Genomic DNA, 72,089 nt, shown 5'->3' with positions numbered 1-72,089 from the left:
GCGTGGAGGCCATGTTGAGGTCTGGCACCCAGGTATTTTGAGATCTCTCTACCGCTCCATCTTGATGATTCTAGCGGACAGGGTAAACTGCTTAGTAGTTTCAAAAGATTCAATTGGACCCATCAGTACCTGCATTGCTGGAGAGCTTACGTAGCTCATACGGCCACCATGTTGTGGTCTCATGAGGAAGAGATAGCCGCCATTTTAGGGCTTGGCAGGTCTCATTAGGATCACCTCCCCCTACAGTTTACTTTAATGCCAGGGGACCCCCCTCACCTCCTATCCATTCATCCGTGGGCACTTTATTCCTGTTGGCCCCCTCCGTTTAGAAGCCACTCCCCACATCAGCTGTTTCCCGCGTGCGGAGCCGCTTCCGTGGTACGTGTCTCGGCGCTCTACTCCGACAGCCTGGCATTGATCTTTTCACCTCTGTCTGATGACCGGGCTGCTTCTATGCAGTTGGAGCGCTTTGGGCAGCAATCTTACAGCATGGGAATTCTCAGCATCGGGGTATTATGCAACATCTTGAATGAAGTTTTTGCCTGATCTTAGCTGCCATTTGCATTTTGGTAAAGCGCAAGATTGTGCTGGATGCGGTCAGACTGCGGGGGTCGTCTAGACGTATAAAATGAAGGCTGTGGGTAGTAATTGGTCCTGCTGTGTGCCGTAATGACCACTAGCACTCACCCTGCAGTAGGAGGTAGGTCAGCAAGTGGATCATGTCAGCGCCATCATTCTGCCGCGATCGTAGCCAATGTCAGCCGCCATCTTGATTTACTCTCCCATCTCTGAGCGTGTTACCTTCAAAGTCAATTTATAGATGTGTGTGTCCAGAAAACAGCTCACTGCAGCAAATTTGGAAAGCGTCCACATTCCGATGTCCAAATCGATTTAGTAGTTTTGTTTTCAGGTGCCTCCTCCATGTATTTATGATGGATGCTGGTCCTGGGCCAGCAGAGCTGCACTAACGCACGGCCATCTCGCTGCGCAACCCGGAAGTGAGTTTGATTTTAAGATCAATTCCGTTGATGAGCAGTTTATCTTGGAAGAAGAGGTCTCAATGTATGTGGCCCAGGAGGTCAAACTGGCGGCTGCCAGCCGCAAACCGTGCTCTTTTTACAAAACCCTGATTGTCACTGCCCAGCTCCTTGGTTTCAAAGTACTCGCATGTGTCCTTGTTGAAGAGCCCCGCTGAAAGCTGCATGTCGAGGGAGTCGCTACTGTAATTTAGAATGCTCCTTAGGTAGGCTCTGTAGGCGTACATGTTATCACTCTTTGTGCTAAGACATTTGCCCAGGGTGATGTCCACCTGTATAAACAAGGTTGCTATGGGGTAAGCGATCGTAGCCACTTCAGCGCCTGCTTTTATGTGTGTTACGATTTTACACATAAAATAGAGTACCATGTTGTTGAGATACAGATACATATCCCTGGACCCTGATACATAAAACTCTATAGGGGTCAACAGCGGCATAGCTGCTAAAGGCAATACCTCAATGAAGAAGCTATTTTCGATGCTTGTCTATGTGGGCTTTAGAGTAAACAAGTCTACCTCAGATTTGGTGCACTCGCCCAATGCACAATGTGCGAAGGCCATGCTTTAGTTTACGCCGCTTTAAAAAAAAGTTACTTTAGAGGACGATCTCTTCTTATTCTATCTTGGACCCATCTTAACAACGGAGAGTAACTATCTCCGATCCTCTGGGCCTCTATAATATTGCTATACACATAGAGCATGTAGAACCCCTGTTAATGTCAGGGCACATGTGATCCATGTCGGCCGGACTTCTCGCATGCTGCACTGTGCCTAAAACCCTTTTTAATTTACCGGAGCTGTTATACACGGTGTTGTGACTCGAGGCTTTAAGAAACACCTTCCTTCTGACGGTGTCTAGCGACAGATGAATATTCTAATATGTTTCGATGCTGGCTATGGATTTGTTGATGGTGTTGGCAACACTTGAAAAGGTTGGGTAGCAGCCATATGGAAGCATGCATGTATGCTCAAAGGGTCCTGCTCACGCTTTATGTAAAACTTGGCATCGTTCTGTGAAAATGTATTCCAGGTTCTCAGGTATTGGATTTCTGTTAGGGCTTCCTCCCAATCCCCTTTCAGGTCCATCGGCTAAACCAATTTCACGGTATAATTAGAAATCTGGTTGTAGGGGAACATGCCTTTAGAAGGGTTGGATGGCAGGGTGATATAAAAGGGCGCTGTCTGCATTTTAACAACAGATTTTAGATGATCCGCAGCTCACAGACCCTTCAGGGAGCTGGCCAACACCCAACTGTTAAATTTCTCCAGCTAGCCCCGCCATTTGACATATGCCTGACTATTAGCACCTCTACCGTACCTTTTCAGAATCTTTTCAAAACTATACACGCCGTGCTGATCGTCGGGTATCCTTTGTAACTCATCCTTGTAAAAGACCCCAACACCGTTTCCCTATCATAGTCCTTTAATCTGTAAATATACATCCCTTCTTTAAGCTCCACACTTTCCACTACAAATATTTGTCGCTAAATGTCTGTTGGTAGCACTTCGTAAAGACACCTTTTAATTTTGAAATCCATATGTGATCACCTTTTTTTAAAAATAGGTGTCTTTACCTTTGTAGTGAAATTATACCCGTACACAGTTCTCAAAACATTTAACAAATTAGTATGAGTTACCTCTACGGGTGCTGTTTTGATGGTCCGGTGATAACTGGCATTATATTCAGCTAAAAAAGCCTGTAGAACATCAGCGTATCTGTAGGTGTTGTGGGCCATAAAATACCTCCAGATCTTAGATATTTAAGTTCTGTTAAAACGTTCTACAACCGCTGCTTTTACGTGTGTGTTACAAAATATTGACTCCCGTGGTGCTTTCATAATTTCTGAAATGTATTGTTTAAGAATTCTTTACCAGCGTCTGTTTGTAGTTTTTGAGGAATTTGCCTCTTCTCAAAGATGGCTTTAAATGCGGCTGTGACGCTAGTCCCACTTTTATTACCTAGAGCTTCTGCATAGGCGTACTTGGACTGCACATCTATGATAGTTAATATAAAATGAGCACTGTTGTTATGATTTGCTAAATCTTGAAGCCTGATGATATTCAGGCCCAAGGCAAGCCCGTCTGCGCCGTCCGCGCCCAGACCTGGCCTAGGGCCATAACTCCTGCCCATTTCACCTTAAACACTGGCACGCGGCTGACCTATTCGACCAATACGCTTATGAATCTTAATAAAAAATACCTCAAAGGCCCCTGTGTTCAGCTTGACCCCTCTAAAGAGCCTAGGACTTGCCCACATTGCAACGCTAAGTTTATTTTTAATAAAACTAAAGCATACCATATAGATAATCCAAACCATTATGAACAGCCACCAGCCCCCAAGACAGTGACAGGCCTGCTCCTCAACACTCGTTCCCTAATAAAACACAACTTAGAATTTGAAGAATTAATGTCCACCCACAAAATTGACATGGCCTTTGTAACCAAAACATGGGCTAATAGCACCACAGATTGTGATCTGGCACTGGCTATTCCCCAAGGTTTCTCTATCATTAAAAATGATAGACATGATAAAAGAGGAGGTGGTCTAGCAGTCATAGCCAATAATACATTGGAACTCAAAGGTTCCCCTGTAGGAAGTAGCCCCGATTGTGAACTACTCTCCTTCAGTATCAACCTGAGTGCCAACTACACCTTTAATGGCACCTTATTTTATAGAACTCCCAGCTCAGAAAGCAAAAGCATATTCGAGGAAATCATTAGTCAAGTGATAGAAACAAGGGCCATCTCAGAGAACTACTGCATACTAGGTGACTTCAACTACCACCTAGAAAACACTAATGATAATTACTCAACGTCTCTAATAGAGATGATGTCCAATGCCTCCCTGGAACAGAAAGTATTGCACCCCACGCATGAAGCTGGGCACACTTTAGACTGACTTTTTACATTCAATCCACACCTTCAAATAAAAGAAATTCTGCCTATCCCATGGTCAGATCACAGAGCTATTCTGTTTACGATAAATACCACACATCATATTCCCAAGGCGCATTTTAAAAGAAGAATCAATGAGGCGTCTGATGAGTAACTGCCTTTATTCGCTGCTCCGCTCTCCAGCAATGATAATCACCTCACATGAACATTCTAGGAGTAGCTTCACAGGAAGCTACCAAGTGCGCTATCACCATAGGGGTGGATGGAACATAACAAGGTGGGCACATTGTAAATAGGTGTATATAATAATACATCACGTTGTAAATAGGTGTAAATATATAACATAAGATTGTAACACATCTCCCCCCCTATAACCATTGCAATAAATAACTACCCTCAATACAGTTTAACATATCTTGGTGCATGAACATTCTAGGAGCAGCTTCACAGGAAGCTACCAAGTGCGCTATCACCATGGGGGTGGATGGAACATACCAAGGTGGGCACATTGTAAATAGGTGTATATAATAATACATCACATTGTAAATGGGTGTAAATATATAACATAAGATTGTAACACATCTTCCCCCCTATAACCATTGCAATAATAACTTCCCTCAATACAGTTTAACATAACATATCTCCCGGAGGAAGTTCATTTGTAAACAATAAAGTCGTTATGCCAACCAGGTGTCTTGCGTGTTATTTTGCCATATACTCTGCAGGCCTAAAAAAAATTAAAAAAACTTTAGTTCTTCTTTATTGGTCGGTGCAGGGGCATCCTTTACAGCCTCAACTAGATTTTATGTTGGTAGACTTTAAGCAGCCCTAGCTTTTCCGAGAAGACTTCCTTGAATTCTTTAACGACATGTTCATAGTCTTTCCCGGGTTGGTGCATAGTACTAGCTCCGGATGATTGGGGTCCAATTTAATTCCCAATTCCTTCTGGTGTTGCCACCCTAGTAAGTTAGATCCCTTTTCCACAACGTAAACTTTGCCTACTGTGATGCGGTCCTTGAAGGCGATTATAGATTTGAGCATTCCCTTCATTGGAATAGGATCTTTGTTATATCCGCTAGGATTTATGTCTGCTTTTGTTAAATTCTTTTGTTCCTGGCCCATAATGGCTATGAAATCAGAGTAGTTCACTAGGGTGTATGGAGAGCAAGAGTCTGCAAACATTTTAATCTTCCTTCCATCAATGTTGACTTCACATTCTGGATATTCTTGTTTCTCCTCCCCCACTTCCTTGACTTGTAGAATTATTTTCTTCACTTGGGCCTTGTCTTCTTCTTTATTGCTCCACGATCTCTCTGGAAAGCAAGCACACAAACTTGCCAGGTGCCCTTTCTTATTACATTTCATGCACCACGCCGACTTTGCTGGACAATTGGGGTCATTTGCTAAGTGGTTGTTGCTTCCACAGCGGTAGCATTTTAACTTGGAACCTTCTGAATCACTTGTTTGGCTTTGTCCAAAATCCTTCTTGTTTGGTGGTTTGTAGGTATCACCCTTAATTTTGCATACTTCATTTTCTTCCTCTGTGTTACTTATTTCCGCTACTTTGTTCTCTGTGTTGTTCATTTCTTTTATACACACGTCGGTATGTTCAATGGACTTAGCAATTTTAATTGCCTCCTGCAAGTCTGGTTGTTTATGCAAAAGCTTCTTTTGTATTTCTTTGTTGTTTGAACAACGTACCAGCTGGTCTCTGATTAAGGAGTCGTTTAAGTCCTTGAAGTCACACAATTTGCTGAGACCCCTTAGTATAGCTACATATGTAGAAACACTCTCCTGCTTTCCCTGTATGCGGCTTAAGAATTTGTGCCTCTCTAACACTATGTTTATTTTATCACCAAAATGAGTTCTTAGTTTTATCAATGCGATGTTGTAGACTTCCTCATCATCATCTTCATCTTCTGGTTCTGGGAGTGATTCAAACACCTTTCTGCCTGTTAGACCCAAGTTGTGCAATAAAATATGTTGCTTCCTAAACTCACTGAATTTTTCCCCACCAATTGCCACCAGATATGACTCAAAAACTTTTTACCATTCTTCCCAAGGCATACTGGGTTCCTCACATTCATTCAAGAATGATGCAGGTTGTGTCATACTTGCGGCTGCCATGATGATCTAACAGAATAGATTGAGTAAGGTTCTGTGACAGAGGGTATTCCGATGACCTGTGAATTCCTTGGAAAACTGATGTTAAAATTATTAAACCACACCCCTTAACCGGTAAATGGTACACTAATACTCACAACGCTTATAAAAGTTGTATTACACTATGTGCTAAACAATACTTTAACTGTTTACTGTTACAATCTTTCTCTGTGTAAGAGTTTTCCTGAGGTAACCTCTGAATTACCAACATTAATTCATTCAATGCTTTTAAATTTGTATTATGCTTTATGCAACATGACCTAGGCAAAGCAAACTTTTACTGTAAATATACTCCCTTAACTAGCTTACTGTAATTTAAATCAGCTTTTACAATCTAAGGCTCACTGACAGTTATTCTGTCTTTTTATGTAATTGTTCGCAGGAAGTGGAGTGTGCGTCTCCGTGGGCAGATCCACATTTCCCCCAAAGTATGACACACACAGGAGTGCGTATCTCCGACGTTTGCCTTATTTTGACTACACTTACCAACACGTAAATGGTACATTAATACATACAACGTTTTTATTTTAAATTTATATTATGCTTTGTGCAACATGACTTAGGCAAAGCAATTTTAAACTTCAAATATTCTCCCTAAACTTGCTTATCGTAATTTAACACAGCTTTTCACATTCTAAGGCTCAACGTAATTGTTCGCAGGCAAAACAACACTTCAACTGCACCTAATTCTTTAATCTGCCTATTGCACTTTAATCCAGTTTTCTACAGACTAAGGCACAATGACGGTATATTGACTTTTAATGTAATAAATCACAGGACGTGGTGTGTGCGTCACCGCAGATTCAATTTCCCAAAGTATGACACACACAGGAGTGCGTATCTCTGACGTTTGCCTTAAAACCAGTTAGTGTGCGTGTCACTGTGAGGAGATTCGATGCTTGATAGCACACACCAAAAAGATGACAAGCTCCCTTTTTACTACAATCTCAGACAGGATATTTTTTGATATGCTGAGCCTGTCTGCGTGTAAAGCGCAGGCACAGCAATCCTCTGAAACTTGACTGACAACTGTTTATTTAAGGCTTTAATTACGGTTTGCTTTCATGCCCAGAGTCTCTTCGGAGTCATTGCGTGAACAATTACAAAGGCACACTGCCCTCATGTGCCAGAAACGTGCTGTCGCACCCACTTCTGCTGAGGGGCCAGCAGCTGACTGGAAAAGAACTCTCGAAGATGACTGAACGTGGCGCCTCAGGAGAAGCAAGGCAAAGCTCACACTTGGCATTATTTCTTTCAGATAACAGCCCACAGATGATTTATTAATGAGCCTTCCTTTGCGCTCAGACACCAATAACGATCCCTCTCATAACAGCTCAGATTCGCGCAAATAAGGACTCTCACACAACTCTGAATATAGCATAAAAGGTCACCTTTATTACCAGGACAGCCAAAGACAGACCCGCAACATACTTTTCCAAACCAAGCTTTTGCTTTTATTTTTCTCCAAACGTTTCCATATAAAACATTTCCTTTTCCAATGCTTTATTACCCAATAACCATAACTTGTTTCCATACAATCCGTATGTTTTCCTTCTTCTTTCCATTTCTTCCCAACCTACCCTCCCGAGCCCTCCCCCTTAGAGAAAGGATGAATCAGCTCTAGATTATCCAATCCCCTTCACACACGCCAACAAAACAACAAAAGAAACTGCCTGCGGTGTCCTGAGGTGACATCCTGACAATTTTGTCATGTAACCAGAATAGTTATTCATCTCTGTATTTATTTATTTATTTTTGACATACTGCATTTCTTTTCTTTTTTTTTTTTTTTTAAACACGTAACAACAAGAACACGTGACATTTGACAAAAAACACCCTACCCATGATTTTGCAACCAGGGTGGGTCAAAAGCGACACCACCGTTCCTCTCACTCGCTCAGAGTGACGTCAGCCCTCCCTCCCCTCCCTTCACTTGGACCTAACCCCTCCCACCACCCAATCAGGCTGCGTGAGGTCGTCCCTCGCACGAAATACCCCAGGGGGACATTGGCTTTGCCAAGTGCCCCTGGGGGCCCATCGCGCAAATAAGGACTCTCACACAACTCTGAATATAGCATAAAAGGTCACCTTTATTACCAGGACAGCCAAAGACAGACCCGCAACATACTTTTCCAAACCAAGCTTTTGCTTTTATTTTTCTCCAAACGTTTCCATATAAAACATTTCCTTTTCCAATGCTTTATTACCCAATAACCATAACTTGTTTCCATACCATCCGTATGTTTTCCTTCTTCTTTCCATTTCTTCCCAACCTACCCTCCCGAGCCCTCCCCCTTAGAGAAAGGATGAATCCGCTCTAGATTATCCAATCCCCTTCACACACGCCACCCAGGAAAACCCCCCGAGTTTTCCTGCCCCACCCAAAAAACCTCCCTCTCACGTCAGAAATGGACCGCTCAAGTCAATATACCATTCACGGTAAAGGAAAACACTGCTTTTATATTTCATCCCCTCATTTTCCTTTTGGTTTGGAGCACCACAAATCAACACACCACAGATTGGCTAATGTGTCTCTGAGTTCCATCAGGTAATAAGACTGACCCATCTGCGAGAGATGAACCCCATCATTCCTCAACAAATGCAGCATTTCCTTGTTAAAATGCTCATGTGCAATGACCGTGATGCCCATTGCCACACAGTACGTTTGCAAAGCCTTATTAACTTTCTTGCTGGCCCTTTCTACCGCTGCATGAACCCTAGCTCCTTTCCACTGGCTCCTGAACAAAAATTCCGTCCACACTACCCTGGTCCCCTCCCATCTGTCTTTGATCACCGCCAAATCAAGTTTCATTTGCTTGATTAAAGCTAGTCCCGACCATTCCACCAGATCATTTTCACCTAAGTGCAGGATCAGCAAGTCTGGAATGCCCCATGCCTCAGCCATTTTGTTTAAAACCTGGAACAACTCCCCCCATTTCATCCCCCCGACACCTTTCCAAATCACCTCATGGTCATTACCATACAATCCCAGACCTCTCCCACACAGTTGCTGTTCAGCAAAGTTCGCCGCCCACTTTACTATTGAATGGCCGACAATCCAGGTCCTCTTTTTCCGAGGAAAGTCCGCCACTCGACCTGTGGTGGAAAAAGTAACAGTAACCACCCACAACCTTCTTTTGTTCAACATTTTTTTTTTTTTTACAACCTAACATATGTAAAACAACAATTTGACTTCCAACGCCCAATTCGCTGCAATTCCTCTTTCCCCCAACCCAACCTTGCTGCTTCGGTAGCTGCACCGATTCTGAACGAATGCGTCCCAAAACTGTGCAGATTTTCCCCCACCAATACCAACGCCTTCCTTAAAACCGCTAAAAATTGAAAACAAGTCAATTGTGTTTTGTTCTTATGGCAAAATATCCCACCCTCTTGGAATACCACCGACTCCACAAATGCCTTCCACTCCCCCACCGGGCAGCAACCCCCAATCCCACTCCTACCAAGTCGCACCAACATCCCTTTCCCTTTCTGGTCTGTCTTTGACTGCCTCAATGTAATTTGCAATACTCCTATACCCAGTATTTCGATATCAGATGTCTGGATCCCTTCCTGATTTCGCAACCCCAATAATTCTGATATTCTAAACGCACCAAATAACAACCATACCATACATAACTTGAATCGAGACCATTCCCACTCATCATAACAGCACGCGGGCAGGACGCCCAACAATTTTTGTAACAATGCAAATGTAATGGGATTTCTCAACTGTTTCACCTGCCCAAATGACCTCCCAAAACCTTTCAACATTTTTGGTAAACGGAAACCCATTCGAACCTCCCACCCCAAAAACAGTTGACTATAAAATGAAATGCCCGCCAATTTGCCTGAAATGGTTGATGGCGACAAACCTTTGTCTATCAAACTCAACACAAATTCCCACATAACTTTTTCATCACACACCGCTGTACCATCCCAGCCGTGCTGTGCCGCATATTCCAAAAAACCAGACCACGCCAGCTGATAACTGCGTCGCGTGGAGCCTGCTAATGATTGCTCGACAAACTCTGCCATTCTCATTTCCCCAGGTCCCACATGTTCGGTGGAATCGGTGTCCTGCATTGGTCCGCTCCAGGTGCCAAGTCCCGAAACCTCTGCCACTGACACGAGACAAAGCGTCGGCAATTGAATTGTTGACACCAGGGATGTGTTGAGCTCTAAAAAACAATATTCAGCTGCAGAACACGCAACATGAAAGCCCGCAACAATTACAGCACCTTGACATCCTTTGCCCGCTGCCCATTAACCAGACAAACCACTGCCATGTTATCGATATGAAACAACACGCAGCAGTCCCTGAACTCTTCACCCCAAACCTGCAGCGCCACTAAACAATGGGAAAAATTCTAAAAAAACAATACTGCGACCCTGTTGCAACCATTGTGCCGGCCACTGCTCCGCACACCACCTTCCTTCCCAAAACAAGCCAAATCCCAACGGCCCAGCCGCGTCAGAAAATATCTGCACTGGCCAGACCATGTCTTCTGTCACAAAATTGACGGACACACCGTTGAACTCTTCCAAAACTCGCAACCATATGCTCAAATCCTCCTTAATTTTTGATGTCAAACGGATGTGATGGTGTGGCAAGCACGCCCCAGCCATAGCAAAGCCCAAACGCCTACAAAAGGTCCTGCCTGCCCTGACAACTCGACATGCAAAATTCAAGTATCCCAGAAGCCTCTGGACTTGACGCAACTGCACTTTTTTGGCTCCCAACATTTCCTGAAGAAAAAGCTTGATCTCCTGCACTTTCGCTCCAAGCAACCGGGCCACCATTTCTTTCGAATCTATCTCAATGCCCAAAAAAGTCAACATGGATGTTGGACCTTCCGTTTTGTCGGCCGCCAAAGGCACACCAAACTCCATTGCCACCTCCTTAAACATGCCAAAACTCTGGCACACTGCCCCGTATCCGCTTTGCCCCCAAACAAAAAATCATCCAAGTAGTGACATACCGCCACATGTTCTGAGCCCTGGACTACACACCACTCCAAAAATTTACTAAAGGGTTCGAACAGTGAGCAAGAGATAGCACAACCCATGGGTAGCACCCGATTCACATAGTAATCTCCTTCAAAATACATGCCAGCAGCCCGAAATCCGCCGGGTGAATCGGCAAAAGACGGAAAGCAGCCTGAACATCACATTTTGCAAGTTCAGCTCCCACCCCTGCCTTACGCACCAATTCCAAAGCGTCATCTACTGATGAATATGACACTGCTGAATCAGATGTGGAGATGAAGTCGTTCACTGACATTCCTTCCGGCCAGGACAAATGATGTATCAGGCGGAACTCGCCTTGCGCTTTCTTTGGGATAACGCCAAGAGGCGACACAATTAAATTTGGTAAGGGGCACACCGCGAAAGGACCAGCAATACGTCCTAAATCCACTTCCTTCTGCAACTTCACCCTCACCACTGAAGCCATCTCCTTTGCGGACCTGAGATTATCAGCCCAGCGCGAGACTCTGGGGCCTTGGTAGCCAATCCTAAAGCCTAGCCGAAATCCCCAAAACAACTTGGCCGCTCCTTCCAAATCCGGATACCTCTCCAAAGAACTCAACATGGCCTGCAACCTAATTGGGGTAGGCGCCTTTTGGCAGAAGAGGCGGCACTGATCCTCGCCCCCCCCTCTGACCTCTACCATGATCTCCGGGGTGCTGGTTGGGAAAGCACTGAAAGATGGCATGTCTGCCCCCGCACTGAGTGCATTCGTGCTTGAATTTACAATACTGGCGCACGCAGGAACCTCTATTAAAGTTCCAACATGCTCCAGTTGTGGGCAGCTGACCTCTTCCGACACCAACCACCCCCACATAGCCAATCCCATATAAGGTATTTTCGCCCGGCCAGACCCAAAACCACCTCTTTCGTTTACTGGCCACATTCATAACTGGACTACAATGAAATAATGGCACCCCAGCGGTTTGTGGCACTGCCTTAACTGTGCAGGGAATTGACGAAAATTCTCTGCTACCAAAGAAACGGAACCCCCCCCCCCAATTCAACTCCCACGAACCCAAAATTGCCGCCCAGTAAAGAACAAAACCACACCGCCCACCATTTGTTCCTACCTGAAGTAACTGCGTAGCCCCCTTTTTATTTATTTATTTATTTATTTATTTATTTAATTTATTTTTATCTTTAGGATCATCACGCCCAGTGATGTCCGCCACGACTCCTTGAAAATGTTGAGACTCCGCTCCAGATCTCTGTAAAAAACGAAAAGACGTGAAATAACCCCTATCCCCCGTTACCCAACTTCTTTAAGAACATCACGCCCATGATGAAAATGTTGAGAAATCCGCTCCAGATCTCGGTCAGAAACTAGCAAACGTAAAATGACCCTAGCCCCAGCTACCCAAAACTCCTGACTAACCAAAACAGGAGCCGCTTCTTGGACCAAATTTTAAACATTAATATCCCATTCTCGTTATCAGAACCATGATATGTATTACCCACGTCAACCTTTGTACTCTGCTTTCTCCATCTCCAATACCCCCATCCAAATTTACCCATGAGGTCACATGACTTTTTAAGAGTACCCAGCCGAAGCCGCTAGATCCGCCAAAGATCCGCCTCGGGTATAATCTGACTTACCAAAAGCCGCACTTGCTTTGCCTTAGCTGGAAGAAAAAATCTGAGACCCAGAATTGCTCCCAGAGTCCGCTAACAATTCCTCGCCGCTCCAGCCAGGAACCGCCACCAACTTACCATTTATCTGATCCCTTACGTAGACCAGCCGCCTCATTAGTGGACACATGTGAGTGCTCAACCCACAACCACTGGCCCCGCTGTGGACTTGCTAGAATCTCTGACTCCTGCTGCACCGTCTATACCAATGGTTCTTCATTCGTAAAAAAGCTGCTAAGGGCTATGTACAACACTGGCGCTGCTTTGCCTTGAGCCCTCCTTCCATCACTGAAAAAACTATTCTCCATGACTATGGAAGGGCCTTCCCAGTGTGTTCCGGTAGTTTGAGTGTTTACCATTTATTGCAGTATTATCCTTGTACCTGTGTATGGTACCCTTTTGTAACTTGCACACATCACTTGTCTCTTGTAACACCTGTTTTGCTACCTCTCATATATTGAGTTTGTTGATGATACTTGCCCAAGTGCCACCATTGCCTACATAACATTTGTTCTTGTGCCTCTGTCTAGCATATAATGCAGTAATATCCTCTAAATGTACTTTGTCTTCTCTTGTAACCTGCACACTTAACACTCTTTCCCCCCGTATTGCACTGTTTGCTAGCTCATGTATTTTGTTTGCTCACCATTGTCACTTTTTACCCCATGTAACTTAACCTGCTATTGTAATATCGTTCATTTGTAATTTCAAGTTCCTAATGTGAAGCGCTCTGACGCCCTCGGGTCCACAGCAGCTCCAAGACGCTGTAAAAAAAAAAACTCTCCCTACCGCCAACAAGCTCCCACAGCTTCCCTCGCGCTGACAACGTCCGTCATGTTGATGCGTCTTCAGCCCCCCTCACGATAGCAGCTTCCGTCATGGCAACTCTCCTCTCTTCTCCGCCTGAAGGAAGAAAACGGCTCGACGCTTGACAGAAAGAGTCTCCTCAGCTGACAGAAAACAGTTCAGCTCCATGAAAATATGCAGTTTGACAGGAAAAACGGGGGGGGGGGGGAAGCCAAACGAGCCCCTCAAAAGCGACACCACCGTTCCTCTCACTCGCTCAGAGTGACGTCAGCCCTCCCTCCCCTCCCTTCACTTGGACCTAACCCCTCCCACCACCCAATCAGGCTGCGTGAGGTCGTCCCTCGCGCGAAATACCCCAGGGGGACATTGGCTTTGCCAAGTGCCCCTGGGGGCCCATTCCACAACTTTCATTTACCGGCAATGTTTATTTCCATACACTTTTCGTGATGACTGAAAGATTCAATTCTTAAAGCGCTCCTCACAGCGTTTTTTTTTAACCGCAGGCCCTGCGCTAAACACAGTGTTCACTTTCCCTTAGCAGTCCCTCTAATAACCAGCTCCGATTTCTACAATCTTTCAATTACGGGCAATGTTTCCGAGGTGACTGGAAGACTTAATTAGTAAAGCACTCCTCACAGCCTTTTTTTTTAAACAGAAGGCCCTCTCCTGACAAGCTCCGGTTTACACAATATTAATGCACCGGTAATGTTTATTTTGAAGAGAGGATGTTTCCACCAATGACTTCCACTTGCAGGCGCTCCTTAACGCTGGGCTTCACGCGGAGAATGGCAATTGATTCCCCACCAGCAGACACATGTGTGCAAGCCACCCTTCACGCTCGGCTGCCCACATGGTAATACAATGCCATTACTTGCTCTTAATTCACTCGCGCTTCATCACAAAGGATGGTTTACAATATTTCAGCTGTTCTTTAGTTCAATTACAAAGCATTTCCTTTACGTTTGGGTTAACGAGACCTCACCAGATTAGCCGCTTAGATGATTCCTGAAATGATTTTATCCTGATGACTGTCGTGGTTCTTCTTAATTTTCCTTTCCTTTACTCGCTGCCAGAGTCCAATCAAAAGGGGAGGAGCAGGAACATCTGTCCCCTTACACAGATCGTCGCCACTGTTAAAAGAAGAATCAATGAGGCGTCTGATGAGTAACTGCCTTTATTCACTGCTCCGCTCTCCAGCAATGATAATCACCTCACATGAACATTCTAAGAGTAGCTTCACAGAAAGCTACCAAGTGCGCTATCACCATGGGGGTGGATGGAACATACCAAGGTGGGCACATTGTAAATAGGTGTATATAATAATACATCACGTTGTAAATAGGTGTAAATATATAACATAAGATTGTAACAGCGCACATATCCCTCAAGACAACTAGAGGACGCAATTGGAGGAACATAGACCCACAGTTGATGCAATATACCCTGTCCTCCTCTATACCTGATCTGAAATACGATACAAACAACAGACGATTTTTCCAACTGGATTAAATACGCAGTTAACCTACTTGCACCAGAAAAAAAGTATAACTAGCAAAAGGGAAAAAAGGTCTGAGCCCTGGTTCTGTGACACCTTGCGCACACAGAAGAAACTCTGCAGACAGGTAGAGAGGCAATGGAGAAGCAACTATCTAACAACTGATAAAACCCTCTATGCTCAATCTCTGAGCACTTATAAAAAGCTGATACTAGAAAAGAAAAGTATCGACTTCTCAAATAAGATTCAACAAGTAGGCAACGCCACTAAAGCTCTATTCTTAACGGTAAAAAAGCTAGTTAAACTCCCAGAACCACAAAAAAAAGACATTGATGCAGCCTTCTGTAATCAACTGGCAGGATTCTTCAAGAAAAAGGTAGAATCTATCTTCGAATTACTCCTAGACGGGGAAGCAAGCACGGTAGTCACACCTGCCGTTATTCCCGCATCCCCCTCCGCAGTCTTGAATGCATTTGAATCACCAAACAGGGAGCAAGTTGAGAAGGTATTCAATTCAATTAAATCCAGAGCACCATCTGACCCCGGTCCCCCGAACATATTCCAATTGGCACCTGACATAATAAGCGAACAACTTAGTATTCTTTTTAAAGAGATTATCGGGTATGGGGTATTTCCAGACGCATGGAAACTAATATCCATTCTTCCATTGCTGAAAAAAGTGAATCTTGATCCCAAGGATAATAACAGCTATAGACCAATAGCAAGGATACCTTTCCCATCCAAGATCCTGGAGAAAATCCTAAACTCCCAACTAACAACCTTTATTGAGTCAGCGAACCTACTGGACTCCTCGCAGTACGGCTTATGACAAGGTCATGGCACGGAAACCGCCTTGATAATGGCAGCAGAAGAGATTCGGGCTACACTGGACACGGGCGCCAAGGCTGCCCTGATCCTGTTGGACCTGTCGGCGGCCTTTGACACCGTGAACCATGATATCCTAATCAGGAGGCTTCAAGAGATTGGAATTAGGAACTCTGCCCAAGCATTGCTAAAATCCTTTCTGAACAATAGATACCACCACGTTCAGATAGGGGACTTTCGTTCAGAGGAATTCGCCTTGCCTTGTGGGGTGCCACAAGGTTCCTCCTTGAGCCCCACCTTGTTTAACCTTTATGTAGCTCCTCTGGCCATGATCATCAGGCAATTCGGTTTCACAATTCTATCTTATGCAGATGACACCCAAATTGTGGTGTCCATCGCCAGCCATCCAAATGAAACAGCTGAGCAATTCAACCAGTGTATGTCTCACATCAACAAATGGATGCGGTCCCACTGTTTGAAGCTTACCGGCTCAAAAACCGAGGTACTACTACTAGGATCTGACATCTTTTTGGGCACAAAACTGGTGGCCCTCTAGTATGGGCCATATCCCTACCCCAGCCCAGAAAGTAAGGATCCTGGGCGTTATCTTTGATAACAGACTGACCTTCCAACAACAGGTCAACAAAGTTGTCTCATCAGTGTTCCTTACGCTTAAACAAATCCGCAAAGTACGCCCCTTCATTCCCTCTGAATCTACGAAAACATTTGTGATAGTCCTAGCCTTGGCGAAACTGGACTATTGCAATGCACTTTATTTAGGCCTGCAGAAACAACACATGATCAAACTACAACGAGCACAAAACGCTGCCGCCAGACTACTGCTGGACATTCCCAAGTTTCAATCCATCCCTGAAGGTCTAGACAAATTTCATTTGCTCCCGATTAAAAAGAGGATAGACTTTAAGGCCCTATGCTTAGCATACAAGGCTGTACACGGAAATGGACCAACTTTCTTGAAACAACATCTCATCTGGTACCATCCTTCAAGGCAATTACATTCAGCGCAGAGTAAACTCTTCCAGACACCTACATTTAAGAAGGCTAGCTGGGGAGGAAGAAGCTTTGTACTGGGCACTGTCAGGTTATGGAATTCACTTCCACTAAACATCAAAAGCTGCCAAACACTGCTCGGTTTCAGAAAACTTTTAAAGACATGGCTATTTTCAAACTAATACGCCACTTCTGGCTCCTCCTCCACTTACAGCGCCTAGACGCTCCAGTGCAATCGTGCCCTATATAAATTCTAAAATCAAAGCAAATCAATCATTTGATAATCTAAGTGCGCATTAACGAGTGTAGGGTGTCTTAAAGCGTCTTATGGCAGATTTATCTAGTGAATACACCTCCTCTCCTGATAACCAGGTCTTCACCAGGTCTCTGCCTTTAGGTTCCTTTTCATCTAGAGTCCTTCTATACAGAGCTTTGGCGCTTCCAAAGCTGCCAACTCCCCTTCTATCATAATAAAGTTTTCTAAACCGGGCCCCCTGCATGTTATCATCCGTTACACCCCATGCAATGAATGACACTTGTTTTGCATAAGGACCTTTTATTAAAAGTAAAGAAAAATTTTAACAAAACATAAACAGAATGTACTTTACATTTTTACAGTAAGCGTTGTAAAAACGGATTAACACATAGCCACCTTGAGGTGTAACATTCTACTACTTTGTTCTAAATACACGCTATCATGGAATGTTAAAAAAGACTTTGTTTAAAACAGTCTTCGGAGGGCCACAGACCTTATTTTTCGATTTTATTTATACAGATCATACATACGCCTTTCTAAGAGTCTTTCTATCATCTTTCTAGCAAAAGCCGTGCCCATCCCCTGCATACCTGGTAGTTTTAAGCTCGGGTCATAGGCGTATCGGATCTCATTGAGTGCGACTGACAAGATCCTCAACAAATCAGGGTGACATATTTATTTTCAGTGTGCAACCCGTACACCACCCTTAGCAGTTTATACACCTTGTACGGGTCTAACAAACTACAAATATATCATATTGTAGCACAGTTGTGCGCCGCCTGCTGAGGATTGGTTATTTGATGTCCGTGACAAAGGCTGTAATAGTCACACTTGACACAGTTTTGTACCACCGACAAGGTGAAACCCTTAACTTCCTGCCTGTCATAGTAGGACAATCCTGGATCTTCCTTTCCACATGCACCGTTCTAGAGCCGCATACACACTTGATGCATCCGTCACTGTTTTGGCATGTGGAACTTTCAGCCTATTTTGAACACCACAGACAATTGAAAATTACATTGGTCACTTTTGCAGGCAGCCACTCTGCCGCAGGCCTTTTTTGGGCTTCTCTCTAGGGTTCAAAAGAAGAAAGATTGCCAATAAGTTACTTGAAAAAATAAAATACATCATTATGTAGCTGACTGCGCAAAACATTTTCTTACTACCCTCCGCATTTTCACCGCCCTCTGCAGCAGCTCTGAAATCTTGAGAGTCCCTAATGTCCTGCGATGCCCCATCATCTTCGACGCTTGTACCCGGCTGTTTCAGAACAACCTTCTTAGCAGCCGTATCCTCCTGAAGGTCCATGTCTTCATAGACGGGTGTGTTAGGAGGTGCTACAGTTTCTTTACCATAGCGCATTATGAAGTAGGTGCATCCAGCTGGGGTTGCTCCCTAGGGGTCAAAAAAGAAGAAAGATTGACTGTTTGTTAGTTGAAGAAATAAAATACATCATTATGTAATTGCCTGCTCACAACATTTTTACTAACCTCTGCATTTTCACCGCCCTCTGCGGAGGCTCTGAAATGTTGAGAGGCGCTAATTTCCTACGTTGCCCCATCATCTTGTACCCGGATTTTGCAGAACGACCTTCTCAGCAGCCGTATCCTCCTGAAGGTCCATGTCTTCATAGACAGGTGTGTTAAGAGGTGCTACAGCTTCTTCATCTTCCTCCATGTCCATGAAACTGAGGCCAGCAAACACACTTCCACTACACAAGCCCTCACTTTCACTGCTGCTGCCCTTAATTGGGGACATCCGGCATACGCAATCCTTGAGAATGAGTTCTTCCATAGGCCGACACAGGCAATTACCAAAACCAGTAACGTTCCAGCCCATATCCTTAGGTGTTACTTATTGAGCATTCTCGTCCATTACCAGGGCTGTTAAGCTGCGGTAGAACCTCTTGATAGTGGCCTGGGAGCCACCCAACCCTGGTCTTTTCATGAGCGGGCTGTATCTCTTCATTTTGTCTGTGGGCACCTTTTTGTATTCAGGCATCTGCTTGCTGTACAAGGCTCCTAAGGATTCCTTATATGTATCCTAAACAGCCTCTAAACGAGGGCGTACACCTCTACACCACAACAAGGGCATACAGCCTTCATAGGACTCTGGTTTGCTGATGTCTCCAAAAGCATCCCCGCCCTATGATAGATTGCCCCTTGGGTCAAATGGGCACTGTTGGACTTGGCCCTTCTGGCAGGTTTACCCCTAAACTTTTGCTTTTAATTGTGACTTGATGTTAGTTATTTTTTGTTTGGCTTCTGCACACTTTCACTGTGTCCCAGTGGAATGTGCGTGCGCACTCTGAGTGCGTGTGGTGAGATTGTCCTGCCCTCCCATAGGAATGCATAGGGAATGTATGCGTCCCTGGTAGTTCCTGATGCGTGGGATGTGCAGACTCGAGTTTGGTATGTGCGGACTCGTGTGATTAAATGCTGCGCGATGATGTGTGCGGCGTGAATGTACCTAGTGTGGAAGTGCCACTTCTAGAAGTTGGCATATCTGTGTAATTAAGGTGAAATGACTGTCTGGCTTGTGATTGGCTGGAGCTGGCTGGTGAACCTGGCTCCATGAGTCATGATGGGTCTGCCCCGGTGGTGAATGGGAGATCTGCATGTTGATGGCTGGGGAGGAGTGCATCTGGGAGCTGAATACGGCTGGGCTTTCCCCCACACAATGCTGGCTCCGCCCCCTGTGGTGCGACTGATGACCCTAGCCTGGCCTCTGAATAGTGAGAGGGGTTGAGCACATCAAGCTGCTCCAGGGCGATCCTTAACTTGCAATGCTGGCTCCGGCCACTGTGGTGTGCCTGATGTGCCTGACCCACCTTGTGAATAGGCAGAGGGGCTGAGCAAAACAAAGTGCTCAGGAACCAGTTGTATCTGGTTCGCCCCTTGCCTGCACCTTTTACAACAAAGGATTTGTATATGTAAAAAGGGGCTGTGTCCCCATGAATTTGGTTCTCTGGTACCTGACCTGAAGAGGGGGGCCTGCTGCTGCTGGGCACCAGGAGGATACCACCACTAGGGACTGCCACACTGCCTGGATGGCCCTTTGAGCTCGATCCTGGGCCCAGCCTTAGCCTCCCAGCCCACATCCTGAAGGACAGTTTGGCTATAGTGTGAGGGCATTAGAGCATGAGAGCGCTTTACTTTGAAACTTTCTGGAGCCCTACAGCGCCTGGGAGCGCTGGATTTGCCCCCTAGCGCTCATAGCGCATTATTTTCACATTGGCGACTGCCCACGCCGCATATTGCCGGGTTCCTGCGTTCTATTGCCCCTGGCAGGTGCCCACCCCGCCAGGGCCAATGCGTCCTGTATTATATCCGGGAGCCTACCCCGGATACTGCCCGGGATAATCCCCGCTGCCGCCCGGCTCACAACCAGGAAGTCAGGCAGGCCGGGGGCAGGACTGAGGGACAGCCAGAAGCAGATGGGAGCCCACCCCGTGCTCCTGCCTCGCAAACAGGAAGAAGGAAACCCGGCCTCACCAGAGAAGTCGGAGCGGTGCACGCTCCCTTCCTGTCCCCCCCCTGCCATTGAGGAGACAGAGCCTCGGCCGCAGGACCGGGTGAGTGGGGGCCCGTGGTGTTTTTTGGGAGGAGGGGGAGGCGTCGGGGCACATTGCCGGTCCCGCCCCCCCAGTGTTGCTTTTTGGCAGTTTTGGGGCGCCGTTGTTCGTGGGGGCCCAGTGGAGGCCCGGGCATAGTCCTTGAGCAGCCCCGAGAGGCAGCGGGCCGCTCCAACGGTGTCTCCGCTCCCCCAGGGCAGCATGCAGTCTCCATTTTGAGCCTGAGGGGCTCAAGGGGCATTTTGTGTATCTCGAGCCGGTCGAGGCTCCAGGGGCATTTTAGCGATCTCGAGCCCCCAGAGTGGGGGGCTCCAACGTCTGGCCTCCTTTTCTTTAGAGCCGCGGAGGCTCTTGGTGGCATTACTTCATTTCGAGTCCCCGAGAGGGACTCCGACAATTTGGAAGCATTTTGGGTGATAGCGCGGCCCCGGCAGGCAGCGAGCCGCTACCCCCACACTGGGCACAATTCTTTAGAGCCCACGAGGCTCCAAGGCCGCATTTTTGTATTCAGAGCCCACAAGAGGCTCCTGAGGGCCCAGTCATTTGTTTAGGGCCACGAGGCTCCAACGTATTGGCCCCTGTGTTGCTACAGCTGCCCAGCACTTAGTGGGCAGCTGCTCCGTTTAGGCCCTGCATTCTTGGTTTGCTGCCTGCGCAGCCTGCTCGGACTTTGGTGGACAGGGCGTTTCAGGCCCAGAAAGGCCAGTTGGCCTGGGGACAGGCACAGGTTGTGGCCTATGTAATTTATGCTTCATGTGTTTTTCCTGCACCTCTGAATGTGTTTTTATGCGTCATGTGTAATGCTTTTATGCCTATACCCCTAAAATGTATAGTGATACTTAGGTGGTTGTTCTTCCTAGTACAGGTGTTGCTAGTGAGGTTCTGGTTCCCTGCGTGATGTTTTCCTAAGGTGGTTAGGGTTGCGTAGGTGGTACTTACCTGTTACCAGTGATTACTGGTTGTGTGCTCTATTTTCTATTTGGTGCTACAAGTGTGCTATGTTCTAAGTGTTATTCCTACAAAGTGCTAATTCTACCAAGTGCTAGTTCTAAGAGTGCTTATTCCTGACAGTGGCCCACGTGGCCCTGTCCCATGTACATAATCCCTTGTTAATTCTGCCCGTGCCTGTTGGCACATTGTAAAGTGTGTGTTTTTATTTAATGTGTTTGCTATAATACAAAGGCTATTTTTATATATAACCTTGTGTGGAGTTTCCTTTGTGGTGGGCCTTGGGTGTTGTTGCTGGGTGCGCGCGCAAACACTTAACCTACATAGTCTCCGAGATTAGCCTTGCTGCTCGCATCACGTTACCTAGAGGGTGAGCAGGGGTTATCTTTGGCGTGTAACTCCCTTGCCCTGACTACAGTGGTGGTTTCTGCCTGGCTTTGGCGCAAGCTTCAGCCAACTGGAAATCCCATTTCTAACATTGGTTGGCAGCAGAAGGGATCTGGATTTCTGTTTGCACTGTACCGCAGTGGCAACTGGCCGCACCACAAAACTCTGCTTTTTAGATAATCACATTTTGGGGATTATTGTTTTTTTTTTTAAGTTCCATTATTTCTTCTCCTAAGAGTGTCATTTTCAAATAGTGTCCAGTACATTTGTTCCCCACCCCGCTCCCAGAGTTTGGTACCTGTGTCACGTGTGGTCAGGTTGAGAAATCAGGGGCAGTAGAAACTGCCTTACCAGTCCGAGGGGGGGTTGTGTGTGGATGAATGGTGTGTTGCACTAGACAAGTGAGAGTGAGTTCTCTGGGATAGGGAGCTTGCTGAATACTTTGTGAATTGTGTACTCTTGCTCCAGCTGAGACAGTTAAGTCCCCTGTGTGGCACGTGTCTTTGAGCATCCTGCCAAGATGGAGTCTGCTTTTAATGTCTGGGGTCTGTTTATGCATGAGTTGATGGAGTTTTGCGAAGAGTGAGACATCGCAGTGAATGAGTCAGACACCCAGCCCCAACTTAGGGAAAACCTAACACAATGGCAGAAGGATGACTGGGAACGTGAGCACAGTGAGGAAAGGGCCCGGGTCTCACACCATGAGGGTGGTGGGTTTTAGGGGAGGGAGAAAATAGTAGTAAAGGGACGCCAGCAGATAGTGAAGACCCCATAGATAGGGAGTCCCTTGCTGGGTCCAGTGTAGGGGGAAGTGCCCCATCCCTTTCCCTGTCCCCAGAGGAGTGGGAATATAGGAGGAAAGAAAGGGAGCACCAGCTGGCTTTGGAACAGCTCAGGTTAGAGCATACCCAGACGATGGCGCAGCTGGGTTTTAAGAAGCAACAGCTAGAGACTGAGAGGGTCTTAGTACTGGAGAGGATAGAGGAGGCTGAAAGGGCCTTCAGCAGAGAGAAATTAGCTCTGGAGGGTAGACTATCCCCTGCGCGCAGTTATAATTTTCTGGACTCCCCAGGGAGGGTTGAGTCCAGTGGTGGCAGCTATATAGCGCCCAGTGCAAGAAGTCCCATCCCCAGTTCCCAGAGTATGGTACATGTTTCCCAGGAAGAGGAGCATAGGTTGAAATTCAAGGGCAGTATGTAACTGTCTCATCAGTCGTGGGAGGAGTTTATGGATGACTGTGAGGATGCACTGACTGAATGGGCAAAGATTCACGCAGAATCTGATTTTGACAAACTGGTTGATCTGGTTCCCCAGGACCACCTGCTCAGTTGATGTTTGCCGGGGTTGCGCCAACACCTGTTGAGGTGTGGATTGTACGGGGTATTTGAGCTTGCAGAGGAAGCAGACCGCTGGGAAAGTGCCAGAGGTTCAGAAGAGTCATTAGGGAGTAATTCCAAATGTAGTGGTTCAAGTATCTACCAGCCCAGCGTGGTGGAAGAGGCTCAGTGTAGCCCAGCTAGGTCCCAGAGTAGCGAGAGGGGTGTAGATACTTACTACCTGTCTCAGTGGAGCAGGAGTGAGTGGGTGGCTGAGAGTCCACAGATGCCTGAAGCCCTATCTCAGAACCTGGGTGGTTTCTTTAGGGAACACCAGGTTGGGGACCTAGGCTATCATGTTAGTCCATTTGAGGAGGATCCCCTAGTGTCTAGAGAACCTGGGTTCATCTTCCAGGGGTACCGCTCCAGTTGGGAGGGTGCAGAACTCTGGAAGGGGGTGCAGAGGGTGGGAGAGCCCGCCTCTGACCCCGGTGCAACCTGAGGGGTTAAACCCTAGGTTGGGAGAATGGCGTTCTAAGGGTACCCCTTGCAGGAGATGGAGGAACCCTAGACGGAGAGGTAGGGGAGGAGAGCCTCCCCTGAGACTCCTGGTCTGCCTGAGGGTGTAGACCGTAGGCAGGAGAACCAGTGGCAGTCTAGCCCTGTCTTACAGACAGGAAGAGTGGAGCATGGCTACTATGTACCAGGGGTTACTACCCCCCGCTCTGTGAATAGGCAAGGACAAGTGGCACCTGGGTGGCCCAGGGCCTGGTCCTGGCCGCGGACAGCTTGGGAGTACCAGTGGGGTAGCCCAGTTGTTCCAGACAGTGGTTTTAGAAGGAACCCCATGGGTTCACCGTGGCGTCAAACAGGAGGGTGTCCCTGCAGTTGCGGGCCCGTGTCCGTGTTCTATCGCCCCAAGCAGGGAAGCCCATAACGGTGGTGATTGGACTACCCTGCGTTTTGGCTGGAAGGGGGTTGTGTTGGTCTTGGACCTTCTGGCAGGTTCCCCCCTAAACCTTTTGCTTTTTTTTTTTCAGAACAAATTTTATTAGGTTTTGGCAGCTGACAGCATATCAGAATTAATCCACCGCTCCCTAAGAATCAGAGAGGCGGTGTGCACAGAAAAACATCACATTCAAATACAGTCAGCTAATAATCCCCCAGTACCCACCCTCCACTAACCCACCCGGAACCCTCCCTCCACCCCGCACGGTGTCTACATTGTCCATCTAGAGGAACCTAGCAATCGTAAACGCTGCATGTGAGCCAAATCACCCAAAGTCAGTAAGGACGCGATCTGCGTCGGTGACCCGAGGCTCCGGTGGGTCCAGCAGAAGGCCTCCGTAGTCAGCCCATTTCTTCCAGATCTTAAAATGTTTTGCAGGACACCCCCTTGCCTCAAATATCAGACGTTCTAGTCCCATGTTAAAGTCCAGACCTCGTTTCCACACCTCCAGCAGTGGGGCTCTAGGAGCCTTCCAGGCCCTGGCTATATGCCGCTTGGCCACTATGAGGCCCAAGAGGAGCAAATGTCGCTTGTACAAATTCTCCCCCACCTGTTCCATGACATGGAGAAGGCCCAGTTTCGGCGAGCGGGGGAGCTCCCAGCCCAGCACCTCCTCCAGGCACTCCCACACTCCGGTCCAAAATCTCTGCAGTCTCACACACTGCCACACCGTATGAATAAAGGAGCCCACTGCACTTCCACACCTCAGACAGTCCGGGGAGGCAATCAGTCCCGCCTTCCACAGTCGCTCCCTCGTGTAGTATGCCCTATGAAGGTACTTGAATTGAATGAAGCGCAAGCGCACCGCAATCGCTGCACCCCTAGGGGCCTCCAGGGCCTCCCTCCAATCCTCCTCTTCCAAACTCCCCAACTCTCCTTCCCATATCAGCCGCAGTTTGTCAAGAGAGGGGGAACAATGGGTGATCAGCGTCTGGTAGATGCTAGAATTTTTTTTATTTTCCAATTCCCCCATGAACAATTTAGCCTCAAGGGGGCTGAATTCTGGCAAAGAAGTCAGGTCCGCTATGGCGGGGGTCAGGGCGTGTCGAAGCTGCAGGTATCGAAAGAATTGGGATTGGGGCATGTTGTACTCATCCCGCAGAGCCTGAAAAGACTTTAGGACCGAGCCCCTCATAACGTGACCCAGCGCCGAGATGCCGATAGCGTCCCAGCCACCAAAGCCCCGCAGGGAAGCCAATGCCGGCAACCGCCCATTGTGCCACAGCGGGGTTTCCCCCGTCAACCTGTTCCACCATCCCATGTGTCGGAGCGCATCGCGCCACACCCGGAAGATCGTATGGAGCGTGTGCGGGTCCATCAGGTATCTCTCCAGGGCGTAAGTCGGGTCGCCGCGATCCCCATACCACCATTCGTTGAGGACCAGCAGGTGTGACGCTTGATAGTAAGACTGGACGTCCGAGGCTGCCAGTCCCCCACAATATGTCGAGAGGAAGCATGTGCGAAGCGCCACCCTCACCGCCCCCCCAGTCCACAAGAACCGACCCAACACCGAATCCACCTGCCTAAACCACTGCCGCGGTACCGGGTATGGATAATTTTGAAGCTGATATAGAAGACGGGGTAGGGCTACCATCTTGAAGATGGCCGAGCGTCCATAGACATTCAGCGGCATCCTAGACCATACTTGCATATCTGAACGTATTCTATCCCACACGTGTAGAACATTACGGGACCATGATACTCCCGGCACGTCCGTCAGGAAGACACCTAGATATTTAAGGCCTCCCACCGCCTCCTGCAGGGCCGAAGCCCAAGGACCCAATGCTCTACTGTCACCCAGGACCCACAATTTCGACTTCTGTACATTCAAGGTAAGGCCGGACACTTCACCGAAGATGCGCATGATGTCTAGGACCCTGGGACCGGATCTGTTCAGGTCCGTAAGAAAGAAAAGAACATCATCGGCATAAAGCGCGATTCTATCAGTCGGACCTCCCACCCATTCCACCCCACGCAACTGTGCATCCATCCTCACCCAAACCTTTTGCTTTTAATTGTGACTTGGAGTTAGTTATTTTTTTTGGCTTCTGCCCACTTTCAGTGTGTCCCAGTGGAAAGTGCGTGCGCACTCTGAGTGCGTGTGGTGAGATTGGTCTGCCCTCCCATAGGAATGCATGGGGAATGTATGTATCCCTGGCAGTTCCTGATGCATGGGGTGTGCAGACTAGAGTTTGGTATGTGTGGACTCGTGTGATTAAATGCTGTGCCATGATGTGTACGTCGTGAATGTACCTAGTGTGTAAGTGCCACTTCTAGAAGTTGGCATATCTGTGTAATTAAGGTGAAATGACTGTCTGGCTTGTGATTGGCTGGAGCTGGCTGGTGAGCCTGGCTCCATGAGTCATGATGGGTCTGCCCTGGTGGTGAATGGGAGATCTGCATGTTGATGGCTGGGGAGGAGTGCACCTGGGACCTTAATAGGGCTGGGCTTTCCCCCACACAATGCTGGCTCCACCCCCTGTGGTGCGACTGATGACCCTAATCTGGCCTCTGAATAGTGAGGGGCTGAGCACATCAAGATGCTCCAGGGCAATCCTTAACTTGCAATGCTGGCTCCGGCCCCTGTGGTGTGTATGATGTGCCTGACCCACCTTGTGAATAGGCAGAGGGGCTGAGCAAAACAAAGTGCTCAGGAACCAGTTGCATCTGGTTCGCCCCTTGCCTGCACCTTTTACAACAAAGGATTTGTGTATGTAAAAAGGGGCTGTGTCCCCATGAATTTTGTTCTCTGGTACCTGACCTGAAGAGGGGGGCCTGCTGCTGCTGGGCACCAGGAGGATACCGCCACTAGGGACTGCCTCCCTGCCTGGAGGGCCCTTTGAGCTGGATCCTGGTCCCAGCCTTTGCCCCCCTGCCCACATTCTGAAGGACTGTTTGGCTATACTGTGGGGGCATTAGTGCATGAGAGCGCTTTACTTTGAACCTTTCTGGAGCCCTACAGCGCCTGGGAGCACTGGATTTGTCCCCTAGCGCTCAGAGCACTTTATTTTCACTTTGGCGACTGCCCACGCCGCATATTGCCGGGTTCCTGCCTTCTATTGCCCCTGGCAGGTGCCCAGCCCGCCAGAGCCATTGCGTCCTGTATTATATCCGGGAGCCTACCCCGGATACTGCCCGGGATAATCCCCGCTGCCGCCCGGCTCGCAACCGGGAAGTCAGGCAGGCCGGGGGCGGGACTACAGGACAGCCAGAAGCAGATGGGAGCCCACCCCGTGCTCCTGCATCGCAAACAGGAAGAAGGAAACCCGGCCTCACCAGAGAAGTCGGAGCGGTGCACGCTCCCTGCCTGCCCCCCCCCTGCCGTCGAGGAGACAGAGCCTCGGCCGCAGGACCGGGTGAGTGGGGGCCCGTGGTGTTTTTTTGGGAGGAGGGGGAGGCGTCTGGGCACATCCCCGGTGTTGCTTGTTGGCAGTTTTGGGGCGACATTGTTCGTTGGGGGCCCGTGGGGGCCTCGGCATAGTCCTTGAGTGGCCCGAGAGGCAGTGGGCCGCTCCAATGGTATTTCCGCTCCCACAGGGTAGCAGGAAGTCTACATTTCGAGCCTGAGAGGCTCAAGGGCATTTTGTGCATCTCGAGCCGGTTGAGGCTCTGGGGGCATTTTAGCGATCTCGAGCCCCCAGAGGGGGAGCTCCAACATCTGGCCTCCATTTCTTTAGAGCCGCAGAGGCTCTTGGTGGCATTACTTCATTTTGAGTCGCCCGAGAGGGACTCCGACGATTTGGGGGCATTTTGGGTGGTACAGCGGCCCCGGCAGGCAGCGGGCCGCTCCCCCCACACTGGGCACAATTCTTTAGAGCCCACGAGGCTCCAAGGCCGCATTTTCATATTCAGAGCCCACAAGAGGCTCCTGAGGGCCCAGTCATTTGTTTAGGGCCACGAGGCTCCAACGTGTTTGCCCCAGTATTGCTACAGCTGCCCTGCACTTAGTGGGCAGCTGCTCCATTTAGGCCTGCATTCTTTCTTTGCTGCCTGCGCAGCCTGCCCGGGTTTTGGTGGACAGGGCGTTTCAGCCCCAGAGAGGCCAGTTGGCCTGGGGACAGTCACAGGTTGTGGCCTATGTGATTTATGCATCATGTGTTTTTCCTGCACCTCTGAATGTGTTTTTATGCGTCATGTGTAATGGTTTTATGCCTATTCCCCTAAAATGTATAGTGATACTTAGGTGGTTGTTCTTCCTAGTACAGGTGTTGCTAGTGAGGTCCTGGTTCCCTGCGTGATGTTTTCCTAAGGTGGTTAGGGTTGCGTAGGTGGTACTTACCTGTAACCAGTGATTACTGGTTGTGTGCTCTATTTTCTATTTGGTTCTACAAGTGTGCTATGTTCTAATTGTTATTCCTACAACGTGCTAATTCTACCAAGTGCTAGTTCTAAGAGTGCTTATTCCTGACAGTGGCCCACGTGGCCCTGTCCCATGTACATAATCCCCTGTAAATTCTGCCCATGCCTTTTGGCACATTGTAAAGTGTGTGTTTTTACCTAATGTGTTTGCTATAATGCAAAGGCTATTTTTATATATAACCTTGTGTGGAGTTTCCTTTGTGGTGGGCCTTGGGTGTTGTTGCTGGGTGCGCGCACAAACACTTAACCTACATAGCCTCCGAATGTAGCCTTCCTGCTCGTGTCACGTTACCTAGAGGGTAAGCAGGGGTTATCTTTGGCGTGTAACTCCCTTGCCCTGACTAGAGAGGTGGTTTCTGCCTGGCTTTGGCGCAAGCCTCCCATTTCTAACGGGCACCTACATCCATCATTAGGATTTGGGACCTGTCACTTTTAAGGACACAGCTAGGGGCGTGGTATCTGTCACTTTTAAGGACACAGCGAGGGGGACGTGGCACCTGTCACTTTTGGGGACACGCATGATGAGTAGAGGTATTCTGACTTTCTACTTTCATACTCAATTTCCACCTCATTTTTCGGGTTACCGACATATAAATCATGCATTTGATGTATAATTGCCTCACAAACCTCTCCTACCTTCATACACTTCTTTTTTTGTTGTTTTCTGTGGTTAACAGCAAGCAAATAAATGTCCTCTCTTACCACAGCCATAACACATGGCTCTCTTTGCTGGACATTCCTCCCAGTTAGCCATGCATCCACTCATGCCACATCTATGACACTGATCCTTAACTGTTTGTTCATTCGCTCTTTAGTATGAAAACTCTTTTCTTTTGCTGCCTTCACTTCTTCCTTGTCTTCACTCAATCTAAATTTAGATTAAGTTGCCAATCCCTTTATGCATGTTAACATGTGCTCTACCTCTTTCGAAAAATTTAGAACCTCATCCAAGGGGGTGTCATCTTTCAGCCGGAGTTCCTCCCTGATCCTATCAATGTTACATATTAACAGAAAATGGTCTTGTATGCACTTGTCTAAGGATGCCCCATATTTACTTGTGAGAGCCAATTTCCTTAGGGGTGACATGAATTTTACTGCAGTTTCAACCTCTTTTTGGAGCCTTTCCCCTAAATGATATCTTTCTTGCGCTGTAATTATGCCTGGTAGAAAGTGGTTATCTAACATGTTATGCAAATTTCGTAGGCATTGAGATCAGTAGCATCACCGTCACTTAGTTTAAGTAAATGTTCTAGGATGTCCTGTTCCTCTGCCCGTAAGCAGAGTAACAGAAGGGCTCCTTTTATCTCAATATTTAAGTAGGGGTCACAAACAATGAGATAATGATTGAAAACCTTTTTCCATGTGTATCAGATCAATTCTGGTCACTGGTGTATGTCATAAAAGAAAGGTGGTGGGCTTATCTTCTGCATGGTGTTCAGAGGATTCTATAGATTATAGTAATAAATGATAAATGACAATCACATTATGTGTGCACACGAGGACTGTGGCAGAATGTCCTGCTCGGTTTAAATATGGAAATCCCAGGTTTGCGCAATCTGTTGCAAATGTCTGTTTTATTATCTCTTAAAATATATTTTTCACCCACATGGATCAACAGTGTTATATAAGCAGTGCATCAAATTATCAATGATTCCAACGTGAAATGCCAAAAGGGTCCAGTGGGTGGCGGTCTTGTAAAAGCTTTCACCCTTGGCTGCTGCATCATCTTCTTTCTTCACCTGAAATGAGCAGATGATGATGATGAAGGCTGATGAGGAAGGTGTTTAGTAAGATTGTTACACTATATTCATAGTTATTTATACAGCATTCCAGTAAGACTGCTATACTATACTATTTCTACAGCGTTTCAGTAAGTCTGTAACATTTATAGTAATTCTTACAGCATTTCAGTAAGACTGTAATATTTATGTGATTCTTGCAGCAATTCAGTAAGACTGCTATACTACATTTATAATTATTTATACAGCATTCCAGTAAGTCTGTAATATTTATTAATATTTATAGTGATTTTTACAGCATTTCAGTAAGACTGTAATATGCATGTGATTCATGCAGCAAATTCAGTAAGACTGCGATACTACATTTAGAATTATTTATACAGCACTCCAGTAAGTCTGTAATATTTAGAGTGATTTATACAGCATTTCGGTAAGACTGTGTATTTATAATTGTTTATGCAACATTTATTTTTGGTTATTCACACTTCCATTGTGTGTTACGTGGTACAAATTATGTGTGAGTTGCTTATTTTTCTCTTTAGACCATCTTGGTATTGCTGACGCTCTAAGTTTATGTGGTTGTTTTTTCTTTAAGAGGTTTCCTTATATTGATCCCTATTTAGTATATAAATAGTCTCTTACCTCAGGTAGCCAGTTAATAGGGTTTCTTTGCCAGATTGTCGCCAATGTTAAGAAGTAAAATGGTAGTCATAAAGTAGATCCAAGTAGAGATTTATTAAGTTGTTACAGGAACATTGATGTTGGTTACAGGATCAATTCAAGATGGTACAAAGTTAATCCAAGCTAGTACATGGCCCCACCAGGAGCTGATCTTCATAGCTCAACCCACTCATTCCAACTGTCACTCCTCCAGTCCACAAGGCATACCAACATTCCACACTGTCATCATGCACTCCAAGGTTCCATACACACAGACACATGCAAACTAGCTAAGCTGCTGTAAATGTAGTCACAACAGAAGCCGCCTCCAGCTACTGCTCGTGAGTATGGCTGATGAGCAGGGGCGTAGCTAGAGCTTGTGGCACCTGGGGCTATCCCTCAGATTGCCGCCCCTTGGGGGGAGGGGGTGGGTGGGGAAAAAGGACGGCCAGCACTTGAAAGATGTCCCAGAGACGCATAGTATTGCCGCTAATAGTTACCTCGATCATGCAAGTTACATGCACATACATGACACGGTCAGAGGCTACACAGTTGAATACACCGGTGACTGGCAGTGCAAAAGAGAATACACAGACTCCATGATCTATCTGTGGACTCAGAAAAACCGCATGTGACATCCATCAGAGATCTGCATGAACAATTACCTGGTAATCGCCTCAGTACAATGCAAACATGCACATACATGGCACTGTTCAGGGATCCATCATCTACAGCTGACATTAAATGACCATACATCATAGTCCCCCCCCAGTAAAGCAGTGGGGACCTGCACAAATGTGATGTGCTCTGGGGACCCAAAACCAACTTAACAGTGTCAAAGCCTGTGATTCTTTATCTTTCAAAAAACGCAAATTAATTATTCACAGCGAATCACTCACTGTGTGCCCTTAGAACTAAACGCAGCACAAAGGGGTCAGTCAGCTCCACCTTGCCAATATGTGTATATTGTACCTCTTCATTGAATAACAAGAGCGCAAACAGGCCATAGGTGTTTCTCATACCTCTTTATTCAATAACATGGGTGCAGACAGGCTATCCATGTATCTCATACCTCTTCATTGAATAAGAAGGGCGCAGACAAGCCACCCACATATCTCATACCTTTTCATTGAATAACAAACATGCTCACAGGCCACCCATGTCCTTCCTAACTCTTCAATGAATAGCAAGGGTGCAGACAGGCCACTAGTGTCTCTCATACCTCTTCATTGAATAACAAGCATTTGCAATGCAATAGGTCTCGCATTTGCGAGAGTTTAACTTATTGCCATTTTAATTGACAATGTCTTTTATTTACGTTTTAAAAACCAACACATAAATAAAAGGCATTGCTATTTACAATGCCAATGGCTCAAACTCTACAACTGCGAGACCTATTGCATTGCAAATGCTTGTTTATTTCAGTTCTACTGTCTATCCTATGTCAGCTCCCCTGAACAAATAAACTGGGAGATATTTAATTTAGGTTTTAAGTTCTAAATAATACATTGATTTCAGATCCCCAAAATTGGCAAAGCTCAACTAGTTTAGTCAAATATATAAGTATTTGAGACACCACATGGCAGAAATAGTAAGGCACCAAGGATACAACCAGTGACATAATATTCTTCATATGCTTTCCATAAACCTTTGTAATGTATGGCGGTAATGAATTATTATTTAATATTTGAAGAGTCTTAGCCAGTGACTACGGCTGAAACTTAGAATGCCAACTCTCTCTATTCAGTGCGACTAGTTTGATATAATTTAGTAACTAGGCGCAACACAGCAGTAAAAACGCAAACATGAAACACCACGGGCATGCTTACCCCACTGCTTGCCAGACAAGTCCTCGAATTCCACAATAGAGCCTTCTGGGGGTTGGCTGTCCTTTCCGGCACTAGAATCATCTGCAAGAGCGTAGCGGTGAAACGCGTAACGCGTCACTGCTACGTTCATCGCGAGGGCTGGCCAAAATATCACTGTACAGGGCCGTCATTGGTAGCACTCGCGCATGCTGTGCAAGCTACAAGATTGATGGCCCTGGACTCTGTCGAGGAGTCTGAGGAGACACAAACTCAGGACTTTGTTTTTGGCAATTTAATTGAAAGCACTGCAGCCGCCAGAGTTTGTGTTCATAGCTGCCAAAGTTTCAGATTGCCATGTGTGACATTTTTATAATTTAAGTGAAATTAAGAGTGACATTTCAACAACTATGAGTGACACTTTATCGTGAGCAAAAACCATGCAATAAAGACGAGGGAAACTGCTAAATATCTCAAATTACAGCCATTTGAGCAACACGAAACTCCAAAAACTTCTTGAAACTGCTGAAGACCACCAGAAATGGAAGGACACTAACCCTAGTGCTCCCTCCTGGTACCCAAGAAGAATGACAAGACACAGCAGCCCTGTGGCCAGTGCTGAGATTATTAGTCTGTGACTGAATTTGAAATTAAATCTCAGATCTAGTTGTAAACCTCAAGGATGAGGAGACAGAGCGCCCTGCACTTGCTGATTTTACTGTATGTCTCAATTATCAGATCTCATATGCAATGTGTGGTGCGCTCCGCGCTGTGGCTGAGGTAAGAACAACTCTGATCATGAGAGCAGACAGGGGGCCTCTGAGGAATGACGGTACCCCCTCCCGCCTACCCCCCTCCCTCGCCTGCCCCCCGTGCCAAGAGAGCAGAGAGAGCCCTGCCTGGTAACACTGTCACGCACTGACCCGTAGTGACTGTGAAGATAAACCTTACTATTGGTGCCCAATGATAAGGAGACTCAGACAGAGCAGCCCTGCAGCCTGCAGATTTACTGTGAATTAAATCAGATGGTCAGACTGGAGACAAACCAGGCTCACTCAGGAAGGATGATGAGACAGAGCAGCCCTGCCTGCTGCAGATACTTTTGTGTGTAAAATTAATTTCTCAGCTGATGATCAGATCATCAGACTCATGCCCCTCCGTGGTGGCACTGACAGTCATACAAGTACAATAAACCTCTGCATCCACTGCACAGTTGTAGGTATGTGGTTTGTCCCTGAATAGTGCTGTTACTCAAACTGATGAGGCCCTCGTGCAAAAAGTGGTAATACCACATGTAGAGGACTGTGAACACTTTAATCTCCCTGCCAGCCCAGACTACCAGGAATACAAAAAGAGGCTCTCTCAACAAAATCACAGAACAATACTACTTGGTAGCTCAATACAAGTATTGAATATTAGTATGCTGTTATGTTACGTAAAAGAAAGTGGGCCTGATTCACATAAAAAGGAGTACACTTGTAGTAGTAGAAGCACTACAACAAACAGTTTGCCATTTTCACACATTGCCAGTAGTACAACTGGAAAACTGCTAGTCACATGCGTACTGCTGTCAATATCATGCGACCTTACATGTTGCTAGTCCCTGCACAGTATGTTTCTGCACTATGTTTTCACACTGGGAAAAGGTAACCCCACTGTTAAACCGTACGATTTTTTTCCCTTCACCGGACAATATTTTCCCCCATGGATACACCACCCCTTCTGATACAATCCCAAGACGTTTAGGAGTGTCTGCTGCCTGCCCTTCACACTCTGGCACGGAATGGCGGTGTTCAATTACACACTAGCAAATTCGTTTACACGTGCTAGATGTGTCTTTTTTTTGTGGATAGACAGTAAGATTAAAACATGTTTTCAGACAAAAATGGCTCGATGAAGTGTATCCAGTAACTTTGCACTCTTTTCCTTGCTGTGAATAATGAAGTGTTGGCAGGTCATGTTTGCCATACACTACGACCAGCCAACTTACCCACAACACAGCATGTTATAGTAACACAAGCACTGCTGCTTAAAGGCACTTCTTAAATAAGAAACTGGAAATTCTTTGCTTCCAAGAGTTGGCAACTGTGATAACCACCGTAACTTACGTAGGGGGGGGTAAGTAGAAAAAAGAAGCTTGTGATGAGATAAATGGGCGCGGTCCTCTCAGGCCGCTCGTAAATGTACGGCCTTTTTAGGGAAGTGTTTGTGGGAAGGAGTGACATCAGTCACCGGGGATGGCCTCACTGCACAGAGGAGTACAAGGGGGCGGAGGCTGTGCCAGTGCCTAATTTGTAAACAAATAAATGCCGGGGCCTTGGTGATGAGGGCAACGCAGCTTGCACCACACATTGCCCGTTCCAGAGCTGCCAATATCAGACCTCACCCTACTCCTAACCACCACCCTGCCACAAGTGCGAGAATTCAGACTGTTCAAGGCCCCCAAGCTTTGAAAATGGTTTGGGCGGTTGGTAGTAGTTATTTTAAACATGTGATGAATTATTAAATAACTAGTGTTTTTCTGCCCATCTTTAAATGACCAGTTGTTCCAAGTGCCAGCAATTAAGAGCAGGTGCTGAGTGCCGGAAAACACCGGCTCAAAATAAACACGGCGGCTGTCGGAGCCTGCTCACACCCCTCCACCCAATGATTTATGTTTTGTTTTGTTTTGTACATTTTTTAGTAGCATTTTTGTAAAAATTCATCACAAGAACAATAATGATAATAGCATGCAACATGTATCAATTCATAGTAGATACATGAATACATTATACGCAGAAATGTATATAGGAAAAAAGTACTATTTGTTAGAAAATAGACTATATATATATTCACTGAAAAAACCATAGGTTATAGACCATATATAGTTAGGAATTAGCATTTAAAAAACCTTATTTTACTCACACAAAACCATTGAAATTCCATATATAGTTAGTTGCACTAACTATATATTGCGCACCCGCAATCCACTGCTGATGATGTCACATATTACATCATTCATGACATGGTCAGTGACATCACTGATGACATCACTGATGACATCTCAAATGACATCACTGATGACATCACTGATGACAACATCCAGTGACTATGTTTCTGTAAAGTTAAAATATGTCTTACATATTGAAGAATGAGTGGATGTATAAGTGTCTGGACGAAGGATTTAGTAGGTGCATGACTGAATGTATGAGTGAGTGATTAAATGTGTCTCACTGAGTGCATGGGTTAGTGACTAAACTGTCTTAATTTGTGCATCATTATGTCTGTTGTTCTGTAAACTGCTGCATGTGTTGATCAGTAGCTATATGAGTAACTATATGGGTTATTGATTGATTGCCCAAGTATTTGCATGGGAGACTGAGTGTGTGTGTGGCTGGATGGGAGGTGTGTGACTCTGTACAGATCAATGTGTACTTGTATCAATGATTGTATAAGAGAGTAAGTATGTGTTAGTATATGGTTGAAAACGTAAGGTGCTCTATGTTTAACTGTATAGAGTAGAAAATGGAAGTGTGATTGATTCTTTACAGGACTGACTAGGTGTGTGAGTAACTCCATGGATGAGTGGCAGAGTGTGAGTGTCTGTATAGGTGTATGAGTGCATATGATTGTGTTGTAAACATGAGTGATTGTATGTATGAATGATTGTATGGGTGAATGAGTGAATGTGTGTGTAGACGTAGGAATCAGTGAGTACGTATGTAGTAACTAGTATTGGTGTGTCAATGGTTTCAAAAATTATACTCTGTTTTTAACACTGGGTGAAACAGAGGTTATATTAAAATGTGAGGAGATGCATTGTATTGTCACATGAATGATATCATCAGTGATGTGGTCATTGATGTCAAATGAGATGTCATCAGTGATGTCATCAGTGATGTCATTTGAGATGTCATCAGTGATGTCATCAGTGATGTCACTGACCATGTCATGAATGATGTAATATGTGACATCATCAGCAGTGGATTGCGGGTGCGCAATATATAGTTAGTGCAACTAACTATATATGGAATTTCAATGGTTTTGTGTGAGTAAAATAAGGTTTTTTAAATGCTAATTCCTAACTATATATGGTCTATAACCTATGGTTTTTTCAGTGAATTTTCAAGGTTTTGTAAATGCTAATTCCTAACTATATATGGTCTATAACCTATGGTTTTTTCAGTGAATTTCAATGGTTTTTTAATAGCAAATATCATAAGCTGTCGAATGTCAAGTACGTGGTAAGAATTTTTTTTTTCGTGTTTATGCACACTGATCTGCTTTGATTGCTGCCCCCCACCCCTCATTTCTATTAGGAGTACTCTCTCTTTGCAGATAGTGAAGGGTAGTTAATGCAGCCCTTTCCCCCTTTGTAATCCGTCGTGCCTGCTTCTCTCTCCATTTGATTGATTGTTCTCTTTGGTTCATTCTCTATTTACAAACAAGCACAGAGTCGCAATACTCTGTTTAGTCTTTGCAGATAGCGAAAAATCGTGTAAAAAAACAAAAGGAATCGAGCAAAATCAGTAGGCCACTAATGGGATCTCTTTTGACCTCGCTAAAATAGAAACATTAGGAACAACCTGTTGAAAATAGCAATGCGTATGTATATAAGCGGCGTTCATTTGTGTTCACAGTACCCCTTGTTGATTGTTTCAATCGAGCATTGAATTGTTCGAAGTTAATTCTCTTAACGATCTTCTCTACCTGCAAACGAGGAAGAATAGGAATATTCTATCTCCCTTTGCAGATAGTGAAGGGTAGGTAACGCAAGCCTTTAACACGTCGTACCTATTTCATTCCTCATTGATTGATTGATTGTCCGAACATTGACTGTTTGGGAATTAGTTCTTTTTGGAGGTATTCCCTGTTTGCAAATAAACGTAGGAAAATCTTTGCAAGTAGTGAAAGGGTACGTAATGCGGACCGTTCTCCCCCGTTGTAATCTGTCATGCCTATCTACTCCCCACTGATTGATGCACCTTTTTCACCCGGACCATTTACTAGAGATACGTCATCTGGCCCGACCAGAGAGCACCCCTAGTGAAAAGGACATATGCAATAATAACGAAGTGATCACTGTATCCTGTTAACAGAAACTTTACCATGAAACAACCTGGAAAGAAAAAAATAGGAAAACGAAAATCAGTAGGCCACTGATGAACATGAACTTTTATTAAACAACGAACAAAGAAACGATAACATAACGTAATGATAAAACCTATTAATGTCCTAGAAACAAGAAAACGTTAAAATATGCCAGTGGTGAGAGACCAGAAAAACAGTAAGAGAAACCAAATCACCCCTCGCTGTCCCACCGCCTGCCACGCCAAAAAAATCGATAGACTAGGGAAAATGCAAGTCAGTAGAACATCCACCCCCACTCTGGAAACTTCCAAGGTGGGGCAGGGTTCCGGCTACGCCCAGCCGGGAGCAGCCCATATAAGGCAGGTTCTGCTGCCACGCCTCGGCCAGGAGATCCTAACGTAGGGTGTAGCCGGAGGAGAGGCCGAGACCAGCGGGACCCGGCCAGGGGATTGCCTTTACAACGCTGAACAGTTGCAGGGGGGGGGAATGTCTCCTCGACCCTCCCCTCTCTCTCCCAGTCCGGCCGCGGTGGCCCTTGAGAGTTGCAGGTAGTCCCGCCACATGCTCTTCCGGTCCGACCACCAACGGTCGGGGGGCCGAGGCCGACGGGATCCGGCTGCAGCCGATAAACCAAGAAACCCGTTCATGGGGCCAGAGCCAGGGGCGTCCGGCCGACATCCACCGGAAGCCCGGCCCGAAGACGGACGGGACACTTCTTTCTTTTATAATGGCTGCGACAACACTGGAGGGGGATGTCTTGCACATGCCTCCGACCCCCCCTCGTCCTCATCGCCTGGTCCGGCCATAACAAATCTCAAGCGAGACGCCGTGGGGTGCACTGGGAGGGAGAGACGGTGCGAACAGGCCTCTCCCGCCTCCCCAGGTGGAGGCTTCCCAGCTGCACCCTCAGCGCTCCAGGCGGTGGCATCCTAACAACTCCAGTGCTGCACAGTTTCGGAACGACCTAGATAACGGTTCTTCCACTGTGGCCATGCTGCAACGTCTCGCCCGGCAGGGTGGAGCCCGTCCGCTCATGTGACCCCGCGATCGCCGGTAGCTGCCGAACTCTCAAAATGGCGGTCGACCTGGCAAGAGCGGGCCCAACATAAAGAAATGGCCCGGTCACTGGTTGACTCCACCACCGTAGTCCTCCACGACCTTGAAGATTCTAGAGGAGCCGCGGGAGTCTCCGACCCCCGATGGGGAATGACTGCCATGATCGCCCGTGGAGTGACGAAACTGTATCCGCGGGACGTCGGCGCTCCCATGCTGGCGCCAGCCTCACTTTGAATTACTACAATCCTGCAGACCTCACTTCCGGTGAAAGCACAGTGTGACCCGGTAGGAAAAATTATTGCACCCCCTCCCCTTTTTGACTGATAGTTCAAACCACCGATCCTTTCCTTTGCCCTTTTAACGGAACTTTGGACTGCCTCCCCCTCTTTTACATTTTCTAGAGAAAACAAAACATTAACCACTACATTAGCATAGCAGTTGACACCAGAACTGTTTTCAAATTGAAAACCAACAACATCTTCAACAGAATCCTTTTTGTTTCTGCTGTGACCCTGCTACAGCACAGGCATTGTCCCCAGCAGTAATTCTGCAATGCCGGTAAGAATAGCTGTGGTGCCTACTGGACTCACTCACCCCCGCGGCGCCCCACGCCGTTATTTGCTGGGCGGCAACTTGCTAGACATCACTTTCGTGCCATCTAGATTTCAGCGCGTTCTGCTGCCTTGGAACTATTCGCACAACAGACCGCTACTGACAAGAATATTTCATTATTGGTGCTGTCAATTTCAATAAATCTATTGGATAATTAAAAAGAAATTGCCACGGTCTCTTCGTTGTTTAAATGTTTTTACTGTTTTTGTTTTGTTGTATATATTTATATGTTATTAAAGTTTTATATTCCTACTACTTTGTTGGAGTGCTATATATTTTTAATGTGACACATAATTGTAAAAACTTTGATGTACAAAGAGTCATTCCTGGAATCTTCCGCTTCAGGCTCGGTCCTCTCCCCAATCACAATACAGGATGGTTTTCAGATAGTAGGAACGCGTGTGCTGTGACGGATCACATCGGGTGTGGGCCTTGATCTACTATAACTCCTTTGAAGAGGGGTGATTCTTTACAGCTGGGGCCATAAACTACATCTGCAGGGCTAGCTGATAGCCTAGGACCGGCCTGGACATTCGGACACAGAGGAAGAGGAGTGTCAGAGGGTGCGGTAGTGAATAGGGCGAAAGGGAGGTGTCGGGCGGGCACAGAGTGTGATTCTCAGGGAAGAGCAGCGCAGATGGGGGAAGGTTTATTGCCCATGCATAAGACAGAGAGCGGTGGTGACCAGTGCCTGGGGGAGATGCTTACGAGGGTGAGGAGCCATGCTACGAATCGACAGCGTGCAGAGAGTGGGTCTGGTCAAGACATCTAAAATGGCTGCCGTGCACGACAAAAGTGTGGCATTTCAAAAAAGGCAAGATGGCGCAGACAATGTTTTTCAACACTTCCTCATTTCCTTCGAATCGAACGTTAACAGACGTTGGGGCATATTACCAAAGTTAAGCGATATTTATCGCTAACGATGCTTACCAACCAATTTTTTACCACTAAGCATCGTCAGAAATTATCGAAGATAAACCTTACTATTATCAAGGTTTATCGCAAATGCGATAATAAACGGCCGCAATGCATGAATATCGCTAAAAACTCAGCGATATTCATGCATTACCGAGCTAATACTCTTAGCCATGTTATCCACCTCCCATTGGATAACATGGCTAAGAACTGCTCAGGGCAGGTGTTACTTTTTGGAGATATTCGCGCTTAGCGCGAATATCTCCAAAAGTTGGTAATAGGAGATAGATATCTTGCATGTTGTAATGCAAGTTATTGTGGTATATGGAACTCATACCATAATCTCTCAGGAAAGCAGAAACTGATCCTTTTGGGACCGCCTAAAAAGGCCTAGGGGGTGAGGAGTACTCTACTTTGCCCCCTTTTCACGTTCCGAACTATTTTATTTTACTCTCTTCTGTAATTACACAAAATACCAGCGATAAGATGCATCGGAGACACACAGTGAGAGAAAGGAGGCCGGAGATGAAGAAGACATGTCAAATACACATTGGAGATAATATAGTGGCAGAAGGGAAGTAAATATGAGTAAACTTACCATGTAACATAAAAATGTTGCACTCTATACTATAAGTCTCATTTTATACTACAATCACTTCGCTACAACCTCATAAATTAAAAATAAAAATAAATAATGTCTCAAACAATTTTTGATTTCTAAATATAAATTTATTCTTCAGAATTTTCTAAATTTGAAACAACTACTAACATGTCCTCATCAGTAATTTCCTCTTCAATCATCTCATCTGGAATCTCCTCATTAAAAGTCTGCAATGATGATTCTTGTAACTCTATGGTCTCCAAACACTCGATAAATTCGCCATCAAGAGATTGATCAAAAAAATCATTCAAGTCATCTCCTCCTTCTGACAATATTTCATTATTGGTGCTGTCAATTTCAATCAATGTAGTGGAATCATTCAAGTCATCTCCTCGTGACAATATTTCATTATTGGTGCTCTCAATTTCAATCAATGTAGTGGAATCATTCAAGTCATCTCCTCCTTGTGACAATATTTCATTATTGGTGCTGTCCATTTCAATCAATCTAATGGAATCATACAAGCCATCTCCTCCTTGTGACAATATTTCATTATTGGTGCTCTCAATTTCAATCAATGTAGTGGAATCATTCAAGTCATCTCCTTGTGACAATATTTCATTCTTGGTGCTGTCCATTTCAATCAATCTAATGGAATCATACAAGTCATGTCCTCCTTGTGACAATATTTCATTATTGGTGCTCTCAATTTCAATCAATGTAGTGGACAATTCAAAAGAAATTGCCACGGTCTCTTCATTGTGAGCCATTTTATTTTGAAATTGCTTGCTGTAAATTGCAGAAAAAAATAATCACTTTCATTTATCGTTTTTAGTAATACATAATATAAAACTAACTTCATCAAGTATTTAGTATAACAGAAGGACAGCAAATAAATAACAGAAAACATTTTTCAAATTATCTTCAAGTGTACAACATAGTTCCCCTTACAAATTAACAACTCACCTTTTTAAAAGTAGCAGAAGTGTTAGTACTGTGTAAATCAAACACCAGAAATTCACCACCAAAAATTCCTCACAAATGTACCTCAGACAGTAGTATCACAAAATGGCTGTGGTTTCCTCTCATTTGACATATATACATAACCAATTAACTTTCATCACACACAAATACAAAACCAAAGTAACATTTTAATTGGTTCTAAATTTCAACACTTTCAAATGTGTTTTCCCCATGCAATTTTCCATAGGACATTTACATACGTCTACAGCCTGAATGGCTGAACGGAATTACACCAAACTTGGCAAAATGGTACATCAAACCTAAGAGGTCAGGAAGGATCTACTATGCCCCCTTATGGTCATTTCCCCCTTCGCTTTGGCCTCCTCTTGTCTCTCAATCCTACCGAGGGACAAGATGGCGGCCGCTACGGACTGTTTGGAATGTTGACAGACGCCGGAGAACCAATCAGCTTCGCAAAGCTCCGTAACGCGAAAAGTACGCGAAGCGGAGCGCTGTTACAGATATATATCTTTTTTTCAACGTTAATTTCTCAAAATCCACTGGAGCACATATATTGAGACCTAGCAAAGGCACATCGGGCTACCAGTCCCTAATATTTTGCCAAGTTTCGTGCAAATCCATTCAGCCGTTCGATTATTATTATTTTGGTTTTTTTTTGCCCCGCGGGGCCCTTTTAAAACCTCCACATCAAACCTAGGGGGTCAGCGAGGATCTACTATGCCCCCTTATAGTTATTTCCCCCTTTGTTTTGACCTCCTCTTGTCTCTCGATCCTACCGAGAGACAAGATGGCGGCCGCTACGGACTGTTTGGAATGTTGACAGACGCCGGAGAACCAATCAGCTTCGCTTCACAAAGCTCCGTTGCGCGAAAAGTCCGCGAACCAGAGCGCTAACCGGTCCGCTGTTACAGATATATATCTTTTTTTAAACGTTAATTTCTCAAAATCCACTGGAGCACATATATTGAGACCTACAAAAGGCACATCGGGCTACCAGTCCCTACAATTTTGCCAAGTTTCGTGCAAATCCATTCAGCCGTTCGGGCTAAAAGTGAGGCCAACCGCCCTATGGAAAACTCAATGTTAAAAACACGTTTTGGGACCCCCCTTTTTTCTCGGCCCCCACTGGACGAACCCCCCCCAAATTTTCAAGGGCTGCTCAGAAACAAAATGTGCCATTTTCCTGAAAATTTCAGCCGATTCCGTCCACAAACGCCAAAGTTATTAGACATAGAATTTTCAAAAAACCCATAGAGAAAAAATCCTAACTATATATACCTACTGGCGACCGCCAGTAGGTAATATATGTGTGAATAAATACGTAAGTTAAGAATTGAATAAAGAAAAAAAGGGTGGGGGGACTTTTATATAATAGATAATGTGGACAGATATAAGAAAGAAGTGAGATATTAAATAGTATAATGTGACGTGAGATAGGGGAAGAGAAGATAAAATAAGATAGGATAAGATAATATAAGATAGGATAAGATAGAATGCGATCAGACAGGGTAAGAAAACCAGCGGTAGGAAAGAGTAAAGGGTAAGCAATCTGTTCTTAAAGATATTTATTGCCAAAAGCCTGGAGGAACCTGGCCACCGCCCCCTCTGCCAGCTTTACACCATCTGACAAGAACTCATGTTCTCAGTGGAGTTTACACACCACAGCTCCAAATGTAAAAGACATGCAATCACCACAGAATGCTTTGCAAACCCTTCCCAGGTGGCGTCAGCAGCTGCCCAGATAGCGCTTCGGGCGGACTCCTTGCTACACTCCAGCTGCCAGGAACCGCCGGCGGCGCAGGCCTCCCTGCTCCCTGTCAATAGCACCTCGTCTGTGCAATCAGCGCTGTATTGTACTAGGGCTAATCACTACAGAAGTTCACTACGGCTGGAGGCCGCATGCACTTTGCGTGCTGATCTCTGGCGGAGTCGCGCAGCGACCCCATTTATAAGCATTTGCAATGCAATAGGTCTCGCATTTACGAGAGTTTGAGCTATTGGCATTGTAATTGGCAATACCTTTTATTTATCTGTTGTTTTTAAACCGTTAAATAAAAGGCATTGTAAATTACATTAGCAATAGCTTAAACTCTTACAAAAAAATAAGAAATGCTAGAGCAAAGTGTGAGTCCTGCCGGAGCAGGCACCGTGGGTGCCGCTGCTCGCTCTCGCGTCAATAATCCTGGGGAGTGAATAATTGAAAAATAGTGAGACATACACCCACCAATAGCCATTTGCACGCCAAGATTTAAAAGAGACACACACAAAAGCCAATCCAAAAGCGTGGGAGGAGTCAGATCGCACAAAGTAACTACAACAGATTGCAAGCGCTGTAGGCTCGACCTAATGAGTTTTGTGTATTTTTTTAATATATTTATTATATATCTTTGAGTTTCTGTGTATCTCTTGGCTTGATTGCACTCGAGGAATGGTTATTCCTTTGGTGTTTTGCGCAAACACGTCAATTGACCTGCCACAAGCCTGGCTTGACTTCAAGCTTCAGAACCTGCTTGTACTGCTAAATGGCAAAAATGACACACACCGTGGAATAAACTGAAAATCGATCATCCGCTCGGCTCCACCGGCAGCCCCAGTCAGTTTAATTCAGTGAATGCTCTGAAATGCGCTTTCCCTCTGTCATTAGTAGATCGAGTCCTTCGGCGTGCCTCGGCAAATCAAGCACTGGAGCAAAATAAGCACATGCATCGACAAAAAACATTTTTTGTAGTTATTTCTTAAAAACAATCAAAAAGTTAAGTCATTAAGGCTCTTAGGATATTAGCAAAGGAGCCGGAAGCGATACAAAAGGGGATGATGGACGGAGCGCTTGAGAAAATCAAACACTCACCCCCAGTCAACTGATCTGGGTTTAATCCATCACCATTCTTTAGCCCACTCAGCCACCCCATTTCAGACATGGCTATATGCAAATCAGTCTGACCCTGTGCTTCATGGGAACAGTCCAGCCCGAACTGCCAAGCCATGTCTTCCATGGACCGGAAACAAGCATCCTGGGACCGGTTTCGGATTCATAATCCTCATCAGCCAGGCTATCTTGAATCCAGTGGCCAAGTGAGCAAGGGACTCACGTCTGAGCATACCCTGCCACACTTAGGGCGAACAAAGCGATACAAAAGGGGATGATGGACGGAGCGCTTGAGCAAATCAAACACTCACCCCCAGTCAACTGATCTGGGTTTAATCCATCACCATTCTTTAGCCCACTCAGCCACCCCATTTCAGACATGGCTATTTGCAAATCAGGCTGACCCTGTGCCTCATGGGAACAGTCCAGCCCGAACTGCCAAGCCATGTCTTCCATGGACCGGAAACAAGCATCCTGGGACCGGTTTCAGATTCATAATCCTCATCAGCCAGGCTATCTTGAATCCAGTGGCCAAGTGAGCAAGGGACTCACGTCTGAGCATACCCTGCCACACTTAGGGCGAACAAAGCGATACAAAAGGGGATGATGGACGGAGCGCTTGAGCAAATCAAACACTCACCCCCAGTCAACTGATCTGGGTTTAATCCATCACCATTCTTTAGCCCACTCAGCCACCCCATTTCAGACATGGCTATATGCAAATCAGTCTGACCCTGTGCCTCATGGGAACAGTCCAGCCCGAACTGCCAAGCCATGTCTTCCATGGACCGGAAACAAGCATCCTGGGACCGGTTTCGGATTCATAATCCTCATCAGCCAGGCTATCTTGAATCCAGTGGCCAAGTGAGCAAGGGACTCACGTCTGAGCATACCCTGCCACACTTAGGGTGAACAAAGTGATACAAAAGGGGATGATGGACGGAGCGCTTGAGCCGGAAGCCACATTACGGGAGCGAGTGCAACAGGAGAGAAGGATTACTTTAGTGACACACTCCAGAGAGTAAATCACACAGTCACGTGTAAAGAATGTGTGTGAGAGAAACTGCAATGCATCAATGGTGAACAACTTGCAAGAAACGCTGGTGGTTTAAAAAGGAATAGACGTACATGCAACTGAATGGGGCTGTAGAAGAACAGGGCTGCCTGGAGGAGAAGCACAGCATGATATTACAGACAAGGTTGACAGCCTGTAAGTACATGCCTGCTTAGTGGAGAAGTAATGTGGATTATAAAAACTCTCAAGCTCTCCCTGCTGATCCTGAAAGAGTGCAAGCCGCTGTTGTTAATCCAGCACTCTGTATAATTTAACCAGCGCTCAGCCAACAGAGTCCGACAGAAAACAAGCACTTGGCACCCCTTCCCCTCTCCCTATAAGTCCTGCCCAGAACTGACGAGTTGGCATTCAAACACGCCCCTGGAACTGATGAGCACAGGCTTTTGTTGTAGGAGAGTAGGGTCTGCTTCCTAAGGTCACCCCCACTTTTTGCTCTGATATACTGGTTTTTCGACTCTAGTGTGGCTGTGGGCCTGCTAATCAGACCCACAGTCCAGCTGTTCTCTCTCTAAATTCATACCATGTACTTTGGGTACATATCCAATTGGGTATTGGGTCACCTTTGTGAGCCCCTGTATAGTGTACCATAGGTACCCAGGGCATAGGTGCATCCAAGCCCTACCAGGGGCTGCAGCATGTATTATGCCACCCCTGGCTGGACATCCAAACTGACACAACTGGCTGTTCACCCAGCTGGGGCAAGGTTGTGTAATCACCCCTTGCTTAGATATAGTATCCCTATACCTACCATCACATATAGATACATATATACCTATAAGTAACTCCTATGGCAGGCCTTAACAATCCTGGAGGCAGAGAGCTTGGTTTTATGTGAGATAGTGCTGTAGCATGAGCTGAGCCTGTCTGCAGCTTTCGGAACCATGTCCTTATAGCTGTTCTATGATATAGCCATACCATATACTCTTAAGTGCATTATAATCCTCGCGATTAATGCTAACTTTGGTTTGGCTTTATCAAAACATGTCGTGTAAGGTGTCATACGCTTTGGAATACTACCCCCCCCCCCACCAGTCCTGGCGGCGGGGGTAGCATTCCACCCTTCTAGAGGGAGAAGACATGTAGTTGTAGCTTTACCCGGTTAAAGTTAAACAGAGCCTCAGCATCACAAAATGGATGCTGCTGCCACAGACACAAGTCTGACCTCCTGCTGCTGGACGAAACTTTAGCAGGGGAGGCTTGGACAATAGGTTTCCTGCCTTGGGAGGTCTAGCAACTCCCCAGACAGGCTATAGTCTATTGGGGTAGGGTGGATTGAATGAAATGAGACACTGCCTGGGGCACACAAGGTGCTCCATGCATAGCCCGGTTCAAACCAGTTTCTAGGGCACTCCAGCCCCGGCTCTGACGCAAAACTGGACAAAGGGAAAGGGGTGTAACCACCCCTTCCCAGGTTCCACCCATAGGAGGGACCTAGCAGGTAATCCAGCCCCTTTAATTCGTATAAAGTTAGGAGCTGAGTCTAGAGACTTTAGATTATCCTGAACTGAAACTCTGAAATGAAACTCTGGACCTTCGACATTCTACTGCAAATAGAATACTGAAGAATCTCCCTTGTGGTCAAGGAATGACCACCCTGTGCAAACAGGCACCATCAGCGACTTGCCAGTTTGCTTTGTCGATGCTCCCGCCTGAGCCCGAAGACTTAGCTACACAGCCTCTGGACTTTCAGACTTCTCCAACCCCGACACACATCCACAGCAAAGCTGAGACCCGTGGTGGACACGAGAGACGTGGGACCGGACAATCTGCAGTACCTGCTTTTTGCTAACTGTGCAGCTTCTGAGGCATCCTCGAAGTTGTGCATTGGGCCCTGAGAAGCCCAAGCCCCAAGCAGTAAGTGCACCAAAGCTCATCCTTCCACACTCCACGTGAGCCGCATGGGGCCTGTACCTTCTCCTCGACGTGTCTTCTCTGTTGCTAGCCTGTTGGCTAGTGGCCCTCCTGAAGACATCCTACTGAAACAATGCACTTGCCTGGTTGCTCTGGGCTTGCTCCTGCTTTCCTGTAAAAGGAAAGCTCCACAGACCTTGCTGGTCTGTACAGGAAGCCAATCTTCACATCCTGCGTGGGTTGCTTTTGCCAAGGCTTGTTGACTCCAATCCGGAAGCCGACACCGTCAACAGCGAGATCCTTTGTGGGACAGTCTGTGTCCCGCTCCTGGTTGTCGGCAACGCCTCCTGGTCCACGTGACTGCAGAGACAAGCTTTGCATCTTCACCTAATTGCATCTCGACATCACCTGATTCCATCCTGGTGCCTTCCTGGTCACTGGCTAGTGACCCAGACTCTGTCCACTCTGCTTTCAGGTTTTTCGCTTCCTCGCTCCATCCTTGGATCCACCCAGACATCTTCCTCCTAGTCGCCTGCAGCACCTTCTTGCAGCTCTCCATAGGATTTGACGACGAAACCCGACACGACTTCACACCTATGCACCCGGCTTCCCTGGGTGAGGTATCTCGAGTACTCTGGTGCTCCCATGGGTAATAACTATCCAAGTGTCTTAATTTAATTGGGTTTTCCCGTAGTCCACCCGGAAGGTCCGAAATCAACTAGTTTCTAAACATTACGTTCCCATTGAAAGTCTATGAGAACCCGCGCCTGTGTTTAAGCACTGCACACGCATCCTGTGGGTCTCCTGCTTCCTAACCTCTGGTTACTCTGTGTAGCCCCACCGATTTCCAAGGCCCTAGGCCTATTCACCTGTTCTGAAGTGGCTCTTATGCCACTTCTTTAGTATATGGTTCGTGAGGCCCTAGCGCAGAATTGTATTTGTGCAACTTATATTATGCTTATTGAGTAACTTGTGCTGTATCTCGAACTCTGACCTCATAAAGAGTGCAGAGGGGTTGTGTTAGAAATAAATATATAAATATTTGATATATACCTTGTGTGGTGTCCTTTCATTTGATATTCAAGGGGTTATTATTGGTAAAACAATTGGCTTCACATGCTCTCGGAAGTATTAGCCTAAGACTGCTTTGTCCATGCTACCACTAGGATAGCTGGTCTATAAGGTTGACTTTATAACCATCACCATAAGGGTTGTTTGGACTGATACAGGGTGCCCACTAGAATAGTGGACATCACATATCAGGCCAACTTCTCACATTGGTGTGCATCGGTTGGGATAAGAGCTTGCTGATTGTTTTACCATAATATCTTGAGATATCATTAGAAAGATCACATTTAGGTACCCAGAAGGGCATATAAAACAAGCCTTAAAATACTTAAGTTCTACTGAACTTAGTTGTTGTAGAGCAAAGGGCCTAGCACACCCAATCTACAACTACTCGCGAGGTTTAGTAGGAAATACTTAGTGTAGGTAGGTTCACACACCACACCTCACTAGATCATGTCTCTGAGAGCAGAACCAAGCGGTTCTCTCCCAGTGGAGGTAGATCCTGCAAGGATACCTTCCAGATATGATACCCTAACATTCCATGATTTGAGGCACTTGTGCACATCTAGGAGGTTAAAACAGGGTTCCAACCCTACCCTCAAGCACCTGATTGAGCTTATGTAAGAATATGATGCTCAGAAAGCCTCTAATACAGGCCTGTCAGTTAATGCAGATGAGGGACAGCTCTCAGCAGAAGATTCCCCTCATCACAATCTAGTTGATGAGAGGGAGGAAGAGGTGGACTCTGGGGAGGATGACAATAGCCAGATCTTAGTGGGAGAACTTAGCCAGGCTAACCTAAACCTACATGGGACTGGAGAGGGCTTAGTACCTTCCAGACCCCCAAGCAGGTTTAACACTGAGCACAGAAGAAGGAGATCCCTATCCAGGGAATCTCTCCACTCTGGTGCCTCATTAGGGTCAGATGTTGTTATAAGAATGACTTCCTCTGAGAGAAGAGAACCTCAGGCCAGAATGAAAGAAGTCAATCTGAGAATTGAGAGGCAAGAACTTGCCCCAGCCAAAGAGAGGCTTGCTCTTGCAAGAGAGCAAAAGTTAAGTGGGTTAGAACCCACTGGTAGCAGCATTATCCCCAAGGATAAAGATAGGTCCTATGATAATAGAAACCTAAGAAAGATTGTCCCACCCTCCAAAGTTGGGGATGACATCCACAAATGGATTACTGCTTTGGAGAGAGCTTGCAAAGTACAGCAGGTACCCCTAAGTCAGTGGGCAGCAATCTTATTGCTCTCCTTTTCAGAAAAAGGTAGAGACAAGCTCCTCACAGTTAGTGATGAGGATGCTAACAACTACACCGTCCTGAAGAGTGCTCTGTTTTATGGGTTTGGCCTAACCACTGAACAGTATAGGTTGCTGTTCAGAGACACCCAGAAGACACAGACGCAGGACTGGCCTGATTTTGTAGATTGTGCCACTAAGGCTCTGGAAGTCTGGTTACTGGGCAGTAAAGTTAAGGACTATACAGGATTGTATAATTTGATCATGAGAGAATAAATACTTAATAATTGCCATAACCAGTTACTACATCAGCACCTGATTGACTCTGATCTGACCTCTCCCCAATAATTAGGAAAGAAGGCAGACAAATGGGTCAGAACCAGGGTGAAGCAGAAGAACCAACACCAAGGTGGTGATCAGAAGAAGCCAGACCAAAAGGGTAGGGATCAGAAAGTAAAAGAACAGAAGTCTTCAACAGGTCCCCAAAAAGCTTCTACTGAGGGAGGTTCCAAGAAATCCAAAAAGAAAGATGGCCAAAGAAAACCCTGGTGCAAAATCTGTAGAAGTAATACTCAGTGGACCAGTGATTGCACCAAAAAGTAGACAGCTCCAACCACCATTGCCCCTAAGGCAACTGATGCCCCTAGTGCAGATAATAGTGGTGGTTCTCAACAGAAGGGTGTAGTAAGGTTGGCCCTGGGAACTGAGATGGACTCTGGCCTAGTCAGAGTGCCAACTCAAGCTGTTCTTGTCTGTTATGTGGACATGGCTATGTCCTCTACTATGAGTCCCAACAGTCAGTCAGACACCTTTAATTAACAATAAAGTGGCTCAGGCCTGCAGGGACATATGTGCCAGTTTCACCATGGTGACGCCTAACTTTGTGGACCCTGGACAGATCATACAAGGTGAGAATTACCTAGTGAACAATGCTAGCAATGCCACTACCACCCATAGTATGGCAATTGTTAACTTCTCCTGGTAGGGGTGTGGGGGGGGGTAACTGGCCTCAAAAGAGTTGTTGTATAAGTTCAGACCTCCCTGTTGAATGTTTGTTGGGCAATGATTTAGCGACTTCAGTCTGGTCTGAAGTGGAGTACAGGACTCATGCAGAGATGCTGGGCATATCAGCACATGTCCTTGCTGTGACCAGGTCACAGGCCAACAAGTGTCAAACTGAACAGGCACTGGATCCTGAAACTATGGACCAGTTGCCTTCCAAGAGAAAGAGCAAAAGGGTTAAGGCAGTGTCTTCCCCTTGTCTCTGGTTGAGGATCAGTCTTCACAGGAAGCTGAGTGTGAGACCCAAGAAGGAACTGTCCTAGAAGAACTTGAACCTGATCAGGTTGAGTTTCTTGGGACAGGGTGACCTTCAAGGGCAGACCTGGGGCAGGCGCAATTAGTTTTCCCCTCTCTTGAACTCCTCAGACAGCAAGCTGCTGCTGAGGCTGCAGGGAATGCTACAGGTACCCATAAAGTATATTGGGATGAAGGGCTCCTTTATTCAGAGGCTAGAGACCCCAAGCCTGGTGCTTCCAGGAGGTTGGTCATACCTCCGGCATTCAGTGGCTTCCTTCTTACCTTAGCCCATGATATTCCCCTAGCAGGACATCTTGGCCAGAACATGACTTGGGACAGAATTGTCCTTCACTTTCACTGGCCCCGTATGTCAGAAGATACCAAGGAGTTTTGTCGCTCCTGTGAAACCTGCCAAGCCAGTGGCAAGTCAGGTGGAACAACAAAGGCACCCCTTATACCACTACCTGTGGTGGGGTTCCCTTTGAGAGAGTTGGGATAGACATTGTTGAAACAATAGATCACCAAACAGCCTCTGGGCACAGATTTATTCTGGTGGTTGTGGATCATGCCACCAGATACCGAGAAGCTATTCCCCTAAGGACCACAACAGCACCTGTTGTGGCAAGAGCCCTCCTGGGAGTTTTCTCAAGAGTGGGTTTTCCGAAGGAGGTTGTTTCAAACAGAGGTGCAAACTTCATGTCTGGGTACCTAACTGCTATGTGGAAGGAATGTGGTGTTAACTACAAGTTCACTACACCCTATCATCCACAATGCAATGGTCTTATGGAGAGATTCAACAAGACCTTGAATGGCATGATCAAGGGTTTACCTGAAAAGCTTTGGCGAAGATGGGACATCCTTCTGCCCTGCTTTTTGTTCGCCTACAGAGAGGTCCCACCACAGGGGGTTGGCTACAGCCCTTTTGAACTTTTGTTTGGGCATCGTGTAAGAGGACCCCTGTGTCTTGTGAAGGAAGGATGGGAGTTACGTCTCAGAAAGCCTAAGCAAGACATAGTGGACTATGTACTTGGTCTCTGCTCCAAGATGGCCGAATACATGAAAAAGGCTTCTAAAAACCTTGAGGCCAGCCAGGAACTTCAAAAAGCCTGGCATGACCAAAAGGCTGTGCTGACTGTGTACCAGCCAGGACAGAACGTGTGGGTGTTGGAGCCAGTGGCCCCAGCAGCACTCCAAGAAAAATGGTCTGGACCCCACACTATTGTTGAGCAAAAGGGAGAGGTAACCTATTTGGTTGATCTTGGGACTCCTAGAAGCCCCCTCAGGGTGCTTCATGTCAACAGACTAAAAGCATATGTTGACAGGGCAGACATGGGCTTGCTCATGGCTACAGATGAGGGACAGGAGGAGGTGAGTGACCCTCTCCCAGACCTGCTTTCTCAGAACCCTGATGATGGTTCAGTTGATGGAGTGGCCTTGGCAGGCTGCCTCACTGAACAGCAGCAACAGGACTGCAGACAAGTTCTACAGGCCTATAGGCATATGTTTTCCCTGATCCCAAGTCAGACAAACTGGTGCATCCATGAGGTGGACACTGGGGACAGTCTGCCTGTCAAGAGTAAAATCTACAGGCAACCTGACCATGTCAGGGACTGTATAAGGACAGAGGTCCAAAAGATGTTGGAATTGGGAGTTATTGAGCCCTCAGAGAACCCCTGGGCCAGTCCAGTAGTCCTTGTGCCAAAGCCTCACACCCAAGATGGTAAGAGAGAGATGAGATTTTGTGTGGGCTACAGAGGTCTCAATGCTGTCACTAGGACAGATGCCCATCCAATACCCAGGGCAGATAAGCTCATTGGCAGATTGGCTTCTGCAAAGGTTATTAGCACATTTGACCTGACAGCAGGCTACTGGCAGATCAGACTAGCTGATGATGCAAAAGCCAAAACAGCATTGTCAACCCCAGGAGGTCATTACCAATTTGTGGTAATGCCCTTTGGTTTGAAGAATGCACCTGCCACTTTCCAAAAGTTGGTGAACCAACTCCTTTCTGGACTGGATGACTTTTGTGCAGCTTATCTAGATGATATTGCTCTTTTTAGCTCCACCTGGGAGGATCACCTGATCCACCTGAAGAAGGTTTTGGAGGATCTGCAAAAGGCAGGCCTAACTATCAAGGCTACTAAGTGCCAGATAGGGCAGAGTAAGGATGTGTACCTGGGCCACCTTGTAGGTGGGGGTCAGGTCCAACCACTGGAGAGCAAGATCCAGACCATCAAGGACTGGACTCCTCCTCCAGCCTTTGCTGTGGTTTGGGCCCTGAAAAAGCTCAGGCCACACTTGTTTGGTACTCACTTCAAGATTTAGACAGACCATAAGCCCCTCTTGTGGCTAAATCAGATGAAGGGTGAAAATCCCAAACTACTCAGGTGGTCCATTTCCCTACAGGGTATGGACTTTACAGTGGAACATAGACCTGGAACTGACCATGGCAATGCAGATGGACTCTCCAGGTATTTCCACTTAGAGCATGAAGACTCAACTGGTCAAGGTTAGTTTAATGTCCCTGCGTTTGGGTGGGGGTTGTGTAGAAGAGTAGGGTCTGCTTCCTATGGTTACCCCCACTTTTTGCTCCGATATACTGGTTTTTTGACTCTAGTGTGGCTGTGGGCCTGCTAATCAGACCCACAGCCCAGCTGCTCTGTCTCTAAATTCATACCATGTACTTTAGGTACATATGCAATTGGGTATTGGGTCACCTTTGTGAGCCCCTGTATACTGTACCATAGGTACCCAGGGCATAGGTGCATCCAAGGCTACCAGGGGCTGCAGCATGTATTATGCCATCCCTGGCTGGCCATCCAATCTGACACAACTGGCTGTTCACCCAGCTGGGGCAAGGTTGTGTAATCACCCCTTGCTTAGGTATAGTATCCCCATACCTACCATTACATATATGGCACATATATACCTATAAAATTACTCCTATGGCAGGCCTTAACAATCCTAGAGGGAGAGTGCTTGGTTTTATTTGAGATGGTGCTCTAGCATGAGCTGAGCCTGTCTGCAGCTTTCGGAACCATGTCCCTATAGCTGTTCTATGATATAGCCACACCATATACTCTTAAGTGCATTATAATTCTCACGGTTAATGCTAACTTTGGTTTGGCTTTATCATAACATGTCGTGTAAGGTGTCATACGTTTTGGAATACTACCCCTCCCCCCCGCCAGTCCTGGTGGCGGGGGTAGGATTCCACCCTTCTAGAGGGAGAAGACATGTAGTTTTAGCTTTACCCGGTTAAAGTTAAACAGAGCCTCAGCACCACAAAATGGATGCTGCTGCCACAGACACGAGTCTGACCTCCTGCTGCTGGACGAAACTCCGGCAAGGGAGGCCTGGACAATAGGTTTCCTGCCTTTGGAGGTGCTATCACCTCCCCAGACAGGCTATAGTGTATTGGGGCAGGGTGGGTTAAATGAAATGAGACACTGCCTGGGGCACACAAGGTGCTCCATGCATAGCCCGGTTCAAACCAGTTGCTGGGGCACTCCAGCCCCAGCTCTGGCGCGCAACTGGACAAAGGGAAAGGGGTGTAACCACCCCCTTCCCAGGTTCCACCCATAGGAGGGACCTAGCAGGTAATCCAGCCCCTTTAATTCATATAAAGCTAGGAGCTGAATCTAGAGACTTTAGATTATCCTCAACTGAAACTCTGAAACAAATCTCTGGACCTTCGACATTCTACTGCAACTAGAAGACTGAAGAATCTCCCTTGTGGTCAAGGAGTGACCACCCTGTGCAAACAGGCACCATCAGTGACTTGCCGGTTTGCTTTGTCGATGATCCCGCCGGAGCCCGAAGACTTAGCGATGCAGCCTCTGGACTTACAGACTTCTCTGACCCCGACCCACATCAAAGCTGAGACCCGTGGCGGACACCAGAGACGTGGGACCAGACAACCTGCAGTACCTGCTTTTTGCTAACTGTGCAGCTTCTGATGCAGCTACGAAGTCGTGCATTGGGCCCTGAGAAGCCCAAACCCCGAGCAGTAAGTGCACCAAAGCTCAGCCCTCCACACTCCACGAGTGCCGTGTGGGGCCTGTGCCTGCATTTCTCCTCGATGCGTCTTCGCGGTTGCTAGCCCGTTGGCTAGTGGTCCTCCTGAAGACATCCTAATGAAACATCTCCCAGGGCTCCCAGGACTCCCTGCTGACTCCGCCCACGCAGTGATTCCGCACCAGGTGGCGCACAAAAGGACGCCGGAGTTGCGGCAGAGCGGGTGATCTCTGCAACAGCCAAGCCTTACCTGCATCTGTAAATTCCACCGGAGCTCTCTTGCCTTGGTGGTCGTGACGGGGGCGCGAGAACGTGCTGTGCTGTGCTGTGCTCACTGGTCTCCCCCGCCACCGCTGCCTTTCACAAACTGTGCGCGGCCGCTGAGGGAGGAGACCACATCTCCCAGGGCTCTCTACTGACTCCGCCTACGCAGTGATTCCGCGCCAGGTGGCGCACAAAAGGACGCCGGAGTTCCCGCGTTGAGGGGCGCGCGCGGGCGTCGCCGGGCTAAGCCCGGGCCAAGGGCGACTGCCGAGGCTGGGCCGGGCCATACCCCTTGATTCTATTTCAAATCCGGTCCTAAGACACATGTTGGAAGACTGTTGGGCGGTACCCTCCGGGTAAGGTCAAACCGAACTTGTAGTCTTCTAGATATACGGACTATATGAACTCTTAAAAGACTTTTAAAATACATTGTTAACTGTTTTAGACCAACGCTAGTTTTCTTCCTGTGGTTACGTGATCATATGGTCAGACTGAGTTACCTGTAAAAAGCACAAATATGTCTAAACAGAAGGGGAACAAAAATCCAATGAATCACACTGGCGCCACAATCGATACCTCCCTTTTTAAAGCAGTAAACGCGCTAAATGATAAAGTAGTCCGAGCAGAGCAGCGACTTTCATTGGGCGTAGGTAGTTTGCCTGGGATACCCCCTTCACCCCTGCCTGAACCCCAAGGAGATGGCATAGAGTCTATCACTCGGGATCCCCCTTCCCCTGAGATTATAGAATATATACCAGAAACACAGGGTGATACACATAGTTTAGTCAACAGTAATTCCCCAGCACCCCGGGTTACAAGGGCATGTAGAAAGATACCAACTTAGCGGGGCCCAAATAATATAGGTAAGGGACCCAAAACCACCTATATGCCCAGCACAGTAGAACAAGCAGGTAACAATGGCAAAGGGATCTAGAATGATATACAACTTGATCAAATATTACGTACACTGGTTACCAAAATTGAAAGCATATTTCAACCACTCAATGAAAACATTGATAACTTATGCAGAGAGGTTACCAGACTGGGTGGCGAAATATCTATTCAAAATGGACCAATAAAAGCATGCCACGAATCTAAGGGGGTTGGCTTTAACATAGCCAGTAATGAAAATACGGAAATACTTTCGCTTGTGGCAGTAGGACGAAGAAAGGGGGGTAATGTAACCTTAGCGGCTCAAAGTAAGCAACCAGTCAGTAGCAATAGGAAATCCAGGAGTACAGAATCCGGGAGGGAAACGATCAACCCTGAACTAAAATGTAGTAACACCATCAACTTACCACCTGACTGTGCGCCTTATGTGGTAGTCTTAACTAATGTAACCCCGATTAACTAAACCCAGGTTGAAACCCATGATTCTCTTAAAAATAAATCAGTATACTGGTTGAATCGCCATTGTGGGTTCCCTGTGAACTATTCAGATCAGATCCTCACAACAAGAAGGGTCAACTGGATAGGAAACTCAAATAAAAATAGTAGGGGTGATTGCATTATCATTAATTTTAAAACTCCCGCCTCACTACTACCTCTATAATGAGAGCGACATCTTTACCTTATACCCAGCAAAGTATCAACTTACGCCCACTTCGTTACTTCTATAGCCATTTAACAGCCCAACCTACTGATACAACAAACAGAGATACATTCATAAATAGTAGGCCACAGAAAATGTTCCCTGTTCCTGGAGTACCTGTATCAAACCATTTTGATGCATTGAGTGGCCTGGATACCAATGATTGACAGGATATTGGCCGCCGTGTAACTCAAGTGGCGGTCTCTCCCAGGCCCGAAACTGGTGCCACTGGGGGGGGATATCAGTTGACCAAGTATTTTTAGACGCAGACAACCCAAGTATCAAGATAGACACTGCTGAAAGAGGAGGGGAAATTTCAAGACGTCATCCTATTCAAGATCAGGCTGTTAATGGTAATACCAAAGGGATATCAATTGTCAGCTGGAATGTAGCTGGGTTGGCTTCTAAAAGGGGAACGTTGGGGTGGTTGGATTTTATTAGATCACATGATATCCTGTGTTTTCAAGAAACCTGGTGTACAATAAAACCTAGCTATGACGGGTTTGCCTCTTCTTACTTAGGATCGCAGAGTTCGTCGCATGGTAGAGCAAAGGATGGCTTGCTGATTTTAGTCTCTTTAAATTTAACACTGACTGTGGTTAGACATCTGAATGTTGGGACTTATTCCCAGATTCTTTGGTTACATGAGAAAGAAGGCCATGATGTCCTTTTAATTAACTATTATATAACATATTCGTTAACACGCGGCATAAAGTTATTGATGAACTAGAAAATGTTATTGAGAAGCTGCTAGCAGAGGAGAACATTATTTTTTATGTTATATGGGTGATTTTACTATCCCTCTCTGTTCTATGTCAACATCTCGGGTGTGTGGGGTTCAAAGTAACTTGGGTGACGATGCCCCCCACTTCCCGCACAGTATATATGGTGAGTTGATAAATAAAATCATGTCAACCTATGATCAGGCTGTTAATGGTAATACCAAAGGGATATTAATTGTCAGCTGGAATGTAGCTGGGTTGGCTTCTAAAAGGGGAACGTTGGGGTGGTTGGATTTTATTAGATCACATGATATCCTGTGTTTTCAAGAAACCTGGTGTACAATAAAACCTAGCTATGACGGGTTTGCCTCTTATTACTTAGGATCGCAGAGTTCGTCGCATGGTAGAGCAAAGGATGGCTTGCTGATTTTAGTCTCTTTAAATTTAACACTGACTGTGGTTAGACATCTGAATGTTGGGACTTATTCCCAGATTCTTTGGTTACATGAGAAAGAAGGCCATGATGTCCTTTTAATTAACTATTATATAACATATTCGTTAACACGCGGCATAAAGTTATTGATGAACTAGAAAATGTTATTGAGAAGCTGCTAGCAGAGGAGAACATTATTTTTGATGTTATATGGGTGATTTTAATATCCCTCTCTGTTCTATGTCAACATCTCGGGTATGTGGGGTTCAAAGTAACTTGGGTGACGATGCCCCCCACTTCCCGCACAGTATATATGGTGAGTTGATAAATAAAATCATGTCAACATATGACCTAGAGCTTTTGCAGTCTGCCAAAGATGACTGCGGCCAAATGATTCCCACCTATACTGGTAGGAATACCAACTCCTCTATTGATCATGTCATGGTCTCGTCAAATATTGTGCCACTCTGCTATGACTCCGAGGATTTAAGAGTCTACATTAAGTGACCATAACTGTATCATATTAAGTACTGTCATCTGGGAATGTAGGGCAATGAAGATCTCAAGAACTATAGATAACATCGAGCCACATAGACCGAGTGGTATTAGACTGAGATGGAAAGGGGAGAAATCTGAGACAGTTATGAGAACAATTATATCAGAATCCGTGGAGGAAATAAATGACATCCTGACCATAGAAAGCGACTCAGAATCTATTTTAGGGAATTTTATTAGTATTAATAAATCCATATATACCATTTTCACTGGGTCTGGTAAAGGGAAAACCGCCCCTAAAAAGGGATGGTTTGATCATGCCTGCACAACCCTACTATCCCAATTAAAGCAGGCCTTAGTCTCTAGACCCAGGGATCAGAAGAAGGTTATACAACTGAGACATGAATATAAATTGGCCATCATTAAAAGGAAAGGGGAGCTGCAACAATTTAGCACAGGCAGCTGAGACAGTTAATTCTCCCTTCCTTAGGGACGATAAGACCCCACAACTTACGCTCCCGTGTCAACAGTGAGGCTTGGATAACTCACTTTTCAGCTATCTTTAAAGCCACTGGCCCATATAATGTAAACTCTAGGCCATGGCCTATTGTCCCACTTAATTTCACCTTAGACGAGGTAGAATAGGGAATCAGGGCCAGTAAGGGGGGAAAAGCTCAGGGGCCCGATGAGGTCCCTATTGTTGTTGATTAGGCTCTCCCACTGTTATGTGGTCCCGCACTTACTATTGTTTTTAATGCGGCAGTAAATAATATGATCCCATCATCATGGGGGAGAATCCATTATCATTCCGATCCATAAAAAGGGGGATTAGTCAGACGCAAAGAATTATAGCCCTATCAGCCTACTTGACTCTTCAGTGAAAATCATGAGCAGAGTATTGTTGGTCAGGTTGGAAGAATTGGCTGAAGATAAGGGGATCCTGGCTAGTTCCCAGTACGGCGTTAGGAAAGGACGTGGTACACTAGATCAATGTTTAAATCTGGATCTGTTAATTGGCAAATATACCCAGGCCAAACATGGCTCCTTCTATCTCTGCTTCGTAGATTTAAGCAGTGCTTTCGATCTGGTGGACCATCCCGCCCTATGGACAACATTATTAGAACTTGGGGCACCAGAGGAAATAATTTTCTTTTTAGCCCGACTGTATGAAAAATTACAAACTTGTTTCCGCTATGGGGTGAGTGGGGAGATTACTCCTAATTTTAATGTAAAGCGTGGAATAAGACAAGGCTGCGTCCTCGCCCCCCTGCTTTTCACTCTTTTAAATAATACAGTGGATGCAATTTTAAAAACAGTCAGAGCGGATGTGCCCCAGGTTAAAGGGTTAGATGTCCCGGTACTGCTTTATGCAGATGATACCATTTTACTGTCCAGGACTCCCATCGGCCCCCAGCGTATGATGGATCGGTTTGCTGTCTCTATTAAGGATAAGAAATTATTGATTAATAAGAACAAAACCCATACGATGATCTGTGGGGTAAGGCCAAAAAAAAACCATGTATTTTTTATAGATGGAGTAAAAGTGCAACAAGTGGAAAAATTCTGTTAATTAGGTGTCACCTTTTCGAGGTCACAGGAATTCATAAATGTACGGGCGAAGATGGCCAAAAGCGCTTATGGTGTATTTAGATTCGCCTCAAAAATCGGTGATAGACGAATTGGTGATATGATGCAGATCTATCGGGCAAGGTGTGTCTTGATTGCATTATATGGAGCAGGGGTCTGGGCATACCTTAATGTAGGCTGTTTACAAACGGAGGAAAATACTTCCCTCGAAAAGCTCCTCTGCCTACTTACCTCTACCCCAACCGATTTAATCCACAGAGAAGTCGGGGCCGAACATATATCATATCTAATATCTTTGCGGCCCTTAATGATCTGGCATTCCATCTGGCTAAAGGAGGAGACAGCTTTTAACCAACTTGTTATTAATGACTGTCTTGACCTGGATAATTATTCAAGGATTCCTTGGTTTAAGTATATTGTAGATAGTTTCCAGGTAATTTATGGTCTTAACATAATAGCCAATACCTGTGCTGTAGGGGATATCTCAAAGATCGAGATGAAAAATACATTTTTGTTGTATAGATCACAAAGGCACTCAATTACCAATGGTCATTTGTCCACACTCAAGTTCTATAATAAATATATAGACTGTGAAGGTCTCCAGCCATACTTGAGTCAGGTGACTAGACCAACCCATAGATTTGTCCTCACTAGACTTAGGCTCGGACTGGTTCATCACCTGGTGGCTTTTCCGCATCTCAAAAAGCACCCGGTTGGTCCTTGCCCGTGTGATGGATAATCCAAACAAGGCACACTGCACTTTTTGCTTATTTGCGCCCTCTATATGAATTTCCGGATGGCCTTTTTAAAACCAATGTTTACAAAATATGGTATCTATGATGTTAGCGAAGCTATGAAGCTGATTTTTAATATGAATACCCCTGACGATTGCTTTTTTATTGCTAATTTTGTATAGAAATCTATCTATGGTAGGAAAAGCATGATGTTTTAATTACTTGTATTTCTAGTTCAACTCTGCATTTTGTTGTCTAAATATGTATGTTTTATGGGCTTTTATGGTCATTTGTATTAGATGTACCGAATAAATCCTCATGAAATTGAAATTGAATTGACCTTTATATTTTAAAAACTAACACATAAATAAAAGGCATTGTCATTCACAATGTGAATAGCGAAAAATATCGCAAATGCGAGACCTATTGTATTGTCTGATCTCCAAAGGGTACCTCTAGAATTTGTTTGAGGACTGCAAAATGAACCCAGAGACATGATACATCAGATTAATATAGAATACAAGGGCCCAATTCACAGAGCAGATTAATGCGAATGGATGCAAGTAGCCACTGAGACTTTCTTCAAAGCACAAAGTGGGAAATGAAAAGGATCCTTGAGTAGCTGGAGAGTTAACGGCAGGCATTTGTAGTGACCCACACTATCACAGCAGACACTGTGGGGCTTATTTATGAGACCCTGTGTCACTTTCACGCAGCTTTTGCGTCACTTTTTGTGATGCAGTGGTGGTGTAAAATATGTGCCACATTGCGTCCTATTTACAAAGTGACGCATATATGCAGATGCATCACTTGCGTCAGGTATAATGTATGCAGGGTGGGCATTGCCACGCATCAAAGCCTCAAGGAAGTGGTTCATTGAAATCTATAAGATTTCAGTGTGCCACTTCTCGGACGCCATTGCGTGAAAACCTTCCGACTGCCTCATGGCAGGCGTAAGACTGATGCTGGCCCTTTTTACATGTGGCTTGAACCATGTGTAAAAGAACATTGTTGGAGTTGGGTCATGCTTCTGACACAACTCCAGCAATGCATCAGTTTTGCGCCAACAGATACATCAGTAATACTGACATATCTGTCATTCCTTGCAACATGATACGTCATAGAGTAAATATGCCGCATCCATCATGTCTTTAGGTTGGTACAATGAGAAGTGACGCATCGCTCTTTTCACACAGCGATGCATCACTTCTCCTAAATAGGGCCTTGTTCTTGCTAGACAATCCACTGGTTGAAGATTAAGCAGATGGCTCCTAGCCGAAAAATACAGTCAGCACACAGTTTATTTCTCACTTTATAATAGCTCTAAGTGCAGTGGATGTCCTAGCAGCACTAGTCACCCTCGGTCTCCGTCAGATTTGTGCAAAAGAACAATTGATGGACAGAATGCAGAAAAATGTCATACATTCACCCCAGTACAGAGATCTGGGCCTAAATCCATATTTTGTTTGCTCACCTTGCCATTCCAGTTTGGACCCAGTCATATGCAAATCAGCCTTGATCCTGTGCCCAATGGGAATAGTCCAGCCCGAACTGCCAAGCCAGGTCCTCCGTAGACTGGAAAAAGCACCCTAGGACCGGTTTTGGACTTTCAGCCTTCATCAGCCAGGATAGCTTGATTCCAGTGGCAAGGAAAGCACGGGACCCACGTCTGGGCACACCCCTTCCACTCGGAGTGACAAATGCAAAAGAACAATTGATGAACAGAATGCAGAACAAGGTCATACTTTCACCCCAGTGCAGAGATCTGGGCCTAAATCCATAGTTTTTTTGCTCACCATGCTATTCCAATTTGGACCCAGCCATATGCAAATCAGTCTTGGCCCCGCTCCTAATGGGAAGAGTCCTGCCTGAACTGCCAAGCCAGGTCCTCCCTGGACTGGAAACAAGCATCCTAGCACCTTTTTTGGGCTTTCAGGCCTCATAAGCCAGAATAGCTTGATTCCAGTGGCATGGAGAGTACGGGACCCACTTCTGGGCACACCCCTTCCACTTGGGTGACAAATGCAAAAGAACAATTGATGGACAGAATGCAGCACAATGTCATACATTCACCCTAGGACAGAGATCTGGGCCTAAATCCATCGTTTTTTGCTCACCATGCCATTCCAGTTTGGACCCAGCCATATGCAAATCAGTCTTGACCCTGCACCCAATGGAAACAGTCCAGCCCGAACTGCCAAGCCAGGTCCTCCCTGGACTGGAAACAGGCACCCTAGGACCAGTTTTGGGCTTTCAGCCATCATCAGCCAGGATAGCTTGATTCATGTGGCATGGAGAGCACGAGACCCACATCAGGGCATACCCGTCCCACTCGGGGTGACAAATGCAAAAGAACAAATTATGGATATAATGCAGATCAATGTCATACATTCACCCCTAGTACAGAAATCTGGGCCTAAATCTATTGTTTTTTTGCTCACCATGCCATTCCAGTTTGGACCCAACCATATGCAAATCAGTCTTGACCCTGCGCCCAATGGGAGCAGTCCAGCCCGAACTGCCAAGCCAGGTCCTCCCTGGACTGGAAACAAGTATCCTAGAACCGATTTTGGACTTCCAGCCCTCATCAGCCAGGATAGCTTGATTCCAGTGACATGGAGAGCACGGAACCCACGTCTGGGCATACCCGTCCCACTCGGGTTGACAAATGCAAAACAACAATTGATGTACAGAATGCAGAACAATGTCATACATTCACCCCAGTACAGAGATCTGGGCCTCAATCCATGGTTTTTCTGCTCACCATGCCATTCCAGTTTGGACCCAGCTGTATGAAAATCAGTCTTGACCCTGTGCCCAATGGGAATAGTCCAGCCTGAAATGCCAAGCCAGGTCCTCCCTCGACTGGAAAGAAGCATCCTAAGACCGGTTTTGGGCTTTCAGCCCTCATCAGCCAGGATAGCTTGATTCCAGGGGCATGGAAAGCACGAGACCCAAGTCTGGCATACCTGTCTCACTCGGGGTGACAAATGCAAAAGAACAATTGATGGACAGAATGCAGAACAATGTCATACATTCACCCTAGTGCAGAGATCCGGGCCTAAATCCATTGTATTTTTGCTCACCATGCCATTCCAGTTTGGACCCAGCCATATGCAAATCAGTCTTGATCCTGCACTCAATGGGAACAATCCAGCCCGAACTGCCCCCCGGGGGGAGGTAAAAAGCCCAGTAGACACCAGGGATTTTTTTACCATATAAAAATAAGGGTGGGGGCTGCCCAAAATGGGCATGCCACCACCCCCCACAATCATTACAGTCTGTATGCCCCCCTGGGGGGCAGACGGGGCTAGTAGCCCCCAATCTGCCCCCCTGGTGGGGGGGGCAGAAAGCCCACTAAACACCAGGGATTTGTTTTTTAAACATGTATTTTTAGGGTGGGGACTGCCTGAAATGGGCATGCCTATGCCCCACCCACCTGCCACCAATACAGCCTTTCTGCCCCCCCTGGGGGACAGATGGAGCATTGGTCCCTAATCTGCCCCTTCGGGGAGTGGAAAGCCCTCTTGACGCAAGGGATTTTTTTTCCCGCACTTTTATTTAGGGTGAGGGCTTCCCTAAATGGGAACGCCAATGCCCCTACCCCACCACCATTACAGCCTTTCTGCCCCCCCCGGGGTGGGCAGAAAATGCACTAAATGCCAGGGATTTTATTTTGCACAATTTGTGTTAGGGTGGGGGCTGCCCAAAATGGGCATGCCAATGACCCTTCTCCACCCCCAGAGAAATTCCAGTCTTTCTCCCCCCCTAGAGGGGATATGGGGCAGTGGCCCCTGATCTGCCCCCTGGGGGGCAGAAAGCCCTCTAGGCGCCATCGATTAAGCAGGCTTTTTTATGCAGGAGGATGGGGGCTTCCCAAAATGGTCATACCAATGCCCCCACCCCCACAAAAATAGCCACAGTCTTTCTGTCCCCCTTGGAGGCATACCAGGATGAACCCCCTTCCCCCGATTCCCCCCCAGGGCAGCAGAAAGCCCACTTGGCTCAGACTGTTTTTAACAATGTGCCTACATGTAGATTTTGGGCCCTAGCGCAGCTGGCACGTAGGGAAACCTAGCAAACCTGTACATTTTTGAAAACTATACACTCAGGGGAAGCCAGAATGGGGTGATTTGACTGGCTGTCACCAGGTTATGTTACCCACAAACCCTTGTAAACCTAAAAATGTGTAAAAATAATACACATTTTCCTCACATTTCTGTGGTGGGAAGTTCTGGAATCTGCGTGGATCCACACAATTCCACAAACCCTGCATTCTCCAAAGTCTTCCGAGAAAAATGGTACCTCACTTGCATGGGTAGTCCAAGTGCCTGCGGCAGGCAAGGGCCCAAAACCTGTTGAGGCAATATCAAAATTACCTATCACAAAACAACCTGGTATTGCAAGGGAAGTCCCATGAGTTTTGGCCCCGGGCTTGGCAGCCATCTAGGGAAACCTACCAAACCCACACATTTCTGAAAACTAGACACCCGGGGAGTCCAGTGAGGTATGGCTTGCGTGGGCCCCCTAACGTTTTCCTACCCACAATCCCCTGCAAACTTCAAATTTAGCTGAGCAAATCACTTTTTTCTCAAATTTCTGTGTGGGAAAGTTCTGGAATCTACATGGATCCACAAATTTCCTTCCACCCAGCGTTCCCCCAGGTCTCCCGATAAAAATGATTCTTCACTCGCGTGGGTAGGCAAAGTGGCTGAAACAGGAAATGACCCAAATCGTATTGTGGAGACTTCAAAATTACCTATAACAAAACTACCTAGTGTTGGAGTGGGGGGGGCACCTGGTCTTTGGGCCCGGGCTTGGCGGCCATCTAGGGAAACCTTCCAAACCCACATATTTTTGAAAACTAGCCTGGGGAGTCCATTGAGGTATGCTTGCGTGGATCCCCCAATGTTCCCTACCCAGAATCCCCTGCAAACCTCACATTTAGTTTAAAAATATATACTTTTTCCACATATTTTTGCGTAGAATCACGGTGCTGACATAAATGTCCTACCTGTGTCGGTGTACTAGCTAAAAACGTATTTTAAAAAAAATGTAGCGCTTAGAATTCTCACTGCTATACTCTAAATCCCTATGTTTTGGGCTCTTCCTAGTCACAAGCCTTTGGCCCACCCATACAAGTGAGGTATCATTTTACTCGGGACAACAAGGAGAACGCTGGGTGGTAGGACATTTTTGCTGGTATGTTGATCTCACGCAAAAATGTATGGGAAAACAGATTTTTCAGCTAAATTTCAGGTTTGCAGGGATTTCTGGGAAGGAAAACATTGGGGAACCGACGTAACCAATACCTTGCTGGACTCCCCCGGGTGTCTTGTTTTCAAAAATGTGTGGGATTGGTAGGTTTCCCTAGATGGCCACCGAGCCCTGGGCCAAAAATGGGTAACAGAACCTGGTGAGACGCAGTCAAGTCACCCCATCCTTGATTCCCCTGGGTATCTAGTTTTTAAAAATTTATAGGTTTACTACGGTTCCCTAGGTGCCGGCAGAGCTAGGGTTAAACAACTACAGCTTTTTTTTTTTTTTTTTTTTTTTTTTTTTTTTGCTTTGCTTTGCCAAAAAAGTGTAATTTTTCGCTGTGAAATTGCGTTGTGTCCATGTTGCGATTCGCGCCGTTTTCTGTTGCGGGCACTAGGCCTACCCACACAAGTGATGTACCATTTTTCTCTGAAGACTTTAGGGAATACGGGGTGGGTGGATATTTGTGGATCCACGTAGATTCCAGAACTTTCAACCACAGAAATGTGAGGACAAAGTGTTTTTGTGGACAATTCGTTCGGTTTACAAGGGATTCTTGGTAGCAGAACCTGGTGTGAGCCAGTCACATCACCCCATCCTGGATTCTCCAGTCTAGTTTTCAAAAGTGTATAGATTTTCTAGGTTTCCCTAGATGCCGGCAGAGCTAGGGTTAAAAAACTACAGCTAGGCACTTTGCAAAAAAGGGTAATTTTTCATTGTGAAAATGTGGTGTGTTCACGTTGGGTTGTGAGCCATTTACTGTCGTGGGCACTAAGCCTATCCACACAAGTTAGGTACCATTTTTATCAGAAGACTTAGGGTAATTCAGATTTGTAAAGCAACTGTTAGAACCTATTGACTTTCGATGCATTTCTGCCTTCCAAGTGAAAGACAATATGTAAAAAAGAAGTAATTTTGTAAAATGATCGATAATTCTCATGCTAGTATGAGTATTCCCAATTTCGGAAATATGCAAATATCTACTGTTTCCAAACTCTAAATTTTTTTCCTGTTTCAGAAATACATAGGTGTCTTTCATACTGATTTTTCCATGTGCACATTTTCCCAGAATAATTGCTATATACCCAGTACATAATAAAAAAAATTGCAAGTCGCTGCTCAGTTTTTGGCTCTGGGTTCGGCTGGTTCTTGGTGAACCTACAAGTCCTATATATCCCCACAACCAGAAAGGATCAGCGGATGTAACGGTATATTGTTTTTAAGGAGGTGTCATAGTTAGAAGAAGTTACATGTGAAAACGTCAACACAAAAGGCTGTTATTTTCAACTAATTTTCAATTTTTCCTATATTTAACTGTTAGTTTCCATAAAGATACTTTGAAGGATCTACACAAATTACCCCTTGCTGAATTCAGAATGTTATCTACCTTTCCAAAAGGTATAGCTTTCTTGGATCTATTATTGTTTTCAAACCCATTTCTACCATTAACTGAAAGGAGGTTGAAAGTACTAAAAATAGCTAAAATAGGCAATGTCCCAAAAAAATGCCAAAACTGTGTGAAAAATGTTGGTTTTCTGACAAAAGTCTGCTTGTCCCTAAAAGATGGGAAAATTGTGATTTCAGCAACACAAACCCTTTTTGGTTACCATTTGCAGGGAAAACATCAGGTGCTTTCATCTGTAGCCCTTTTTTCTCATTTTTCCCCCAAAAAACAACATTTTGCTGTATTTTGGCTAATTTCTGAGTCCCCTCCAGAGCAATCCACAAACCCTGGATACCTTTAGAATCCCTATGATGTTGGGAATAAAGGACCCAAATGAGGTGTGGATACCTTATGTGGTCAAAAAGGTACAGAGGCCTAAGCACAAACTACCTAAAATAGCCAAAAAAAGGCTTAGCACGGGGGGCGGAAGAGGCCTAGCAGCGAAGGGGTTAAGGGGATAGTTTGCAGAACTGAAACAGGGAGAATGTAGAGCTCAAGCCACAATTGTCAGATGACTGCACTACAGTAGCGTAAAAACACCACTAGAGCATTGATTGTCTGTGGAGCATCTACAATTCCCAAACACCGCTGGTATCCACCGGACTGAAAACAAATGTTAATTACCCAACTCAGCCACACTCACGTAGACTGAATCATGTCTGCCACCAGTAGCTCCACAAAGCTCCCTGCCTCACAGGACTGGGCACACAGCGGTCACACTGGCCTCCCCATCGCATGCACCCTGCCCTCGGAGTCCGCTGGAGCTGCTTCTAGCCAAAGGGCGCAATTCAGGTCCCTGTTACTAGCAGTGCAAAGCAGAAGCCAAGTACAGCTGATTATAAGGCCCCGTCAAAGACCGCACTAACCAAATGGGAGTTTTGCCAACTATCAAGACCAGAAAACAGAGTCAGACTGAAGGATTGTCTCACCTGAGTATGGACAACTGGGCCCTCTTTGTCCACCTCGCCACACAGTTCTTAGATTACTTTTCTCCAGTCTGTGGCTGTGCTCGAGCTGGAAGTGTGCTAATTAGAAAAGAAGTGGCTGGAGCATCCGAGTCAGCTCTTGTTAACGGCGGTAGAAGACTCAGGATTCATCACCGGCAGAGCCGGACTTTCTACTCCAGTATTCATGAGCATGAAGTCTGGGGCCTGGGAAGGACTTTGGATGGGGAGAAAAGGATGCACCATAAAAGGGGTGAGGTAGACCATGGAAAGAGAGGTGCACCTTCACAAGCGTGTGTTCAGAGCCTGCCAGTGAAAACACAGCAGCTTCAAGTGGTGGCCGTCCACACGGCCCTGCAGCAACAGCGCGGGAAGCAGACACCTTGAGTATGCGCAGTGTGCCTTACAAAAGTCTTGATAACGAAGTGCGCGGACTCTGCATCCCACCTGCAGCCTCTACCACAGCTTTTCCCAACTCGTCACAGGGCAGGACCCACCCCCTATGAAAAGTTTGGAAAGGATGGGGTGACCATCATCTCCACTCTTTGACTGACATGAAGCCCCTGATGCTACAAGGCTTGAGCCTTATGCACCTGGGGCTAAATTTACCTCCACGTCACTACTGGGTGGAGATTGGTCCTTGAGGCTATGTCTTTGCCGAGCTGATGACCTCACAGGCCTCAGGGCTGTGAGGTCGGCAGCCCGGAAAAGTAGACTTATGGCCAAAATAGAATACATCAGCTTCGCTGCAAGTGTTACGTGACGTGACACTCATGATCACCTACGAACACAGCAAAAATAGCCCCGGGCCCTTTCCTAAATAGGAGGTGTGAGTAAATATTTTGTTTTGCTGATATCCAAAAGAGTTTGTTTTTGCTTTTGTAATGGCTGACCCTGGGGGTGAAAGTAAAGGGGGCATAGACCCCATGCCCTCACACAGAAACCACTGCTGTGTGCCACTCAATACCTTCCATACTTAACCCGCTCTCCTGATGTTGGGCTGTCGAGGCTCTTTGATTTTTTGTTAAAAGTGATAGAGCAGAGATGTTATCATTCATCTATTTACAACAATTTTACACAAAAATAATTTGTGACACAATCTACAAGAAAAGACAAAATGAGTATTACTCTCTATGTTTTAAGAATTTCACCACTGAAGTCTTGATTTAGATAATGTATTGTAAAAGCATGCAGAAATGTTAGAAGTAGGTTTCTGATAACACCTAACAATCAATGAGTTAATGTGAAATTTGAAATTTTTAGTTACCAGTGTTTTTATGCTTAGATATTCATGATAAATAAACAATAACACAGTTAAATCTATACAGAAGAAAAAAAATGTTTCATATGTTAGGAAAATATATAATAATAATATAATGTGTAACATGAGTACTGACATTGACTAGGAAAGTAGCTGTTACATGTAGCTGTACTAAGACTTATTTAGAAAAACGTATCATCGATGTACTTTCTTAACCTTGTATTGCTTAAATGACATATAATATGTAGAAAAAGACTTGCGAGATTTTACTTGAAGTGATAATAATTTACAAAACATTTTTATGAACACCGTATACTTAATTAATTGCCACACATATACAACAAATGATTACCCAACAAACCTACAGTGGTCCTTAGGAAATTGCGAGTAATGGATTACTTAATTCTTCCGGAAATGTATACTTTTACTTACTAGTACAACAGGGGGTGGCGATGGACGGAGCATCTGAACCAATCAAACACTCACACCCAGTCAACAGATCTGGGTTTAATGCATCACCGTTCTTTAGCCCACTCTGCCACCCCAGTTCAGACATGGCCATATGCAAATCAGTCTGACCCTGTGCCTCATGGGAACAGTCCAGCCCGAACTGCCAAGCCAAGCCTTCCCTGGACCGGAAACAAGTTTCCGAGGACCGGTTTCTGGCATTGCAGCCTTCTTCAGCCCGGCTTGCTTGAATCCAGTGGCAAAGTGAGCAAGGGACTCACGTCTGAGCATACCCTGCCACACTTATGGCGAACAAAGTGGTACAAAAGGGGGTGGCGATGGACGGAGCATCTGAACCAATCACACCCAGTCAACAGATCTGGGTTTAATCCATCACCGTTCTTTACTACATCATCTCATTCAATTGGGAGTGTCAAATGGGACTGAGTAGTCCGAGAATTTTGTTTATATCAAGGGGTGTAAACCTGGAATCGAAGGAGTATAATTGCCAACATTTTAAATTAAGGGCCGTCTCCCTTTTACCCATCTTGCGGTACAGAGACTGAAGATTTCAGATTCCAGAACAAAGCGCACTGTGATGCAATACTGCGTTTTCTGCTGCAGGGAATGCTATTGTAGAGGAACAATTTCGGCTGAAAGGGCCCTGATGGAGTGGCTGTGGCATTGATGCTGCAGTGCTGATAGAGGCAGATAAATCTGTCTATGAACTGGAACTTGTCATTTGGTAATTGCTGAACTTTCCTACTGGGTTAGTATGCGATTTGACCGATATCTCTTGAATTGGTCTCCTTAGGATATAATGTCCCTCGGCTGAGTAAGAGAGATTTCTTGTTATAATTGCCTTGTGTCTTTCCTTTCTCTGGCTGTGTCTTCCCTGCTGCTCAGCTAGTGTGAGTGTTAGAATGTCTGATGACCTCATGGAGTGTTTGAGTGCCTGGCTTGAGTGTTGAGTGTCAGTGGATGGCAGGCAGGCTGAGGGGCAGGGAGGATGCTCCTGGTGGGGTTCCTTTCTATCTACATATCTTCTTCTTATGAAATTAACCTGGAACTAAGCTTAAATAAATCCAACCTTTTTTATATACCTGGCTCCATGGACCTTTAATGACCACATTTCTTAATACTGAATCTCGCATATATGCAAATGCTTAATAAAGCTGATCAAATTTGAAGCTATAACTGTATGTTAATCCTTCGACCCTTAAAACTAAATATTATATATAAAATCCTCTGCTGATTCTGCCTCATTTATTTAATTGCGGCTAAAACAATATTTATTTAATGGTCCATGGGGG

The sequence above is a fragment of the Lissotriton helveticus genome, chromosome 4_1 (assembly GCF_964261635.1).
Source record: "Lissotriton helveticus chromosome 4_1, aLisHel1.1, whole genome shotgun sequence".
NCBI classification, from domain to species: Eukaryota; Metazoa; Chordata; class Amphibia; order Caudata; family Salamandridae; genus Lissotriton; species Lissotriton helveticus.
Note: the sequence above shows the minus strand (reverse complement) of the source record.